At 45.0% G+C, this 72,089-nt stretch overlaps 9 non-coding genes across 9 annotated transcripts; 4 read left to right on the top strand and 5 right to left on the bottom strand.

The window, feature by feature from the left end:
• Positions 1 to 16,406: 16,406 nt before the first annotated feature.
• Positions 16,407 to 16,488, top strand: trnal-uag (transfer RNA leucine (anticodon UAG)). Its single transcript has one exon. It is a non-coding gene; the product is annotated as a tRNA-Leu (tRNA).
• Positions 16,489 to 28,149: 11,661 nt separating this feature from the next.
• Positions 28,150 to 28,222, bottom strand: trnaf-gaa (transfer RNA phenylalanine (anticodon GAA)). The gene has a single exon. It is a non-coding gene; the product is annotated as a tRNA-Phe (tRNA).
• A 1,018-nt stretch (positions 28,223 to 29,240) lies between these two features.
• Positions 29,241 to 29,313, bottom strand: trnak-cuu (transfer RNA lysine (anticodon CUU)). The gene has a single exon. It is a non-coding gene; the product is annotated as a tRNA-Lys (tRNA).
• Positions 29,314 to 32,161: 2,848 nt separating this feature from the next.
• On the bottom strand, positions 32,162 to 32,234 carry trnaf-gaa (transfer RNA phenylalanine (anticodon GAA)). Its single transcript has one exon. It is a non-coding gene; the product is annotated as a tRNA-Phe (tRNA).
• A 16,186-nt stretch (positions 32,235 to 48,420) lies between these two features.
• trnar-ucu (transfer RNA arginine (anticodon UCU)) lies at positions 48,421 to 48,513 on the top strand. Its single transcript has 2 exons — positions 48,421 to 48,457; positions 48,478 to 48,513. It is a non-coding gene; the product is annotated as a tRNA-Arg (tRNA).
• Positions 48,514 to 52,377: 3,864 nt separating this feature from the next.
• On the bottom strand, positions 52,378 to 52,449 carry trnaw-cca (transfer RNA tryptophan (anticodon CCA)). The gene has a single exon. It is a non-coding gene; the product is annotated as a tRNA-Trp (tRNA).
• Positions 52,450 to 63,181: 10,732 nt separating this feature from the next.
• Positions 63,182 to 63,266, top strand: trnak-uuu (transfer RNA lysine (anticodon UUU)). The gene is given in 2 exon segments: positions 63,182 to 63,218; positions 63,231 to 63,266. It is a non-coding gene; the product is annotated as a tRNA-Lys (tRNA).
• Positions 63,267 to 67,162: 3,896 nt separating this feature from the next.
• Positions 67,163 to 67,244, top strand: trnas-cga (transfer RNA serine (anticodon CGA)). The gene has a single exon. It is a non-coding gene; the product is annotated as a tRNA-Ser (tRNA).
• A 2,928-nt stretch (positions 67,245 to 70,172) lies between these two features.
• Positions 70,173 to 70,246, bottom strand: trnat-agu (transfer RNA threonine (anticodon AGU)). Its single transcript has one exon. It is a non-coding gene; the product is annotated as a tRNA-Thr (tRNA).
• Positions 70,247 to 72,089: the final 1,843 nt, after the last annotated feature.

The following is a 72,089-nucleotide window of genomic DNA, read 5'->3' on the forward strand; positions in this document are numbered from 1 at the left end:
GCTCATCAGATTCAGAAGGTCGTGGGTTCAAGACCCACTCCAGAAACTTCAACACAATATCTAGGCTGACACTCCATTGCAGTACTGTGGGAGTGCAGCATTGTTGGAGGAGCCGTCTTTCGGATGAGAGGTGAAACGGAGGCCCCGTTCTGCCCTCTCAGGTGCACATAAACGATCCCATGGCATTATTTCAAAGAAGAGCAGGGGGTGTTCTCCTCGGTGTCCTGGGGCCAATATTAATCCCTCAACAAACTTCACTGAAGCACAGATTATCTGCTCATTATCAAACTGCTGTTTGTGGGAGCTTGCTGTGATAAATTGGCTGCCAGGTTACCTAAATTACAATATTGACTGCACTTCATTGGCTGGAAAGCGCTTTGGTATGTCCTGAGGTTGTGAAAAGCGGTATATAAATGCAAATCTTTCGTTTTGTTTCCTTCAATATATTCCAACATAGATTTACTTCCCAATCGGCTTCCACCAATTCCTGCAGCCACATTGCACCTCCCCTTTAAGAGTTGCAGGCTGCATTTAAGGAGAACTCGCCACTCCCGATATTGGGAAACCCTGCTGGTGCCTGAAGCTTATCAACAGCGTAGGTAGCACAGGCTGAAGGCAGCAATCATTGAAATCATTAGGCAGCAAGTATGTTAGGTGCCGCCTGTATCGCAACCAACCGGTGCAGATAAATTGCGCACCACAATCCCAGCGAATGTTTTCTGTGGTTATACAATTAAAGCACCTCTGTGTTTAGAATCACCTGTATATATTTCACCCAGTGTCCAGAACTGTGAGGTCTCACCCGATGTGACAGCTTTCAGTGTTTATAAACACCTCAATATATTTCACCCAGTGTCCAGATCTGTGATGTCTCACCCGATGTGACAGCTTTCTGTGTTTATAAACACCACAGTGTATTTCACCCAGTGTCCAGAACTGTGAGGTCTCCCCTGATGTGACAGCTTTCTGTGTTTATGAACAATTCTGCAGTAATGGCTGGGACTCCGTGCAACACGTTTCTCAGACCAAGCACTTGAGGCCTTGGTGCAGGAGATGGACGCACAGAGGGCATCCTGTATCCGCGGAGGGTGGGGGGCAAGAGGCCCACCAGTCATATTCTGCGCGAGGATTCAATGCCAGGAGCATTGCACCACACACATGGATGCAGCGCACGAAAATGTTCAACGATTTGACACGAGTGGTCAAGGTGAGTGAATTCAACTGTCAAGTGGCGTCTCCTACCAACTGCACCATTAACGACAATCATGACAGCCACATCTCCCAAACATCTTGCAGGACACTCACTGGAGGAGGCAGTGCTGGCCATTATTGAGCGTGCCGTCGCTGCGGCCGTGGCCACTGGGGGTGCTGGAGGCATCGACGAAGGGGGTCCCGACAATGCATATCTCATGCTTCTTCTCGCTTCCCATTTCTCCCTCACCCCACAAGCTGTTCTGGCTCACGTGCTGCAGAATATGTAAGCACGCACATCTTACTGTCTCCTCTCCCCGCACCACAACTCAACCCGTGTCCAGTTGTCATTGCAGATACCCGAGAACCGGAACCTGCCCAGTCGGAGGAGGCAGAGGAAGATGAGAGTGATGTTATAGACACACCGTCACTCGATCTTATATTCCCAGCCACCAACTCAGAGACTCACACTGCGCGTAGTTTAGAGGACGCTTCGGCGCATGGTGAGACACCGGGCACAAGTGCACAGGAGCTGGGGCAGGGGGAGCAGGTACCACAGGTGCCAGATCCCCAGAGGGCACTTGTTCTGCTGCCGAGGACTCAGATGGGCCAGGCTGCAGAAGGCGGCTGATGGGCGTACAAAACCGATAGCTTGGTGCACTGGAAAGCCTGAACACAATATCAAGGGGCATGGAGGAGTCCACTGGAACTTGTCACAGGGCTTTGCACAGAGCTTGGAGCCCATCCCTTCCTACACAGAACGGGTGGTCACCTCCAACAGCACACCTGTGGAACCAACCATGATGCAGAGCCTGTTGAACAATGTCGCAGCTTCCATTGCAGCACAAACCAATGTCAAATGTGTGTATGCTTCATTTGTTGCGTTACACGCTCCATTCTCCAGCAGATCTCTAGGATTGCTGAGGGGCTTCCAGCCTTTTGTGCACCGGACGCCATCTTGGTAAAGGGTTTCGCGTTCCCGCAGATAACGAACGCCGGCAACATGTAAAGTTGGGAGAAGATGCGTTCGATCAGTGTGCAACGCTGATTTAAAGTGATAGACACCATTTTGAGAATAACGCACAACTCAACGCCCAGTCTTAACCCCAACCATCTGAACGTGTCTTAGAGTGACTGAACGACCCCAACGGCGCTATTTAAAGGGACCATGAAGGATTTACAGATTAGTTGCTGGATTATTGCTTCTGGCTACTGATTCATTTGTCCCATTTTTTGGAGGTCTCCTATAATTGAATACTCGGACATGGGGACATAGCCGTACGTTTAGAGCCAGGACGTGCAGGAGTGAAGTTAGGAAACGCTTCTACACGCAAAGTGTGGGAGAAGTTTGGAACGCTCTTCTGCAAACAGCAGTTGAAGCTAGCTCAATTGTGAATTGTAAATCTGAGATTGATAGATTTCTGTGAACCATAGATATTAAGGAATAAGGGGCTAAGAGTTCGATCACAGGTCCACCATGAACTCATTGAATGGCGGAACAGGCTCGAGGGGCCAAATGTCACTGACACTCGCTATCTCCTGTTATGCACCACCTGCTCCAGCAAGAAAGCGAAAATTGTGTCGGTGATCGTCTACCGGAATGTCTGGGTGATGTGCCTTTCAAGGTTGAGTAGCTGCCAGTTTGTGTGGCCTTGCAGCAGTGGTAATGTGTGAAGGTGAGGGGAAGCATCTGATAGCAAGAGTTGAGTACTGCTTGAAAGAGTTTGTTGGTAGGTGAGTGATGGCGGGTGTAGAGCGTGGAACAGTGGATGAGGCGAGTGATGCATTTGGTAGGAGATGCCACTTGACAGTTGACCTCACTCACCTTGAACACTCAGGTCAAATCATTGAAATTCTTCGTGCACTGAATCGATGTTCGTGTTGCTATGCTCCTGTCTTCCGTTGCCTCCCACTGCCTTGGCAGCATATGCCTGGAGGGCCTCAAGCCCCTCTGCGGATATAGGATGCCACTCATTCTGTCCAACTCTTGCACCAAGGTCTCCAGTGCATCATCAGAGAACCTTGGTGCACGCTCTCTCGCAGGCATGGTACAAACTCAGATCGGCAGATTGTTGAGGTCTGGTGTGCAGATTGGAGGATGTGGGATTTAGTCGTGTGCAGCCTTTATTTAATGATTTAACGGAACTCATCAGTTTGTAAACAAGGACGGGACCGGCCTCTGTGATGTCCGTGTGCGATTTCTGATCTCCGTTCAGACTCTGTGCCGTTAAGAGGTGCAGCCTGCCTTTAAGAGGTGGGAGCAAACCATGCTATTTGGGACATATTCAATTTAACCCCCATTCTCCTTACTTTACATGAGGCCGGTGTTTATTATCCGCACGTGCGCAAACGCCTTTATCAAAATGGCATCCAGCGTACATTACACGAGAAACGTGCACGATCATTCCAGACGCTATTTCAAGGTCTTAGGAGGCCGCATAACGCCTGAAAAATGGGCGCTGCACGTCCCAATGCCTGGATATATTATATCTATCGCATGGAATACAGCACGGCACATGTATTGGCCGTTCGGTCCAAATGGGTAACAAAGTTTCCCTGAAATCATAATTGACAACGACAATATCTTGACCAGAGAGGCAGAAATCCTCAACTCATTTAAAAAGTACCTGGATGTGCACCTGAGGTGCTGTAACCTACAGTTCAACGGACCAAGTGCTGGAAAGTGGGATTAAGCTGGACAACTCTCTTTCGGCCAGCACGGACACGATGGGCCTAATGGCCTCCTTCTGTGCGGTGACGTTCTATGATCAATATGTGATTCTTTAATATTATGTATATTTTGCATCGAATTCACAGTACAGCACAGAGGGCATTCGGACCAACTGCTATTTCTATTTTACAACTTCTTGTATGTATAATATACCTTTATATATTGTTACTGATTCCGACCATCTCATAACCTTCCTCATACAACCAACGATAGAGTTTGACTAATTCATACTTCAGACCACGTTTCTGTTAATTCACTCCAAACAAATTCACACTACAGTCCCTTTGGCGATGCCAAGCACATTTTTCAATACTCTGTACCTTTGGTGACGCCGAGTAAACTTTCCCCAAGACACCGTCCCTTTGGTGACGCCGAGTACACGTTCCCCAATGCACCATCCCTTTGCAATGCCTTGCACACTTTAAAATACACCGTCCCTTTGAAGACGCCTAGAACACTTTGCCAAATACACCGTCAATTTGGCGATGCCGAGTACACTTTTCACCACTCCGTACCCCAGCTACTTGACAGCGTCCTCTCTGGGCTTTGACAGGTGGCTGTCTCTCGGCAACAGCAGCAGCGTTCTTTCTCTTGTTCCTCACCCTTTTAACTCTCACCTGTCTCGGGAAGGTCTCCACCCACTCCAGCCTTAATTATTTCTTAAAGGTGAGGTCCCTTAAAAGAGCCACACATTTCCTCTGAAAGGCGAGGTTCCCTTAAAGGGCTACATCCTTGCTCGGGGATCAGGGCCCTCAGTTACTCTGCTAAATGGGGCATAAACGACAGAGTGGGGAATGAGAGAGGACCTTATTAAGTGGGATAAGGGGCTGTTTGGGAATGCGAAGGGTCCTTATGGAGGGGTATGGGAGCTAGTGGGGAATGAGAGTGGCCCTTATAGAGGCGTATAAGGGCTCAATGCGTATTGCGAGTGTTCCGTATAGAGGGGTATGAGGGACTTTGTGGGCAATGAGAGGGGTTCTTATAAAAGAGTTTAAGGGACTGAGTGGGAAATGGGACAGGTCCTTATGGAGGGGCATAAGGGACTGAGTGGAGAATGAGAGAGGTCCTTATGGAGGGTTATAAGGGATTGAGTGGAGAATGAGACAGGTCCTTATAGAGGGGTTTAAGTGACTGAGTGGGGAATGAGAGGGTTCCTTATTGAGGGGTATAAGAGATTGAGTGGTAATGAGAGGGGTCCTTATAGAGGGGTATAGCGGACTGAGTGGGGAATGAGAGGGGTCCTTATAGAGGGGTAAGAGGGAATGTGTCGGGAATGAGAGAGGGCCTTATAAAGGGTTATAAGGGTCTAAATGGGAATGAGAGAGGTCCTTTTGGAGTGGCATAAGAGATTGAGTGGGGAAATTTGAGGGGTTCTCATACAGGCGTATGATGGACTGAGTGAGGAATGAGAGGGGCCCCTTACAAATGCCTGTTCCACCCCTTCCCTGATAGAGACTCACCCCCTCCACCCCTATTTCTCGTGCCCTCCTTGAACCCTCCCCCTCTCCTTCCCTCCATGTCCTAGCTTGGGTATTAGTATTAAGTACTGGTGAGGTCAGTCTGCTTTCTGTTTTAGTGCGTTTGTGAGTGTGTGTGCCTGTCAGTGTGTCTGTCAGTGTGTGAATGTAGCTGTGAGTGTGTAGATCTTTCTGTCAGTGTGTCTGTCCGTGTGTGAATGTGGCTGTGAGTGTGTAGGTGTGTCTGTGAGTGTGGCTGTGATTGTGTCTGTGAGTGTGACTGTGTGAGTCCCTGTGTGTCTGAGAGTGTGGCAGTGATTGTGTCTGTGAGTATGGCGCTGCGTGTGTCTGCGAGTGTGTCTGTAAGTGTGGCTGTGTGTGTTTGTGAATGTGTCTGTGAGTGTGTCTGTGATTGTGGCTAAGATTTGTTCTGTGTGTGTGACTGTGATTCTGTCTGTGAGTGTCGGTGATTGTGTTTATGAGTGTGTTTGTGAGTTTGTCTGTGAGTGTGAATGAGTGTGACTGTGAGTGTGACTGTGAGTTTGTCTTTGAGTTTGTCTGTGAGTGTGTGTGTGTGTGTGTGTGTGTGTGGCTGTGAGTGTCCCTGTGTGTCTGTGAGTGTCTCTGTGTGTCTGTGAGTGTGGCTGCGTGTGTGGCTGTGAGTATTGCTGTGGTTGTGGCTGTGAGTGTCCATATCTGGGAGTGTGTCTGAGTGTGTCTTTGATTGTGTCTGTTTGTGGCTGAGTGTGAATGTGAGTTTTTACATGAGTTTGTCTATGAGTGTGGTTGTGTGTGCAGGGCTGTGAGTGTGTCTGTGATTGTGACTGCGAATGTCCATGTGTGTGTATGTGAGTGTGGCAGTGTCCGTGTCTGTGAGTTTGTCTGTGATTGTGCCTGTGCGTGGCTGTGAGCGTGACTGTAACTTTGTCTGTGAGTTTATCTGTGAGTTAGTCTGTGAGTGTTTCTGTGAGCGTAGTTGTGTATGCGTGGCTGTGAGCGTGTCTGTGATTGTGTCTGTGAGTTTCCCTGTGTGTGTCTGTGAGTGTTGCAGTGATTGTGTCTGTGTGAGTGTCTGTGTGTGTGCCTGTGAGTTGGTCTGTGAGTGTGTCTGAGAGTCTGGTTGTGTATGCGTGGCTGTGAGCGTGTCTGTGATTGTGATTGTGAGTTTCCCTGTGTGTGTCTTTGAGTGTTGCAGTGATTGTGTCTGTGTGAGTGTCTGTGTGTGTGTGTCTGAGTGTGTCTGTGAGTGTGGCTGTGTGTGTGTGTGAGTTGCTCTGAATGTGTCTGTGAGTGTGTCTGTGAGTTTGTCTGTGTAAGTGTCTGTGAGTTTGTCTGTGTGAGTGTCTGTAATTGTGTCTGTGAGTGGCTGTGAGTGTGTCTAAGAGTGTGGTAGAGAGAGTGAGGGAGAGACTCGAGACTCATGGCTCAACACGTTTATTGTGAGACTCGGTTACAGGTTAGACGTTAATCACGGGCCTGGTCCAAGGTGGAGAATCTGGTGGCGCTCTACGCCTAGGCCTCTGTTGCCGGCGATCTCTCAGAGGGATAGTTCACTGTGCAAAAAAACACCAGACAATATAACACGGAATCTGAGCTGAGGGGAACAGTTCGACTGGATGGGCTGAATGGCCTCCTCCTGTTCCTATGAATAAACAGGGAATATTTTCGTCTTTAATTGTGGATGAAATGACCACCTTTCCAGATAATGAGACAATAGTTAGAAGGAACCTGTCCGGATTTCAAAAGTAACGATCGTGTGTGACAAACCTCCACGAGTTAATTTGAGGAGGAAACAGAGAGCGTAGACTGACAGTGCAGTGGATGTAGAATACATGGACTTAAGGACAAGGTAGCTCACAGCGTATTAATAGAGAGGATTAAGGGGTATTAAGGGAATCAGGGAGATACAGATGCCGAGAGACAGCGAGAGAGAGACAGAGAGCCAGAGTGACAGAATGAGAGACGGAGACAGCGACAGACAGAGCGAGCGACAAAGGGAGAGAGGGTGTGAGAGAAACGGAGAGGTTCAGATAGAGAGAGATGGAGGGAGAGACAAAGAGAGAGAGGGACAGTCAGAGACAGGGAGAGAGACAGGTAGAGAGACACAGTGAGACAGACACACGGGAAGATGGAGAGAGAGCAAAAGAGAAAGAGAGAGAGGGAGAGAGACTGACAGACAGACAGACAGAGAGACACAGAGGGAGAGAGAGAGATAGGGAGAGGGGGAGAGAGATAGAGAGAGGGTGAGATGGGGAGGGAGAGGGATAGAAAGAGAGAGAGGCAGAGAGAGAGGGGGAGTGAGAGAGACGGAGAGACTGAACGAGCGAGCGAGAGAGAGCGAGAGAAAGGGCGAGACAGAGAGAGACAGACATGGGAGAGAGCGACAAAGGAGATAGAGAGGGGAGAGAGAGGAAGTGGGAGAGGCAGAGAGAGAGGGAGTGAGAGTGCATTCTGTGGCCAGAGAGAGAGGGAGTGAGGGTGGATTCTGTGAACAGGGAGAGAGGGAGTGAGAGTGGATTCTGTGGACAGGGGGAGAGAGAGTGAGAGTGGATTCTGTGGACAGGGAGAGAGAGAGTGAGAGTGGATTCTGTGGCCAGGGTGAGAGGGAGTGAGAGTGGATTCTGCGGACATGGAGAGAGGGAGTGAGAATGGATTCTGCGGACAGGTAGAAAGGGAATGAGTAGATTTTGTGGACAGGAAGAGAGGAAGTGAGAGTGGAACCTGTGGACAGAGAGAGGGAGTGAAAGTGGATCCTGTGGACAGGGAGAGAGGAAGTGAGAGTGGATTCTGTGGACAGGGAGAGAGGGAGTGAGAGTGGATTCTGTGGACAGGGAGAGAGGGAGTGAGAGTGGATTCTGTGGACAGGGAGAGAGGAAGTGAGAGTGGATTCTGTGGACAGAGAGAGAGGGAGTGAGAGTGGATTGTGAGGACAGGGAGAGGGAGTGAGAGTGGATTCTGTGTACAGGGAGAGAGGAAGTGAGAGTGGAACCTGTGGACAGGGAGAGAGGAAGTGAGAGTGGAACCTGTGGACAGAGAGAGGGAGTGAGAGTGGATTATGTGGACAGGGAGAGAGGGAGTGAGAGTGGAACCTGTGGACAGAGAGAGGGAGTGAGAGTGGATTCTGTGGACAGGGAGAGAGGGAGTGAGAGTGGAACCTGTGGACAGAGAGAGGGAGTGAGAGTGGATTCTGTGGACAGGGAGAGAGGAAGTGAGAGTGGAACCTGTGGACAGAGAGAGGGAGTGAGAGTGGAACCTGTGGACAGGGAGAGAGGGAGTGAGAGTGGATTCTGTGGACAGGGAGAGAGGGAGTGAGAGTGGATTCAGTGGACAGGGAGAGAGGGAGTGAGAATTGGATTCTGCGGCCAGGGAGAGAGGGAGTGAGAGTGGATTCTGAGGCAAGTGAAAATGCTCCAAATTCACTTGAGGTTTTGTCATCTCGTGACAGTGATTCGAGACACACTTTCCGTTCTGATTGGTCTGTGGTATTCAGCGATGGCCGAGTCACCTGAAAGGGAAAGGGAGAGGAGGAAGGAAATAAAATCTTGTGAATGAACAACCGGGAAAAAACACCCGAGAATAAACACGCATGGAGAGACATCTGGGAATAAACAATTGGGAAATAAAGAAAGGGATAACATTTTGGGAATGAACACAAGGAAATAAAAGCGGTGGAATAAACACCCGAGAATTAACGCGATTGAATACACATGAGGGAATAAACTCCTGGGAATATACACCCAGGGATAAATCGGGAATGAAACAGGGAGCGATCACTGGAAATAAACACATGAATTGGACAGGGAGAGGTCAATGGGAATAAACGCCGGTGAATTTGATATGGAGAGATGAAAGGAATTAAAACTCGTGAATTTGACAGGGAGTGATTGAAGGGAATAAATGACCGGGAAACAGACAGGGAGCGATACATGGGAATAAACCCAGAGATTGAACAGGGTCAGATGGAAAGGAATAAACACCCAGGAATTGGACAGGGTGGGATGGAAGGGACTAAACACCCGGGAATTGGACACGGAGAGATAAAGTGGATTAAACACCCGAGAATTGGACAAGGAGAGATATAAGTGATTAAACACTCGGGAATTGGACAAGTAGAGATACAAGGGACTAACACCCGGGAATTGGAGAAGGAGAGATCTGAGGGATTAAACCCCTGGGGATTGGATAGAGAGAAATCGAAGGGAATAAACACCGATAACTGAAAAGGGAGAAATCGACGGGAATAAACACACGCATATTGTGCAGAGAGAGATCGGATGCTCTAAACATCTTGGAATTGGACAGGAAGAGATCGAAGGGAAGAAATATCCGGGAATTGGACAGGGAGAGATCGAAGGGAATAAACGCCTTAGAATTGTACAGGGAGTGATCGAAGGGATGAAACATCCAGGAATTGGACATGGAGAGTTTAAAGGGAATAAACAGCATGGGCTTGGATAAAGAGAGGTGGGAGGGAATAAACACCCAGGAATTGGACAGTGAGAGATCAAAGGGAATAAACACACGGGAATTGGACAGGGAGAGATCAAAGGGAATAAACACACGGGAATTGGACAGGGAGAGATCAAAGGGAATAAACACAGGGGAATTGGACATTGAGAGATCAAAGGGAATAAACACACGGGAATTGGACAGGGAGAGATCAAAGGGAATAAACACACTAGAATTGGACAGGGAGAGATCAAAGAGAATAAACAAACTGGAATTGGACAGGGGAGAGATCAAAGTGAATAAACACACGGGAATTGGATAGAGGAGAGATCAAAGGGAATAAACATACGGGAATTGGACAGGGAGAGATCAAAGGGAATAAACTCGCGGAAATTGGACAGTGAGAGGTATAGTGCAAGAAACACTCAAGGATTGGAGTGGGAGAGCTTGATGTGAAAAATCACCCTGGAATGGAAAGGGAGAGATCGAAGAGAGTAAATACCCTGGAATTTTGAAAGAGAGAGATGGAAGGGAATAAGGGCCGGAGAATGAAACATGAAGAGATCGAAGGGAATAAACAGCGAAGAATTGGATAGGGAGAGATAGAAGGGATTAAACACCCGGGGATTGGACAGGGAGAGTTCGAAGCGAATCAACACCGGAGGATTGCACAGGGAGAATTCGAAGGGAATAAACATCGGATATTGGACACAGGGAGACCAAAGGGAGAAAAGTGCCAGGAATTGGACAGGGAGATATCGAAGGGAATAAACACCCAGCAAGTTGATTGTGAGAGATAGAAGAGATTAAACACACGGGGATTGGACACAGGGATACCGAAGGAAGGACGCCCGAGAATTGTACAGGGAGCGGTAGAGGCGAATATTTACCCAGTGATTGGACACGGAGAGATCAAAATGAATTAACACCCGGAAATTGGACAGGTAGAGATGGAAGGGAGAAAATACATGTGAATTGGTCAGACAGACATGGAAGGGATAAAATACCTGGGAATTGGACAGTGAAACATGGAAGGGAGAAAACACCAGGGAATTGGACAGTGAAATAACGAAGGCAATATACACAGGAATTGGACAGAGAGAAACAGTAAGGAAAAAACACCCACTAATTGGACAGGGAGAGGTCGAAGGGAATAAACACCCTGGAATTGTGCAGAGTGAGATCGAAAGGAATAAACACACGGGAAGTGGACAGAGAGAAGTGGCCGGGAATTAAAACCAGGAATTGGATAGCGATTAATGGAAGGGATTAAACACTCGGGATTGGACAGGGAGAGACTGAAGAGAAGAAACATGCCGGCATGGGCAAGGAGAGGTGGAGGGGAATGAACAACTGGGAATTGGACAGAGAGAGATCGAAAGGAATAAACACCCAGGGATTGCAGAGAGAGAGCGATCGAACGGAATAAACACCCAGGGATTGCACAGAGAGCGATCGAACGGAATAAACACCAGGGGATTGCGCAGAGAGAAATCGACCGAATTGAACACCAGGGGATTGCACGGAGAGAGATCGAACTGAATAAACACACGAGGATTGGACAGGGAGAGATCGAACGTAATAAACACCAAGAGATTGGACCGAGAAAAATGGAAGGGAAAAAAATACCCGAGGGTTTGACAGGGAGAGGTGGAAGTGTACTGTTTGAGGGGCCCGACCTGTTTCGTAGTAATCATAGACTTTTACATAAGCCGGCTGCAACATCTCCACCACAAAATTATGGCTGTCGTGGAAGGATAATTGTAGGAGACGTTTCGATTCCATCTGTAGAGTGAACTGGGGTAAGTACCGGAGAAAAGATCTATCTGCCCATGAACCTTACCATCCCATGGCCCTGGCCTCACTACACATCTCAACCCCACATCAAAACCCACATCTCAACTGACATCTCAAACGCACATCACAAATTACATCACAAACCCACATCACCACAACCCACATCACAACCACACATCACAACATCACATCTCACTGACATCACGACCCCAGATCCGAAACAGCACATCACAAACCCACATCACAAACCAACATCTCTTCTCCAGAAAGGTGCCGAGGCAGCAGGAGCAGTTGTGGAGGCCAAGCCCGTGCACGTCCGGTTAGGACGTGGCACAGGCCAAGGTGGAGCCGCCATATTGATATTTATTCGGAGCTACCCTCACCCCGATTCTCAGGCCTGGTTGTAAAATGGCTCTTGTATTCTGGAGTCTTCACAAGAGGCAACACCTCAACCCGAGTTGTCAGAGCTGCTTTCTCACTTCCCTAAACAAACAAAAAACGGTGCTCTCTCGACAGAGAGAGAGAGAGGGAAGGAAATGAGGGAAGGAGAGAGGGTATCTGACGAAGGAGGGAACAACAACTTGTACAATACAACGCCTTAAATGCGGAAAAACCATCCTGAAGGGCTTCAGGGTGCGGCGACGAAAAAATTAAGCCAAGGAAGGAGATATTAGGAGGGATGACCAAAAGCTCAGTCAAAGAGATGGGTTTAAGGAGAGTGGGCTTTTTGCTCTCAAGATTGGAGGAGAGGGGAGAGGGAAGGGGAAAGGATAAAGGCAAACTACATCCACCTGGAAGGAGGGAGATTGACTGACTCATTCTGATTTATCCCAACCTCGATTGCGCGGGGTTGGTTGTATCTATCAACACATCACAGGAGGTGGAAGAAGAGGTCTGCGGTTGGGGCAATTTTCTGTATTTTCTTTTGGACATTTTGCTTCACCTGGAAAAGACAAGATCTAGGAAGAGGTTGAAGAGAGGCAGGAGAAGGAAATAAGACACATTGTCTGAAGGGGGTGGGGATGGTGAATCATATTTAATAAACACCCCCATTGCCTGGCCGTTGTAATAACTAGGTTTCAAGGGATATCTGTAACAGTCGGGTAAATAGAGTTGATGCACAGATCACCCCTGATCTAATTAAATGGCGCTGCGGGTTCGAGGGGCCGAATAGTCGTCTCCTGTCCCCAATTTTCTACATTTATCAACGTGGAGCTCGAGGAAAGGTTTTTTTCATCAAGTGATCAATGCAGAAAGCGCTCAGAAAGCCCGTTAATTTCCTTCTTGCACAATTCAAAAGCACTGGACCCCGATGACAAAGAGCAAGAAAGCCGGATTTCAATCACGAGCCTCATGATTCAGTAATGATGAGTGCACTGTATGGTAACATGGCCGAGCGGTCAAAGCCGCTAGATTTGTGCTGCGGGGACGTGGGTTCGAATCCCACGACTGCCAGGATTTTCCGCAATGTATGTTTTGACAAATTCAGAGAAAATCATGGAGTGTGGTCCAGCGGAGGATTTCAAAGAAGCTGCATGTGCAGCAGAGAGAACCATGGACTTTGACTGCACAAAGGGAGACCATTCGGGCCATCGTGTCCGTTCCGCTTTCAAATTCTTGCAGCGGTGGGATTCCATACCATGTACCCGGAGAGATTGGAGCTTTAATCCAGGATGAGTCCCATCAAGGGGACAAGACACGTTTGCATAGGTAAGGGCCGCTCACGTTTGCATCCGTTTCAGCAGAGTGGGACAGGTGAATATGCGGTATTTATCGGTTAGTTGAGACTCAGGGAATACCATGATTGTAAGTTCGATTCCCACTTGGAACAAGCAATCGTTTTGCTTTTGAACAATTCGAACGGAGATGAAGGTACAGTTGGTGTTTTTCAAACTACATCTCCTTATTGGTGTTGCCATGAGGTTCCTCCGACCTATCGTGTTCCAATAGAAGATGAGAGATTTAAAGTAGCGTTTCAACATTACTTGTTCACAGGAGGGAGGCTGTGGTTTTGGTGCCATAGGCTTTGATTTTGATCCATCTGAAAAATGTGGGATTTAACTGGAGCTTTAAACCAGCGCCTTAGACCACTCAGACACGATACTTTCCATCCTCTACTTCAGGATCTACTGTTACAGGAATAGAATTACTGCAAGCAAGAATAGTACCTCTGAAGCACCAATGCTCGCAAGGCGGAAGAGTGTTTTATCCAGTTGGAAACCTGTATGAAAGAACATGCAGTCTGGCAGAGCTGGACGTCCAGCCGATTGAATTTTGCGCGAAGCAGATGATGAGGCTCCATCTTGAGAGTTCTTTGGACTTTAGTGTAACAGCTCCGGGGGTCAGAATGGCCGAACGGGTGGAAGGTGCTGAGTTCAGGTCGCAAATTTCACTGGAGGTGGGGGTTTCAAACCTTTCAATACTTTCTCCCTCATGTGCTTATCTCGCTTCCTCTTCAATGCATCCATACGATTGGCCTCAGTTATTTCTTGTCGTAGCGAGTTCCACATTAAAACCAGTCCCTGAGTAAAGAGGTTTCTGTTCAATTCCCTATTGGAATTATTGGCGACTATACTTTCTGTACATTTTCATTATCCTGCAGAATATTCGATACTGTTCTCAACATCTTCTACTACCGTTAATATTGGAGGGATTTAGACTATGGTAATGATCACTGCGATTATTTCCGATTTCATTAATTTGATGCAAATTGAACAATACTAAACTGGCGAAACATTCCCTGCCGATATTAAACACACCTTGAGTTTCAATCGTAACGTGTCTGACAATAACTTATAAAGCGAAGTATTTGAAACACGTTGGGGTCACAGTTTCTTTTTGCACAGAACAAAACCTAAATCATTTAAGATGGCATTTTTTTTACTGCATCAAAATAAACAATATCTTGTTGTCAGGTTTGGCTGCTTCGTTCTTCAGTGTCAAAGGGAGAATTGTCTGATCTCCTCATTTATTTCACGTAAGAAACAAACACAAACACAAACACATGCATTAGATCAGAATCAACTCACAGATGGACTCACAATGAAAATTACAGCGAGAGACACAGACAGCATCGGGAAACACAGAGAAACAGACAAAAGAAATGGATGAGTGCAAAATGGCCCCACACTCCTCAAACTCACCGTCTGTGCTCAAAGGAAGCTGACAGATATCAGTGAGAAGATGTAATACTGTACCAACGTGACTTGGCGCCGTGGCTTAGCTAGTCAAAGCGCTTGTCTCGTTAACAGGAGATCCTGGGTTCGATTCCCAGCTGTACCTTTTTGTTTCCTTAGTGATATTTACTACTTTGTGAATTTGAGCAACAAAATATCACAGGGCACATTTGATGTCCAGATCACCCATGATCAAATTGAAGAGTGCAGCAGGTTCGAGGAGCTGAATTGTATTCTCCTGTCCCGATGTTCCCATGCTGCTCAACGCGGGGCTGTACGACAAGTAAAAAAAAATCATCAGACTGACTCCAGATTGAAGATCGGGTGTTCAGAAGGAAGTTTCCTCAGATTGTTGGACAAATTGACGCAATGAAGCAAAACCAATTGCTCCTTCCCTGCCAGAAGAGGCAACAAATGTTGTCAGTGGGCCCGGTTATCGCAGTCGTTCGAGCATGTGACTCTTGATTTCAGGGTCGAGGGTTCGAGCCCCACGTTGGGTGGTTCACATTTTATTGCTCACAAAGGGTTACAGGTGCAACCTCTTATCTTCAATTAATGAAATCCAGTTTTATAAACGGATACAACAATGAGCTGTGTGAAAGAAAACCGTGAGCACTGGCAAACATCCAGTCCCGTCCCGATTCGACCTTTTGATTCCCTGCACGTGGGATACTGCAGATTATCTGTTCAATTCGGATTCATTTTTTGCTGTTATTAAATATTAAGTAATATAATATTTAGAAGATGATAACTCTGGATCCATGAGCCTCTCTGATCCCTCCAGAACGCCCCTTACCCCCTTTAATTCTCCCTGAGCTCATTGTCTTCTCCGATACGTTCTGTAACTTACCTTCTCCGATCCCCTCAGAGAGTCCCTGATCCCCTTTGATACCTTTTCAGCGTCCTTTACGTTCTCTGATACACTGAGTGCCCCTTATTGACTAATATGCACGGAGACCCCTTACATTATCTGACACCCTCTGAAAATCCGATCCCCTATCTCAGATCCCCTTGCCCGACCGGATCACCACGAAGAAGCCATTAAACTCCCTGATACCTTCTCAGAAGATTTACAGGTTTATTGTACAATCTCGGGTTTCGGCAGCTCTCTCTGTTGGGAGAATCCAGAATGAGGGGGCTTAATCTGAAACGTAGAGCAAAACCATTCATCTGATAACTCAGGAAGCACTTTATCACAGAAAGTGTCTTAGAAATCTGGAACTCTTTTCAACAAAAGGCTGAAGATGTTGGGTCAATTCACATATTGAAGACTGACATCGATGGATTTTTCCACGAAAGTGTATCAAGGGATATGTGTCACAGTCGGGTTAATAGAGTTGGTACACAGATAACCCCTGATCTAATTCAATAGCGCAGCAGGTTCGAGGGGCTGAATAGTCTTCTCCTGTCCTCAATTTTCTATGTTTATCAACGTGGAGCTCGATGACAAGTTTTTTGATCAAGTGTTAAATGCAGGAAGGGCTCAGAAAGCCCTTTAATTTCCTTCCTGCACAATTCAAAAGCACTGGACCCAGATGATAAAGAGCAAGAAAGCCTGATTTCAATCACTAGCCTCATGTTTCAGTAATGATGAGCTTTGTTCGTGGCAGCATGGCCGAGCGGTCTAAGGCGCTGGATTTAGGCTCCAGTCTCTGCGGGGACGTGGGTTCGAATCCCACTGCTGTCAGGGTTAGTCGCAATGTTTGTTTTGACGTATTCACAGAAAATCATGGTGGAGTGTGGTCCAGCGGAGAATGCAAAAGAAGCGAAAAGTGCAGCAATGAGAATCATGGACAGTTGCTGCACAAAGGTGGACCATTCGGCCCATCGTGTCCGTGCCGCTTTCAAATGATTGCAGCGTTGCGATTCTATATCATGTACCCAGAGAGACTTCAGCTCCAATCCAGGATTCGTTTCATCAAGGGGACAAGACACGTTTTCAGAGGTAAGTGCGGCTCATGTCCGCATCTTTTCCAGCAGAGTGGGACATGGAAATACGCGGTATTTGTATGTCAGTAAAGGTTCGGGGAATGCCGAGATTGTGAGTTCGATTCCCACTTGGAACAAACAATCGTTTTGCTTGTGAACAATTCGAACGGAGTTGAAGGAACAATTGGTCTTCTTCCAACGACATCTCCTTATTGGTGTTGCCATGTGGTTCCTCCGGCCTATCGTGTTCCAATAGCAGATGAGAGGTTGAAAGCAGCGCTTCAGCATTACTTGTTTACAGGAGGGAGGCTGTGGTTTTGGAGCCATAGGCTATGATTTTGATCCATCTACAAAATGTGGGATTTATCTGGAGCTTTAAAACAGCGTCTGAGACGACTCAGACACGATACTTTCCACCCTGCACTTCAGGATCTACTGTTACAGGAATAGAAATACTACAAGCAAGAATAGTACATCTGAAGCACCAATGCTCGCACGGCAGAAGAGTGTTTTGTCCAGTTGGAAACCTGTATGAAAGAACATGCAGCCTGGCAGAGCTGGACGTCCAGCAGACTGAATTTTGTGTGAAGCAGATGATGAGGCTCCTTTTTGCGTGTTCTCTGGGCTTCAGTGTAACAGCTCCAGGGATCAGAATGGCCTACAGGGTGTAAGGTGCTGAGCTCATGTCGCAATCTTCCCTGCAGGCGTGGGTTCCAATCCCAACAATTGAATGATTCTAATAAAGTTGCATGAGTCGCCAGCATAGGGACTTGCACTGATTGAAATGCGAGAAGCCCAGTGTCCAAGTCCCGCATAAAGCGGACAGTTTTAATCAAAAATCTCCAATTCATAAAAAAACATTGAAGAAGACAGAAATATTTCTAATTAATAACTGCCACGAAATCCGATTTACGCTGAAATATTATTCATGTTTCCAATTAACTGCAACAAGCTTGTGCATCAACATATAAACGGGATTTTTTAACCAAACGCAGCCGAACGAATTCTAGCCGTTTTTTGAATCCTGTTCTTCACATGGAGAGGATTCAAATTCAAAGCAGAAACTTAGATTGTTGAGAGAATGCTCTGCAATCAAGGCGACAACCTGAGCGAGGAAAACCGCAGTGAGTGTCGAGTCCAACGGCCGAACCTCCCGCCCAAGATTTCCGCAGTCGGCGGGAAGGAAGTAGTGACTGTGGCTCTCAGCGTCACGTGGGAGCAGAACACCAAAAAATATTCATCGAGTTTCATCGAAACAAGAACACAGAAGCAGGCCATTCGGCCCAACTGGTGTCTGCCGGCGTTTATGCTCCACACGAGCCTCCTCCCTCCCTACTTCATCTAAACATATCAGGATACCCCTCTATTGCTGTCTCCCTCATGGGCTTATCTGGCTTCCTCTTCAATGCATCAATATTATTTTCTTCATCTATTCCTTTTCTTAGCACGTCCCACATTCTAACCACTCTCTGGGTAAAGAGGTTTCTGTTGAATTCCCTATTGGAATTATTGGCGACTATTCCTTCTGTTTATATTCATTATCCTGCAGAATATTCGATACTGTTCTCAACATCTTCTGTTACCTTTAATATTAGAATGGTTTAGACTGTTGTAATGGTCGCTGCGATTATTTCCGATTTCATTCATTTAACGCAAATTAAATAATACGAAACTAGCGAAACATGCCCTGTCGAAATTAAACACACCTTGAGTTGCAAACGTAACGTTTCTGGCAACAACTTACAAGTTCTAAATATCTTCGGGTCACAGTTTCTTTTTGCACATAACTGAACCGAAATCATTCAAGGTGTCATATTTCATTTACTGCTACAAAACAAACAATATCTTGCGATTAAGTTTGGTTTCTTAGTTCCTCAGTCTTAAATTCCCCATTTCCAACAACGTTCACCTGAGGAAAGAGGAAGCCTCCGAAAGCTTGTGAATTTAAAATAAAATTGCTGGACTATAACTTGGTGTTGTAAAATTTTTTACAAGTCTTAAAGGGAGCACTGTTTGATCTCCTCATTTATTTCACGTAAGAAACAAACACAAACACAAACACAAACACATGCATTAGATCAGAATCAACTCACAGATGGACTCACAAAGAAAAACACAGCGAGAGACACAGACAGTATCGGGAAACACAGAGAAATCGACAAAAGAAATGGATGACTTCAAAATGGACCCGCATTCCTCAAATTAACCTTCTCTGCTCTTCGGCAGCTCACAGGTATCAGTCCGAAGATGTGTTTGTTTAGCAACGTGGTTCTGCGCCGTGGTTCAGCTGGTCAAAGCGCTTGTTTTTTCAACAGGCGATCGTGCGTTCGACTCCCAGTCGTGTCTTTTTGTTTCCTGAGTGATATTTCGCACTTTGTGAATTTCAGCAACAAAATATCACTGCTCAGTATTTGTATCGGTTGAGAAGCCAACAAGGAAAGGATTCCAGAATTGCAGTGCGGAAGTCCTCTTTCGTTCTGCAGACAGGCCTCTCACAGAAAGTGTCCTGAATACATTTCGCGGTTACTGTTCTGGAGGGCTGATTTTACAAGATTCTTTACTTTCAAACAGCAACCCACCTCCCACCCAAAGATGCGATGCGAAACTGGTATGAGAGCAAGTTTCGGTGTTCAGCTTTTGTCCGCAATGTGCATTTATAGCACATCTTAGTATCAATGATAATGTCGGGCACAAGACATTTGGGTTGGATCCGTCTCTTGCAATAATTACAAAGGATAATAGATTACAAAGTAAAAAGCCAATCCAATCTCTCAATCTCTCCGTCACATTCTCGGTGAGTGGACGTAAACCAGTAGAAGAAGCGATAACAAAGAACTGAGTAGTTTAGTTTGTTTCATTTTCCTTCAGGCAAGGACAGATGAAGAGAATGATCGCTGTTTCCTGCTAAACAAGTAACTGGAATGAGCATTGTATCTGGTTCCCACGGTACCATCCACGTGTATATCTGATATTTACACAGACACCTTCCTTCCTTACTAATTGTAGGAAACGTTTGGTACGGTTCGATCACACTTCAGAAGGACAGAAACACGAAAAATATAGCCACCGCCTGGTGACATCTTCTAGATGAGAGAAGTTTTAGGTTTGTGGAACCATAGAATCATAGAATTTTACAGCACAGAAGGAGGCCTTTCGGCACGTCGTGCCTGTGCCGGCTCTTCGAAAGTTCAGTCCAGTTTAGTCCCACTTTACCCCGATAGCTCTGCAATTTAGTCCTCTTCACATAAATGTTCAATTCCCGTTTGAAAGATCATGTGCAATCTGCTTCCACCGCCCTATCAGGTGGTGCATCCCATCTCTTAAGAACCCTCTGTGTGGAAAGAAATTCTCCTCAATTCCCCTTTTGACAACTATTTTCAATCTAAGACCTCTGGTTACCGGCCCGCTTGCCAGAGGAAACAGTCTCGCCCTCCTTGCTCTATCACAACCCCTCATGATATTGAATGCCTCTATTAGGTCTCCACTTAACCTTCTCTGCTCTAAGGAGAACAATCACAGCTTCTCCGATCTCTCCACATAACTGAAGTCCCTCATCCCTGGTATCATCCTGGTAAACTGCCTTTGCACCGTCTCCAAAGCATTTTCATCCTTCCTCAATGGTGGTGCCTAGAATTGAACAACGTACTCCAGCTGAGGCCTAACGAGTAATTGGTAAAGGTTTAGCCTTGACTTTCTTCGTTGGACTATAACCGGGTGTTGTGCATCTCCTTACATTTGTCCACCCCAGTCCATCACCGGCATCTCCACATCGTGGCCACTATCGACACCACAAACTGACGGCTAAAAGTGGAGAGAATCTCCAAGAAGATCACGCATAAGTTTCTACAGAGCTGAAAGAAAGCAGACAAGATCCCGAAAGGACTACAGATCACGAACCCACTCAAGTCGATATACAACACAGACTACGCTGAGAGAATCTGCCTTTGGACCTCTCGCACACACCGCAACCATCTCAATGGACTCTCTGAGGGTATAGGAGAAGGTAAGAGACAGAGCGTATCAGCGATGATAAGGAGCACATGGAGAATCAAATAGGGTAAGGGGGGATCAGGAGGTATCAGAGGCGAATTGTTCCAGAGTTGGCATCTCCTAAATATTACATTTTCTGACCTTCAACATTTTTAATAACAGCAAAAAATGAATCAGATTGAACCGATAACCTGTCCGTGTCCCATGTGGAGGGAACGAGAAGGTAGAATCGGGAGGGAGTGGAAAATTGGCAACCCTCACGGTTTCCTTTCACACAGCTCAGGGTTGTGTCTGGTTGGAATCTGGAGATAAGAGGTTGCACTTTGAAACTTTTATCACCAAGTGTGAAAAGTAGAACACAAATCGCCCAACGTGGGGCTCGAGCCCACGACCCTGAGATGAAGAATATCATGCTTTCCCGACTGAGCGAGCCGGACCGATTGCCAAAACTCTTCCCATCCTATTATTGCAGAGAGACAGCTGTTGGCTTTGCTGCAGGAGTTCAGTTCGTTCCACAATCTCAGGGTATCTACTTCTGAACACCCGTTTTTTTCATTCTGGAGTTAGACTGATGTATTTTAACATTCGTGCAGCTCCGCGCTGAGCAGTATAGGAATATCAGGACAAGGGAAGGCCATTCAGCCCCTCGAACCTGCTGCCCCATTCAATTAGATCATGAGTTGATCTGCAATTCATCTCTGTTTCTCCGCCTTGGAATCATATTCTTTGGTACCCGAACCGAAAAACGATCTATCACTATCAGACTTCAAATTATGAATTGAGCCACAATCCACATCCTTTGGGATGAGAGAGTTCCAGCTTTCGGCCGTATTTTGTATGCGAAAGTGATTCCTGATTTCTTGCATGATTATTCCAGCTCCAATTTCATTTTGGATTCGGCCAACAGAGAGAGAGAAAAAGGCCGTCTTAACCGGAGATTGATCCTTTAAAGATCTCTCACAAATCAACTGAAACCAGTCGGAATGCGAATACCATTTCACTTTTCCAAAATAAAGGGAGTGACATTCATTGTGGAAACAGTCTGATGTCGCTCACTGCAGAAATATCCATGTCAGTGTGATTCAGACTGAAGGAGCTCGCCTGCAACCTTCGAACCTTCTCTGTCAAGAAGTATTCCGACTTCGTTCAAGCCAATCTCGTTTTTTTTGGATATTTTTCAGATGCCTATTATCCAACCGCAGAATAAATGGTGGAAAATCAGACGCACTCAGCTGGCAATGTTTGCGGTACATTTTCTGCCAGACAAGACACACATTCGAACACAAGAAATGCGAGACAATGAATGTGAAGGTAAAAGGTTGCTTTTGCGTCCTCTGGTGGGTTCAAACCACCAACTTTTCAGTTAGCAGCAGAACGCGCGAACCAATTGCGCCACAGAAACAGAGCTTACAAATGTTCAAGGACTAATTCATCGAGCTAAAGCTTCAGGTTGCCGCGCTCAATGTAACAGCTTTCTTCCAATCAGTTTACTTTTCCAAAATAAAGGGTGTGCAGCTTGCACGAGTGAAAATCTATGCTGTATTATTTCTGAAAATTAAACTCACCTTGCCATTAAACACCTGTCTGTTGAAAGACTCAGTCCGCTCGTGGAAGAGAGGATTGATTTTTGAGCTGTGATTCGCCATTCTCTGTTCCAGTAATATTCAGGTTTGCTGAAAATGAGATGAGATGAAATGAGCAGGACAATCCAGCAGGTCTGTGACACTACACGGTGTCTACAAAGTTGTCTCTTGCACTTACAGTGAAGTGGACGACAATTTTCACTCTTAAACCAGTAATTATTATGTTAAGAAAAAATGTGGCCGAGTAAGACTCGATTTCGGCGCGATGACAAGGGCCAGAGTAAAGTTCAGTTAATGCGATTGCCGAGTGGTGAGAGGGTGGATTTGGAACTCTTGTGCGGCTGCGCTGCACATTGTCCAGATCTGTTTGGAGCGATATTCCCTTCAATTCATCACTTACAGGGACAGTTTGATTCCAAGTTTCTTTTCCCCGGTGGTTGCTGAGATTTGAAAAATAAACGCGACCCGTGCTTACCCCAAACTCGTCACTTACACGCTGACAGATACAAGGCCGTCACACTCTTCACTTCAGTGAGATGAAAGCGGAGAGCGATTTCAGGGTCGAATGCAATGGCGAACAAAACTCATTCAATGAAAGTGCAGGTCATTGAGTGGCCTTTAAAGTCCTGATTGTTTGCACTGAACTTCTTCCCAAAGCGTTTGAGATTCAGGGGGAGTGATTTAGGGACTTCTTTTCCCTCTTTGCAAAAGTTTCAACCGCAGGTCAAGATCAAAAGTCGAGGGCAGAATGAGACGCCTTCCTGAAATTTTGAGAACTCGGGAAGCAGACTTTAGAGCAAGGTTCTGTTTATTGTGAAAAAGCAAATAAAACATTCATTCCGGAACGAGCGAGAATCCTATCAGCTCTAAAAGCAACGGTTACCCGTGATTTGTGCACGCAGCCTTCTGGTGACGCAATAAGTAATGTAGCAATAAGCAGGAAGTTGAAAAGTGGGAATTGATAGATTAAGCGAGTGGGCAAAACTGCGGCAAATAGAGTTCAATGTGTGGGAGGGCGAGGTCATCCACTTTAAATCTGAGAAAGATAAATCAGAGTATTTTCTAAATGGTGAGAATCCAGAAACTGTGGAGGAGCAGAGAGATTTCGGGACCCATGTACAGAAACCGCTACCAGCCAGCGTACAGGTAAAAAATTAATTAAACAGACGAATGTGCCGTTAGTCGGGCCGGTTTGCTCATTTGCATATAGTATACCGTAATGTCTTGATCACGGATTCGATTCTTGTAATTTAATTTATTTATTTCGGATTTTTGTAACTTTTAAAATGGAAGCTTCACACAAAAAACAACAGACAAATTCAACGGGACAGTTTTTTGAATAACAGCCATTGTAACTTTGCCCCGGGGCCGGAGAAACACGTCTTTTTTTTTTTTGCCTTTCTCCGGTTTGCAGATAAACGTTTAACTCGCGGCCTTTTCCCATTAATGATCATCAGCAGCAACAGACAGACTGAGCGGGTCTGACCGCCCCGAGATGTGGAAAAGGCATCAATTTCGAACAAATGCATCAAATCAAAAAGTCACCCAGCACCGAGAGAGAAAAAACCAAGAGAAAAAGGCAGAATGTCACAGAGAAATAAAAGCCAAATACAGACGATATGAATATTTCCCATCCTTGATGCCTTTCTATTCCCTCCCCAATTCTTCAGTGGCGGGTGTCAAATTTTGCTGTAAATAAGTGCGAGAATCGAATCAAGGAAGAAGAAACTAAACAACCATAAACTGCCGAAACTCGGGATTGAACCAAGGAACTTCAGATCTTTCGTCCAACGCTCTCCTAACTGAAATATTTCGACGACACATCCAACCTTTGCTTTGTGTCATTGTCGTGGAAGAAAATATAACCCCAGGAGGAATTGCCCCTCCTGTTCATTCCACAATTCATTTTTAAACATCGAACTGATATATACACACCCACAGTTCATATTTTAACATCGCACTCATATATACTGACCCAAAGTGCAGGTATAAATGTCGAACTCAAATATACACACCCACAGTTCATATACAAGCATCGCTGTCATAAATAAACTCCCAAAGTTTATAAATCGATAGCGCACTAATAGATCCACATCCAGTTTAACGGACGTCGATCAGGACCGACTGCCAATCGAGCAATCAGGGTGGGAGCGGCGGCAGCAACAGCGACCGAACAAACTCTGGATCTCATCCTTTACACAGACCGGGAGTTTCACCTGTGAAGTTACACCGTACTTTGATAGCAGGGACGGTGATGGGAACTGACAAGGCATCAGGGGGTCTAATGGCTTCTTGGCGGCGATCCATTTGGGCAAGGGCATCTCAGAGAGGGGAAGAGACAGTCAGAGGGCATCAGAGAGTGTTACGGGGTTCAGAGAGGGGAGCGGGCAGTCAGAGGGTGTCAGAGAGTTTATTGAGATCTCGCAGAGAGGAAAGACTGCCAGAGGGTATCAGAGAGTGTAAGGACGCTCAGGGCGTATCAGGGGGTGAGGGGCACTCAGCGTGTATCAGATAGTGTAAAGGGCGCTGACAAGGTTCAAAGAGGATAATGGACTCTCTGAGGGTATCAGAGAAGATAAGGAGCTCAGGGAGAATCAAAGAGGGTAACGTGGGCTCAGGAGGTATCAGAGAGGCGAATGGATCCAGAGTTGGCATCTTCTAAATATTACACTTCCTAACCATCAACATTTTTAATAACAGCATAAATGAAGCCGATTGAAACGGTATCGGCCTTGTCCCATGTGGAGGGAATGAGAAGATAGTATCGGGAGGGGCTGGATATTTGGCAACGCTCACGGTTTCCTTTCACACAGCTCAGTGTTGTGTCTGTTGATATAACTGGATTTCTTGAACTGGAGATAAGAGGTTGCACTTTGAACCTTTCATCACCCATTGTGAAAAAAAGAACACAAAACGCCCAATGTGTGGTTTAAACCCACGACCCTGAGATTAGGAATTTCGTGCTTTACCGACTGAGCTAGCCGGGCCAGCGGCAGGGCTCCTTCTCATCCTATTATTGCAGAGAGGCAGGTGGTGACGTTGCTGTAGGGGTTCAGTTTGTCCGACAATCACAAGGTGGGTGAATCAGAACACCCGATTTTCATTCTCGAGTCAGTCTGATGCCTTTTACCAGTCGTCCAGATCCGCGTTGAGCAGGAGAGGTAAATCGGGACAGGGGAAGACCATTCAGCCCCTCGAACCTGCTGTCTCATTCAATTAGATCATGAGGTGACCATTAATTCATCAATGTTTCCCCGCCTTGGACTCATATCCCTTGGTAACCGAAACGGAAAAAGATCTATCAATATCAGATTTGAAAATTTGAATTGAGCCTCAATCCATATCCTTTGGGATGAGAGAGTTCCAGCTTTCGGCCGTATTTTGTTTGCTAAAGTGATTCCTGATTTCTTGCCTGATTAGTCCAGCTCCAATTTTATTTTGGATTCGGCCAACAGAGAGAGAGAAAAAGGCCGCCTTAACCTGCGATTGATCCTTTAACGATCTCTAACAAATCAACTGAAAACTGTCGGAATGTGAATACAATTTCACTTTTCCAAAATAAAGGGAGTGACATTCATTGTGGAAACAGTCTGATGTCGCACACTGCAGAAATATCCATGTCAGTGTGATTCAGTCTGAAGGAGCTCGCCTGCAACCTTCGAACCTTCTCTGTCAAGAAGTATTCCGACTTCGTTGAAGCAAATCTCGTTTTTTTTGGATATTTTTCCGATGCCTGTGATCCAACCGCAGAATAAATGGTGGAAAATCAGACGCACTCAGCTGGCAATGCTTGCGGTACATTTTCTGGCAGACAAGACACACATTCGAACCCAAGAATTTGCGAGACAATGAATGTTAAGGTAAAAGGTTGCCTTCGTGTCCTCTAACGACCAACTTTTCAGTTCGCAGCGAAACGCGCTAACCAATTGCGCCACAGAAACAGAACTTGCAAATGTTCAAGGACTAATTCATCGAGCTGACGCTTCAGGTTGCCGCACTCAATGTAACAGCTTTCTTCCAATCAGTTTACTTTTCCAAAATAAAATGTGTGCAGCTTGCACGAGTCAAAATCTGTGCTGTATTATTTCTGAAAATTAAACTCACCTTGCCATTAAACACCTGTCTGTTGAAAGACTCAGTCCGCTCGTGGAAGAGAGGATTGATTTTTGAGCTGTGATTCGCCATTCTCTGTTCCAGTAATATTCAGGTTTGCGGAAAATGAGATGAGATGAAATGAGCAGGACAAACCAGCAGGTTTGTGACACTACACGGTGTCTACAAAGTTGTCTCTTGCACTTACAGTGAAGTGGACGACAATTTTCACTCTTAAACCAGTAATTATTATGTTAAGTAAAAATGTGGCCGAGAAAGACTCGATTTCAGCGCGGTGACACGGGCCAGAGTAAAGTTCAGTTCATGCGATTGCCGATTGGCGAGAGGGTGGATTTGTAACTCCTGTGCGGCTGCGCTGCACATTGTCCAGATCTGTTTGGAGCGATATTCCCTTCAATTCATCACTTACAGGGACAGTTTGATTCTAAGTTTCTTTTTCCCGGTGCTTGGTAAGATTTCAGAAATAAACGCGACCCGTGCTTAACCCAAACTCGTCACGAACACGTTGACCGATACAAGGCGGCCACACTCTGCACTTCAGTGAGATGAAAGCCGACAGCGATTTCTCGTCGATTCCAATGGAGAAAAAAAGTCATTCAATGAAAGTGCAGGTCATTGAGGTGCCTTTAAATTCCTGATTGTTTACACAGAACTTCTTCCCAAAGCGTTTGAGATACACGTGGGGCGATTTGGGGACTTCTTCTCCCTCTTTGCAAAAGTTTCATCCGCAGCACAAGATCAAAAGTCGAGGGCAAAATGAAACGATTTGCTCAAATTTGAGATCCAGAGAACCAGAATATAGAGCAAGGTTCTGTTTATTGAGAAAAAGCAGATGAAACATTCATTCCGGAACGATACAGAAACCTATCAGCTCTAAAGGCAACGGTTACCCCGTGTTTTGAACACGCAGCCTTCTGGTGACGCAGGAAGTAACGCAGATGGTAGCAGGAAATTGAAAAGTGGGAATTGATAGATTAAGTGTGTGGACAAAACTGTGGCAAATAGTGTTCAATGTGGGGGAGACCGAGGTCATACACTTTAAATCTAAGAAAGATAAATCAGAGTATTTTCTAAATGGTGAGAAACTCGGTGCTGTGGAGGAGCAGAGAGATTTAGGGGTCCAAGTGCAGAAATCGCTGCAGGTACAAAAATTAATTAAACAGCCTAATGTGCCGTTGGTACGGCCGGTTAACTCGTTTGCAAAGAGTATACTGTAACATAATGATCACGGACTCGATTCTTGTAATTTACTTTATTTATTTCGCGTTTTTGTAACTTTTGAAATCGAAGCTTGAAAAAGAAAATCAACAGAAAAATTCACGGGGACCGTTTTTGAATTACATCCGTTGTAACTTTGCCTCTGGGCAGGATAAACACGTCTTTCTTTTGATTTGTCTTTCTCCAATTTGCAGATAATCGTTTAACTCGCGGCCTGTTCCCATTAATGATCATCAGCAGCAACAGACAGACAGAGCGGGTCTGACCGCCCCGAGATGTGGAAAATGGAGCAGTTTCGGACAAATCAAATAGTCACCTGGCACCGAGAGAGACAAAACCAAGAGAAAAAGGCAGAAGGTAACAGTGAAATAACAGCCAAATACAAACGATATAAATAATTCCCATCCTTGATGTCTCTCTATTCAATCCCCAATCCTTCAGTGGCGGGAATTAAATTTCACTGCAAATAAATCCGAGAATCGAAGCAAGGAAGAAGAAAGTAAACAAACAAAAACTGCCGAAACTCGGGATTGAACCAAGGACCTTCAGATCTTCAGTCTAACGCTCTCCCAACTGAGCTATTTCGGCTCTGTACCCAACGATTACTTTGTGTTATTGTCGTGGAAGAAAATATAACCCCAGGAGGAACTGCCCCTCCTGTTCATTCCACAATTCATATATAAACATCGTACACGTAGAGATACACCCACAGTTCATATATAAACATCGTTGTCATACGTAAACTACCAAAGTTTATAAATCAACAGCTCACTCATACATCCACACCCAGTTTGTGGGAGGAAGATCGGTACCGACCGCCGATAGAACTCTCAGAGGCGGAAGCAGCAGCGACCGATCAAACTCTTGATCTCATCCTTAACACAGACCGGTAGATCCACCTGTGAAGTTACACCGCACTTTGATAGCAGGGACGGTAATTGCTTCTGAGAAGGCCTCAGGGCGTCTCATCGCTTCTTAGTGGCGATCCATTGTGGCAAGGGCATCTCAGAGAGGGGAAGGTACTATCAGAGGGCATCAGAGAGTGTCAGGGGGCTCAAAGAGGAGAGTGGGAAGTCAGATGGCATCAGAGAGTGTATTAAGATCTGAGAGAGGGGAAGGACTGCCGAGTATGGGAGAGTGTAAGGCGGCTCAGGGCGCATCTGTGTCAGGGGCAATCAATAGGTATCAGAGCAGGTGAATGGCGCTGACAAGGTTCAAAGTGAATCATGGACTCTCTGAGGGTATCGGAGAAGGTAAGAGACAGAGCGTATCAGCGATGATAAGGAGCACAGGGAGAATCAAATGGGGTAAGGGGGGATCAGGAGGTATCAGAGAGGCGAATTGTTCCAGCGTTGGCATCTCCTAAATATTACATTTTCTGACCTTCAACATTTTTAATAACAACAAAAAGTGAATCCAATTGAACCGATAACCTGTCCGTGTCCCATGTGGAGGGAACGAGAAGGTAGAATCGAGAGGGAGTGGATATTTGGCAACGCTCACGGTTTCCTTTCACACAGCTCAGGGTTGTGCCTGTTTCGAATCTGGAGACAAGAGGTTGCACTTTAAAAATTTTATCACCGAGTGTGAAAAGTGGAACACAAATCGCCCAACGTGGGGCTCGAACCCACGACCCTGAGATTAAGAGTCTCATGCTCTACCGGCTGAGCTAGCCGGGCCGACTGCTGAAATTCTTCCCATCTTATCATTGCAGAGAGACAACTGTTGGCTTTGCTGCAGGAGTTCAGTTCGTTCCACAATCTCAGGGTATCGACTTCTGAACACCCGTTTTTTCATTCTGGAGTTAGTCTGATGTCTTTTACCATTCGTCCAGCTCCGCGCTGAGCAGTATCGGAACATCGGGACAAGAGAAGGCCATTCAGCCCCTCGAACCTGCTGCCCCATTCAATTGGATCATGAGTTGATCTGCAATTCATCTCTGTTTCTCCGTCTTGGACTCATATTCCTTGGTACCCGAATCGAAAAACGATCTGTCAATATCAGACTTCAAATTATGAATTGAACCCCAATCCACATCCTTTGGGATGAGAGAGTTCCAGCTTTCGGCCGTATTTTGTTTGCTAAAGTGATTCCTGATTTCTTGCATGATTAGTCCAGCTCCAATTTCATTTTGGATTCGGCCAACAGAGAGAGAGAAAAAGGCCGTCTTCACCGGAGATTGATCCTTCAGCGATCTCTCACAAATCAACTGAAACCAGTCGGAATGTGAATACCATTTCACTTTTCCAAAATAAAGGGAGTGACATTCATTGTGGAAACAGTCTGATGTCGCTCACTGCAGAAATATCCATGTCAGTGTGAAGGAGCTCGCTTGCAACCTTCGAACCTTCTCTGTCAAGAAGTATTCCGACTTCGTTCAAGCCAACCTCGTTTTTTTGGATATTTTTCATATGCCTATTATCCAACCGCAGAATAAATGGTGGAAAATCAGACGCACTCAGCTGGCAATGCTTGCGGTACATTTTCTGGCAGACAAGACACACATTCGAACCCAAGAATTTGCGAGACAATGAATGTTAAGGTAAAAGGTTGCCTTCGTGTCCTCCAACGACCAACTTTTCAGTTCGCAGCGAAACGCGCTAACCAATTGCGCCACAGAAACAGAACTTGCAAATGTTCAAGGACTAATTCATCGAGCTGACGCTTCAGGTTGCCGCACTCAATGTAACAGCTTTCTTCCAATCAGTTTACTTTTCCAAAATAAAATGTGTGCAGCTTGCACGAGTCAAAATCTGTGCTGTATTATTTCTGAAAATTAAACTCACCTTGCCATTAAACACCTGTATGTTGAAAGACTCAGTCCGCTCGTGGAAGAGAGGATTGATTTTTGAGCTGTGATTCGCCATTCTCTGTTGCAGTAATATTCAGGTTTGCGGAAAATGAGATGAGATGAAATGAGCAGGACAAACCAGCAGGTCTGTGACACTACACGGTGTCTACAAAGTTGTCTCTTGCACTTACAGTGAAGTGGACGACAATTTTCACTCTTAAACCAGTAATTATTATGTTAAGAAAAAATGTGGCCGTGAAAGACACGATTTCAGCGCGGTGACACGGGCCAGAGTAAAGTTCAGTTAATGCGATTGCCGAGTGGCGAGAGGGTGGATTTGTAACTCCTGTGCGGCTGCGCTGCACATTGTCCAGATCTGTTTGGAGCGATATTCCCTTCAATTCATCACTTACAGGGACAGTTTGATTGTAAGTTTCTTTTTCCCGGTGCTTGGTATGATTTCAGAAATAAACGCGACCCGTGCTTAACCCAAACTCGTCACTAACACATTGACCGATACAAGGCGGCCACACTCTGCACTTCAGTGAGATGAAAGCCGACAGCGATTTCAGGTCGATTCCAATGGTGAAAAAAAGTCATTCAATGAAAGTGCAGGTCATTGAGGTGCCTTTAAATTCCTGATTGTTTACACAGAACTTCTTCGCAAAGCGTTTGAGATACACGTGGGGCGATTTGGGGACTTCTTCTCCCTCTTTGCAAAAGTTTCATCCGCAGCACAAGATCAAAAGTCGAGGGCAAAATGAAACTAGTTGCTGAAATTTGAGAACCAGAGAACCAGAATTTAGAGCAAGGTTCTGTTTATTGAGAAAAAGCAGATGAAACATTCATTTCGGAACGATACAGAATCCTATCAGCTCTAAAGGCAACGGTTACCCCGTGTTTTGAACACGCAGCCTTCTGGTGACTCAGGAAGTAATGCAGATGGTAGCAGGAAATTGAAAAGTGGGAATTGATAGATTAAGTGTGTGGACAAAACTGTGGCAAATAGAGTTCAATGTGGGGGAGTCCGAGGTCATACACTTTAAATCTAAGAAAGATAAATCAGAGTATTTTCTAAATGGTGAGAAACTCGGTGCTGTGGAGGAGCAGAGAGATTTAGGGGTCCAAGTACAGAAATCGCTGCAGGTACAAAAATTAATTAAACAGCCTAAAGTGCCGTTGGGAGGGCCGGTTAACTCTTTGCAAAGGGTATACTGCAACATAATGATCACGGACTCGATTCTTGTAATTTACTTTATTTATTTCGCGTTTTTGTAACTTTTGAAATCGAAGCTTTAAAAAGAAAATCAACAGAAAAATTCACGGGGACCGCTTTTGAATTACATCCGTTGTAACGTTGCCCCTGGGCAGGATAAACACGTCTTTCTTTTGATTTGTCTTTCTCCAATTTGCAGATAAACGTTTAACTCGCGGCCTGTTCCCATTAATGATCATCAGCAGCAACAGACAGACAGAGCGGGTCTGACCGCCCCGAGATGTGGAAAATGGAACAGTTTCGGACAAATCAAACAGTCACCTGGCACCGAGAGAGACAAAACCAGGAGAAAAAGGCAGAAGGTAACAGTGAAATAACAGCCAAATACAAACGATAGAATTTATTCCCATCCTTGATGTCTCTCTATTCAATCCCCAATCCTTCAGTGGCGGGAATTAAATTTCACTGCAAATCAATCCGAGAATCGAAGCAAGGAAGAAGAAAGTAAACAAACAAAAACTGCCGAAACTCGGGATTGAACCAAGGACCTTCAGATCTTCAGTCTAATGCTCTCCCAACTGAGCTATTTCGGCTCTGTACCCAACGATTACTTTGTGTTATTGTCGTGGAAGAAAATATAACCCCAGGAGGAATTACCCCTCCTGTTCATTCCACAATTCATATATAAACATCACACTCATAGAGATACACCCACAGTTCATATATAAACATCGTTGTCATACGTAAACTACCAAAGTTTATAAATCAACAGCGCACTCATACATCCACACCCAGTTTGTGGGAGGAAGATCGGTACCGACCGCCGATAGAGCTCTCAGAGGCGGAAGCAGCAGCGACCGATCAAACTCTTGATCTCATCCATAACACAGACCGGTAGATCCACCTGTGAAGTTACACCGCACTTTGACAGCAGGGACGGTAATTGCTGTTGAGAAGGCCTCAGGCCGTCTAATCGCTTCTTCGTGGCGATCCATTGTGGCAAGGGCATCTCAGAGAGGGGAAGGTACTATCAGAGGGCATCAGAGAGTGTAAGGGGGCTCAAAGAGGAGAGCGAGCAGTCAGATGGCATCAGAGTGTGTTTTAAGATCTGAGAGAGGGGAAGGACTGCCGAGTATGGGAGAGTGTAAGGCGGCTCAGGGCGCATCTGTGTAAGGGGCAATCAATAGGTATCAGAGCAGGTGAATGGCGCTGACAAGGTTCAAAGTGGATCATGGACTCTCTGAGGGTATCGGAGAATGTAAGAGACAGAGCGTATCAGCGATGATAAGGAGCGCAGGGAGAATCAAATAGGGTAAGGGGAGATCAGGAGGTCTCAGAGAGGCGAATTGTTCCAGAGTTGGCATCTCCTAAATATTACATTTTCAGACCTTCAACATTTTTAATAACAGCAAAAAATGAATCCGATTGAACCGATAAACTATCTGTGTCCCATGTGGAGGGAACGAGGAGGTCGAATCGGGAGGGAGTGGATATTTGGCAACGCTCACGGTTTCCTTTCACACAGCTCAGGGTTGTGTCTGGTTCGAATCTGGAGACAAGAGGTTGCACTTTGAAACTTTTATCACACAGTGTGAAAAGTAGAACACAAATCGCCCAACGTTGGGCTCGAACCCACGACCCTGAGATTAAGAGTCTCATGCTCTCCCGACTGCGCTTGCCGTGCCGACTGCTGAAATTCTTCCCATCCTATTATTGCAGAGAGACAGCTGTTGGCTTTGCTGCAGGAGTTCAGTTCGTTCCACAATCTCAGGGTATCTGCTTCTGAACACCCGTTTTTTTTCATTCTGGAGTTCGTCTGATGTCTTTTACCATTCGTCCAGCCCCGCGCTGAGCAGTATCGGAACATCGGGACAAGAGAAGGCCATTCAGCCCCTCGAACCTGCTGCCCCATTCAATTAGATCATGAGTTGATCTGCAATTCATCTCTGTTTCTCCGCCTTGGACTCATATTCCTTGGTACCCGAATCGAAAAACGATGTATCAATATCAGATTTCAAATTATGAATTGAGCCACAATCATCATCCTTTGGAATGAGAGAGTTCCAGCTTTCGGCCGTATTTTGTTTGCAAAAGTGATTCCTGATTTCTTGCATGATTAGTCCAGCTCCAATTTCAATTTGGATTCGGCCAACAGAGAGAGAGAAAAAGGCCGTCTTAACCGGAAATTGTCCTTTAACGATCTCTCACAAATCAACTGAAACCAGTCGGAATGTGAATACCATTTCACTTTTCCAAAATAAAGGGAGTGACATTCATTGTGGAAACAGTCTGATGTCGCTCACTGCAGAAATATCCATGTCAGTGTGAAGGAGCTCGCTTGCAACCTTCGAACCTTCTCTGTCAAGAAGTATTCCGACTTCGTTCAAGCCAATCTCGGTTTTTTTGGATTTTTTCAGATGCCTTTTATCCAACCGCAGAATAAATGGTGGAAAATCAGACGCACTCAGCTGGCAATGTTTGCGGTACATTTTCTGGCAGACAAGACACACATTCGAACCCAAGAAATGCGAGATAATGAATGTTATGGTAAAAGGTTTCTTTTGCGTTCTCTCGTGGGTTCGAACCACCAACTTTTCAGTTCGCAGCCGAACGCGCAAACAAATTGCCACACAGAAACAGAGCTTGTAAATGTTCAAGGACGAATTCATCGAGCTGACGCTTCAGGTTGCCGCACTCAATGTAACAGCTTTCTTCCAATCAGTTTACTTTTCCAAAATAAAATGTGTGCAGCTTGCACGAGTGAAAATCTGTGCTGTATTATTTCTGAAAATTAAACTCACCTTGCCATTAAACACCTGTATGTTGAAACACTCAGTCCGCTCGTGGAAGAGAGGATTGATTTTTGAGCTGTGATTCGCCATTCTCTGTTCGAGTAATATTCAGGTTTGCTGAAAATGAGGTGAGATGAAATGACCAGGACAAACCAGCAGATCTGTGACACGACACGGTGTCTACAAAGTTGTCTCTTGCCCTTACAGTTAAGCAGCCGACAATCTTCACTCTTGAACCAGTAATTATTATGTTAACAAAAAATGTGGCCGAGAAAGACTCGATTTCAGCGCGGTGACACGGGCCAGAGTCAAGTTCAGTTAATGCGATTGCCGAGTGGTGAGAGGTTGGATTTGGAACTCCTGTGCGGCTGCGCTGCGCATTGTCCAGATCTGCTTGGAGCGATATTCCCTTCAATTCATCACTTACAGGGACAGTTTGATTCTAAGTTTCTTTTCCCCGGTGCTTGGTGAGATTTCAGAAATAAACGCGACCCGTGCTTAACCCAAACTCGTCACGAACACGTTGACCGATACAAGGCGGCCACACTCTCCACTTCAGGGGAAGGTGGCAGTGGCCAGGTTCATGGCACCGTGGCTGGCTCTGCTGCACAGGAGGGCAGGAAAAAGAGTGGCAGAGCTATAGTGATAGGGGACTCGATTGTAAGGGGAATAGACAGGCGTTTCTGCGGACGCAACCGAGACTCCAGGATGGTATGTTGCCTCCCTGGTGCAAGGGTCAAGGATGTCTCGGAGCGGCTGCAGGACATTCTGGAGGGGGAGGGTGAACAGCCAGTTGTCGTGGTGCATATAGGCACCAACGATATAGGTAAAAAACAGGATGAGGTCCTACAAGCTGAATTTAGGGAGTTAGGAGTTAAACTAAAGAGTAGGACCTCAAAGGTAGTAATCTCAGGATTGCTACCAGTGCCACGGGCTAGTCAGAGTAGGAATGACAGGATAGCTAAGATGAATACGTGGCTTGAGAGATGGTGCAAGAGGGAGGGATTCAAATTCCTGGGCCATTGGAACCGGTTCTGGGGGAGGTGGGACCAGTACAAATTGGACGGTCTGCATCTGGGCAGGACTGGAACCAATGTCCTAGGGGGAGTGTTTGCCAGTGCTGTTGGGGAGGGTTTAAACTAATGTGGCAGGGGGATGGGAACCGATGCAGGAAGTCAGTGGGAAATAAAGTGGTGACAGAAACAAAAGGCAGTAAGGGAGAGTGTACAGAACATGACCGGACAGATGGTCTGAGAAAGCAGGGCAAAGACCAAGGGAAGTCTAGATTAAACTGCATTTATTTCAATGCAAGAAGTCTGATGGGCAAGGCAGATGAACTCAGGGCATGGATGGGTACATGGGACTGGGATGTTATAGCTATTACTGAAACATGGCTAAGGGAGGGGCAGGACTGGCAGCTCAATGTTCCAGGGTATAGATGCTATAGGAAAGATAGAGCAGGAGGTAAGAGAGGAGGGGGAGTTGCGTTCTTGATTAGGGAGAACATCACGGCAGTAGTGAGAGGGGATATATCCGAGGGTTCGCCCACTGAGTCTATATGGGTAGAACTGAAAAATAAGAAGGGAGAGATCACTTTGATAGGATTGTACTACAGACCCCCAAAGAGTCAACGGGAAATTGAGGAGCAAATATGTAAGGAGATTACAGACAGCTGCAAGAAAAATAGGGTGGTAATAGTAGGGGACTTTAACTTTCCCAACATTGACTGGGACAGCCATAGCATTAGGGGCTTGGATGGAGAGAAATTTGTTGAGTGTATTCAGGAGGAATTTCTCATTCAGTATGTGGATGGCCCGACTAGAGAGGGGGCAAAACTTGACCTCCTCTTGGGAAATAAGGAAGGGCAGGTGACAGAAGTGTTAGTGAGGGATCACTTTGGGACCAGTGATCATAATTCCATTAGTTTTAAGATAGCTATGGAGAAGGATAGGTCTGGCCCAAAAGTTAAAATTCTAAATTGGGGAAAGGCCAATTTTCATGGTATTAGACAGGAACTTTCAGAAGTTGATTGGGAGAGTCTGTTGGCAGGCAAAGGGACGTCTGGTAAGTGGGAGGCTTTCAAAAGTGTGTTAACCAGGGTTCAGGGTAAGCACATTCCTTATAAAGTGAAGGGCAAGGCTGGTAGAAGTAGGGAACCTTGGATGACTCGGGAGATTGAGGCACTAGTCAAAAAGAAGAAGGAGGCATATGACATGCATAGGCAGCTGGGATCAAGTGGATCCCTTGAAGAGTATAGAGATTGCCGGAGTAGAGTTAAGAGAGAAATCAGGAGGGCAAAAAGGGGATATTTGATTGCTTTGGCAGATCAGGCAAAGGTGAATCCAAAGAGCTTCTACAAATACATAAAGGGCAAAAGGGTAACTAGGGAGAGAGTAGGGCCTCTTAAGGATCAACAAGGTCATCTATGTGCGGAACCACAAGAGATGGGTGAGATCCTGAATGAATATTTCACATCGGTATTTACGGTTGAGAAAGGCATGGATGTTAGGGAACTTGGGGAAATAAATAGTGATGTCTTGAGGAGTGTACATATTACAGAGAGGGAGGTGCTGGAAGTCTTAACGCGCATCAAGGTAGATAAATCTCCGGGACCTGATGAAATGTATCCCAGGACGTTATGGGAGGAAATTGCGAGTCCCCTAGCAGAGATATTTGAATCATCCACCGCTACAGGTGAGGTGCCTGAAGATTGGAGGGTAGCAAATGTTGTGCCTTTGTTTAAGAAGGGCGGCAAGGAAAAGCCTGGGAATTACAGACCAGTGAGCCTGACATCTGTAGTGGGTAAGTTGTTAGAGGGTATTCTGAGGGACAGGATCTACAGGCATTTGGAGAGGCAGGGACTAATTAGGAACAGTCAGCATGGTTTTGTGAGAGGAAAATCATGTCTCACGAATTTGATTGAGTTTTTTGAAGGGGTAACCAAGAAGATAGATGAGGGCTGTGCCTGGGAATTACAGACCAGTGAGCCTGACATCTGTAGTGGGTAAGTTGTTAGAGGGTATTCTGAGGGACAGGATCTACAGGCATTTGGAGAGGCAGGGACTAATTAGGAACAGTCAGCATGGTTTTGTGAGAGGAAAATCATGTCTCACGAATTTGATTGAGTTTTTTGAAGGGGTAACCAAGAAGATAGATGAGGGCTGTGCAGTAGACGTGGTCTACATGGACTTCAGCAAAGCATTTGACAAGGTACCGCATGGTAGGTTGTTACATAAGGTTAAATCTCATGGGATCCAAGGTGAGGTAGCCAATTGGATACAAAATTGGCTTGACGACAGAAGACAGAGGGTGGTTGTAGAGGGTTGTTTTTCAAACTGGATGCCTGTGTCCAGTGGTGTGCCTCAGGGATCGGTGCTGGGTCCGCTGTTATTTGTTATTTATATTAATGATTTGGATGAGAATTTAGGAGGCATGGTTAGTAAGTTTGCAGATGACACCAAGATTGGTGGCATTGTGGACAGTGAAGAAGGTTATCTCGGATTGCAACGGGATCTTGATAAATTGGGCCAGTGGGCCGATGAATGGCAGATGGAGTTTAATTTAGATAAATGTGAGGTGATGCATTTTGGTAGATCGAATCGGGCCAGGACCTACTCCGTTAATGGTAGGGCGTTGGGGAGAGTTATAGAACAAAGAGATCTGGGAGTACAGATTCATAGCTCCTTGAAAGTGGAGTCACAGGTGGATAGGGTAGTGAAGAAGGCATTCAGCATGCTTGGTTTCATTGGTCAGAACATTGAATGCAGGAGTTGGGATGTCTTGTTGAAGTTGTACAGGGCATTGGTGAGGCCACACTTGGAGTACTGTGTACAGTTCTGGTCACCCTATTATAGAAAGGATATTATTAAACTAGAAAGAGTGCAGAAAAGATTTACTAGGATGCTACCGGGACTTGATGGTTTGACTTACAGGGAGAGGTTAGAGAGACTGGGACTTTTTTCCCTGGAGAGCAGGAGGTTAAGGGCTGATCTTATCGAAGTCTATAAAATAATGAGGGGCATAGATAAGGTCGATAGTCAAAATCTTTTCCCAAAGGTAGGGGAGTCTATAACGAGGGGGCATAGATTTAAGGTGAGAGGGGAGAGATACAAAAGGGTCCAGAGGGGCAATTTTTTCACTCAAAGGGTGGTGAGTGTCTGGAACGAGCTGCCAGAGGCAGTAGTAGAGGCGGGTACAATTTTGTCTTTTAAAAAGCATTTGGACAGTTACATGGGTAAGATGGGTATGGAGGGATATGGGCCAAGTGCAGGCAATTGGGACTAGCTTAGTGGTATAAACTGGGCGACATGGACATGTTGGGCCGAAGGGCCTGTTTCCATGTTGTAACTTCTATGATTCTATGATTCTATGAAAGCCGACAGCGATCTCACGTCGATTCCAATGGCGAAAAAAACTCATTCAATGAAAGTGCAGGTCATTGAGGTGCCTTTAAATTCCTGATTGTTTCCACAGAACTTCTTCCCAACGCGTTTGAGATACACGTGGGGCGATTTGAGGGCTTCTTCTCCCTCTTTGCAAAAGTTTCATCCGCAGCACAAGATCAAAGGTCGAGGGCAATATGAAACGATTTGCTGAAATTTGAGAACCAGAGAACCAGAACACGCAGCCTTCTGGTGACGCAGGAAGTAATGCAGATGGTAGCAGGAAATTGAAAAGTGGGAATTGATAGATTAAGTGTGTGGACAAAACTGTGGGAAATAGAGTTCAATGTGGGGGAGACGGAGGTCAAACACTTTAAATCTAAGAAAGATAAATCAGAGTATTTTCTAAATGGTGAGAAACTCGGTGCTGTGGAGTAGCAAAGAGATTTCTGGGTCCAAGTACAGAAATCGCTGCAGGTACAAAAATTAATTGAACAGCCGAATGTGCCGTTAGTCGGGCCGGTTAACTCATTTGCATCGAGTTTCCGGTAATGTCGTGATCATGGATTCGATTCTTTTAATTTACCTTAATTTATTTCATGTTTTTGCAACTTTTAAAATCGAAGCTTTGTAAAAATATCCACAGGCAAATTCACGGGCCAGCTTTTTGAATCACATCCATTGTAACTTTACCTCTGGGCCGGAGAAACAAGTCTTTCTTTTTATTTGTTTTTCTGCGGTTTGCAGTTAAACGTTCAACTCGCGGCCTGTTCCCATTAATGATCATCAGCAGCAACAGACAGGCAGAGCGGGTCTGACCGCCCCGAGATGTGGAAAAGGGATCAGTTTCGGACAAATGCATCAAATCAAATAGTCACCTGGCACCGAGAGAGAAAAAAAGCAAGAGAAAAAGGCAGAAGGTAACAGAGAATTAAAAATCAACTGCAGACGATATAAATATGTCCCATCCTTGATGCCTTTCTATTCCATCCCTAATCCTTCAGTGGCGGGTATCAAATTTCACTGTAAATAAATGCGAGAATCGAAGAAGAAACTCAATAACCAAAAACTGCCGAAACTCGGGATTGAAATAAGGACCTTGAGATCCATCAGTTTAACGCTCTCCCAACTGAGCTATTTCGGCCCCATGTATACGTTTCACTTTATGTCATTGTCTTAAAAAAAATAACCCCAGGAGGAATTGCCCCTCCTGTTGATTCCGCAATTCAAATAAACAGATCGCATTCAGATATACATAACCACAGTTCATATATAAACATCGCACTCATATAGACACACCCACAGTTCATATATAAACATCGCACTCATATATACACACCCACAGTTCATATATAAACATCGCACTCATATATACACACCCACAGTTCAAATATAAACATCGCACTCATATATACACACCCACAGTTCAAATATAAACATCACACTCATATATACACACCCACAGTTCATATATAAACATCGCACTCATATATACACACCCACAGTTCATATATAAACATCGCACTCATATATACACACCCACAGTTCATATATAAACATCGCACTCATATATACACACCCACAGTTCAAATATAAACATCGCACTCATATATACACACCCACAGTTCAAATATAAACATCACACTCATATATACACACCCACAGTTCAAATACAAACATCGCACTCATATATACACACCCACAGTTCATATATAAACATCGCACTCATATATAGACACCCACAGTTCAAATGCAAACATCGCACTCATATATACACACCCACAGTTCATATATAAACATCACACTCATATATACACACCCACAGTTCAAATATAAACATCGCACTCATGTATAGACACCCACAGTTCAAATATAAACATCGCACTCAAGAATAGACACCCACAGTTCAAATGTAAACATCGCACTCATGTATAGACACCCACAGTTCAAATGTAAACATCGCACTCATGTACAGACACCCACAGTTCATATATAAACATCGCACTCATAGATACACTCCCACTGTTCATATATAAACACCGCAATCATAATTAACAAGAAACTCATATATACCCATCCACAGTTCATATGTGAACATCACACTCATATCTACACTCCCACACTTTATAAAACAACAGCGCACTCCTACTGCACACCCACTTAATATCTACCCAATGTCCTGTTTATAGTTCTCACTAAAGTCTGAACACTGAAAGTTTAACTGTTTTCCAGATACTGTCCGCCCTGCTTTGTATTTTCAACGTTAAATTTGCTGAAGTCCGGCAAAGGGAGAGTGATATCGGTCCTGCCGGTGAATGCTGTTTCGACGAATCTGTCGGTGTCCAGGAGATCGGGGATTGGAAAGTTCTTGTGTCACACGAAGTATTTAAAAGGCCGGTATACACATGAAGGTCATCAGCGCGGTGTCTACACCTCGTGCTGCAATGTTAGCGAGCCTGACATCAACTTAAAAGGCGGCTTGTTGCAAACACGGTTTCTTTTTGTACATAACTGAACCTAAAACATCCAAAATGCAATGTTTTCTTCGCTGCATCACAATAAACAATATCTTATTATAAAGTTTCGCTCATTGTTTCCTCAGTGTCAGAGGGAGAATTGTCTAAAACCCTTCATTTATTTCATTGTTCATTCAGAATCAGCCGACGGATTGACACAGAGAGATAAACACAGCGAGAGATACAGAGTATCGGTAAACACAGCGATAGATACAGAGTATGCATAAACAGAGCGAGAGATACAGAGTATCGGTAAACACAGCGAGAGATACAGAGTAACGGTAAACACAGCGAGAGATACAGAGTATAGGTAAACACAGCGAGAGATACAGAGTATCGGTAAACACAGCGAGAGATACAGAGAAATAAACACAGCGAGAGATACAGAGTATCGCTAAACACAGCGAGAGATACAGAGTATCGGTAAACACAGCGATAGATACAGAGTATGCATAAACAGAGCGAGAGATACAGAGTATCGGTAAACACAGCGAGAGATACAGAGTATCGGTAAACACAGCGAGAGATACAGAGAAATAAACACAGCGAGAGATACAGAGTATCGCTAAACACAGCGAGAGATACAGAGTATCGGTAAACACAGTGAGAGATACAGAGTATCGGTAAACAAAGTGGGAGGTACAGAGTATCGGTAAAAAAAAACGAGAGATACAGAATATCGGGAAACACAAGGAGAGATACAGAGTATCGTTAAACACAGCGAGAGATTCAGAGTATCGGTAAACACAGCAAGAGATACAGAGTATCGGTAAACACAGCGGGAGATACAGAGTATCGGTAAACACAGCGAGAAATACAGAGTATCGGTAAACACAGCGAGAGATACAGAGTATCGGTAAACACAGCGAGAGACACAGAGTATCGGTAAACACAGCGAGAGATACAGAGTATCGGTAAACACAGCGAGAGATACAGAGTATCTGTAAACACAGTGAGAGATACAGAGTATCGGTAAACAAAGTGGGAGGTACAGAGTATCGGTAAAAAAAACGAGAGATACAGAATATCGGGAAACACAACGAGAGATACAGAGTATCGTTAAACACAGCGAGAGATTCAGAGTATCGGTAAACACAGCAAGAGATACAGAGTATCGGTAAACACAGCGGGAGATACAGAGTATCGGTAAACACAGCGGGAGATACAGAGTATCGGTAAACACAGCGAGAAATACAGAGTATCCCTGAACAGAGCGAGAGATACAGAGTATCGGTAAACACAGCGAGAGATACAGAGCATCCCTAAACAGAGCGAGAGATACAGAGTATCGGTAAACACAGCGAAATAGACAAGAGAAATGGAAAAATACAAACTGTCTCAAACGCTAACAGACAACGACAGGTCGATGCTCGGTGTCAGTCAGAGGAGCTGGGACGTTTGCAGCTTAATTTGTCTCCTTGGCGAAGCTGGGCAAATTGCCTCTTTCGTAACAAGTGGTCATCGGTTCGATTCACAGTGGAGCCGTTTTATTCTCCCTGATATTTACCTCATTTGTGGATTAAACGACAAAATAACACAGGGCGGAATTTGTATTAATTCCGGAGCCAACAAGGAAAGGACTGCAGAACTGCAATGCGGAAGTGCTTGTTCTTTGCACAGACGGACCTCTCATTGAAGTAGCAAGCACTTTGAGCTTCACAAATTATTGAATTGTTGGAGCATAGAAGGAGGTCATTCGGCCCGTCGAGTCTGTACCGGCTCTTTGTAAGAGTATTCCAATTCCTCCCATTCCCATGCTCTTTCCCCGTAGCCCTGCAATATTTTCCCTTACACTATTTATCCAATTCCCTTTTGAAAGCCACGATTGAATTTGTTTGCAACACCCTTTCAGGCAGTGCATTCCAGATCAGAACTTCTCGCTGCTTTTTCTTTTTTCCTCATGTCGCCTTTGGTTCTTTTGCCAATCACCTTAAATCTGTGTCCGCTGGTTCTTGAGCCTTCCGCCAATGGGAACACTTTCTCCATAGTTACTTTATCGAAAGCCGTCATGATTTTGAACACTTCTATCAAATCTCCTCTCAACCTTCTCTGTTCGAAGGAGAACAACCCCAGCTTCTCCAGTCTATTCGTGGAAATGAAGTCCCTCATCCCTGGAACCATTTCTGCACCTTCTTTTCTGCAGCTCTTCTGCACCGTCTCTAATTCCTTCAAATCCTTCCTAAACTGTGGTGCCCAGATGCTCCAGTTGTGGCCGAACCAGTGTTTTATAAAGGTTTAACATAACTTCCTTGTTTTTGTGCGCTACGCCTCTATTTATAAAGCCCAGGATCCAGTCTCCTTTTTAACTTCATTCTCAATCTGTCCTGCCACCTTCAAAGATTTGTGCCCAGATCCCACCAGGTCTCTGTTCCTGCACCCCCTTCAGTATTGTAACATTTCGTTTATTTTGCCTCTCCTCGTTCTTCCTTTCAAAATATATCAGTTCGCACTTCTCTGCATTAAATTTCATTTGCCACGTGTCCACCCATTCCACCAGCCTGTCTATGTCCTCTTGAAGTCTATTACTATCCTCATCACTGTTTACTACACTTCTAACTTTTGAGTTATCTGCAATTTTTGAAATTGTGCCCTGTGCACCCAAGTCCAAGTCATCATTATATATCAAGAAATCAGTGGACCTCGTACCGACCACTGGAGAACACCACTGTATATCTTCAAGAAACAACCGTTCAACACTACACTCTGTTTCCTGTCATTTAGCCAATTCGCATCCATGCTGCCACTGCCCCTACTTATTCCAATAGCTTCAATTTTGCTGACAAGCGTATTATATTACCTCAAGACTGGACTATTCCAATGGTCTCCTGGCTGGCCTCCCATCTTCCCCCTTACATCCAATACTCCGCTGACCGTAACCTAACCCCGTTCTCCTATCTCCCCTGTGATCACTGACCTACATTGATTCCCAGTACGGGAAAGTCTCGATTTTAAAATTCTCATCCTTGTTTTCCAATCCCTCCATGGCTTCGCCCCTCCCGATCTCTGTCACCTCCTACAGCCCTACAGTTCTCATCCTCGTTTTCAAATCCCTCCACAGCTTCACCCCTCCCGATCTCTCTAACTTCCACCAGCCGTACATTTCTCCTCCTTGTTTTCAAATCCCTCCATGGCCTCGCCACTCCCTATCTCTGAAACCTCCTACAGCCCACCAATTCCAATCCTTGTTTTCAAATCCCTCCATGGCGTCCCCCTTCCTATCTCTGTAACTTCCACCAGCCGTACATTTCTCCTTCTTGTTTTCAAATGTTTCCATGGCCTCGCCCCTCCCTATCTCTATCACCTCCTCCAGCCCTACAACCCTCCGAGATCTCTGTGCTCCTCCAATTCTTGCTTCTTGTGCATCCCCGATTTTAATCGCTCCACCATTGACGGCCGTGCTTTCAGCTGCCTCGGCCCTAAGCTCTGGAATTCCTGCCCTGAATCTCTCCGCCTCTCTACCTCTCTCTCCTCATTTAAGATGCTCCTTAAAACCTCCATCTTTGACCAAGATTTTATTCACCTATCTTAAAACCTCCTTACGTGGCTCAGTGTGACATTTTGTTTGATTACGCTCCTGTGAGTTGCCTTGATAAGTTTTACTACGTTAAAGGCGCTATATAAATGCAAGTTGTTCTTCTTGTTGTGTGGCATTTTATCAACCGCATTGCCGTCATCAACCCTCTCTGTTACCTCATTCAAGTTAGTCAAACATGATTTGCCTTTAACAAATCCATGCTGGCTTTCCTTTATTAATCCACACTTGCCCAAGTGACTATTCATTTTGGCCCAGATCATCGTTTCTAAACGCATCACACCTCCGAGTTTAAATTGACTGGTCTGTAGTTGCCGGGTTTATCCTGACACCCTATTTGAACAAGGATGTTCCATTGGTAATTATCCAGTCCTCTGGCATCACCCCCGCTTCCATGGCGGATTGGAAGATTATGACCAGCACCTCTGAAATTTCCACCCTTACTTCCCTCAGAAACCCTGAAAGCGTCCCATCTGGACCGGGTGACTTATCAACTTTAAGCATAGCCAGCCTTCCAAATGCCTCCTCTGTATTAATTTTCACCCCATCCAGTATCTCAACAACCTCCCTTTTTACTGTGACTTTGGCAGCATCTTCTTCCTTGGTAGAGACAGACGCAAAGTACTCATTTAGTGCCTCAGTCATGCCATCTGCCTCCATGCGTAGATCTCCTTTTTGGTCCCTAATCGGCCTCACCCCTCCTCTTATTCCCATTTCGCTAATTATATGCCTGCAGAAGACTTTTGGATTACCTCTTCTGTTAACCGCCAATCTATGTTCATACTCTCTCTTTACCCCTCTTATTTACTTTTTCACGGTACTTCCTATATTCAGCCTGGTTCTCACTTGTATTGTCAAACTGACATCTGTCATTAACCCCCTTTATCTGCTTCATTTAACCCCCTATCTCTTTCCTCATCCATGGGGCTCTGGCTTTAGTTGCCCTGCCTTCCCCCTCCTGGGAATCTACTTAGAGTGCACCCGAAACATCTTCTCTTAAAATGCCACCCATTGTTCGATTACATTTTAGCCTGCCAATCTTTGATTCCAATTTACACGGGCCTGGTACGTTCTGAACCCACTTGAATTGGCCCTCCTCCTATCAAGTATTTTACTTAAAATAGCTCCTTCTCCTTTTGCATAACTAATCTAAACCTTATGATACTATGATCACCGTTCCCTAAATATTCCCCAAGTGACACTTGCTCCACTTGACCCACGTCATTCCCCAGAACCAGATCCTTCCTCGTTAATATTAACACTTGTGACGTATTTGAATATTTGTTGCATTTAATGTAAGATGTTTGACCTGCAAATGTGTCCAAAACACGTTTTGAGGATACTGTTCTAGAGGGCTTATTTTACAAACTTCTTTACCTGCAACCAGCAACCCATCTCCATTAAAGGTTGTGAAGTGAAGCTGGTTTCAGAGCAGTTTTCGGCGTTCAGCTTTTCTCCACAATGTGCAATTAGTAGAAACTCATTTAGAGCACATCTTAAAATCAATGAGAATGTCAGGCACAGGATAGTTGGGATGGAATCGTCTCTTACAATAATTACAAAGTGTAATAGATTACAAAGTGAAAAAGCGAATCCAATCTCTCAGTCTCTCTCTCTGACACTTTCTCGGTGAGTGATCATAAACCAGCAGAAGAAGCTAAAACAAAGAACTGAGCAGTTTTGTTTGTTTCCTTTTCCTTCGGACGAGTACAGTTGAAGAGAATGATTTCTGTTTCCTGTTGGACAAATAACTGGAATGAGCAATGTATCTGATTCCCATGGTTACCCAGTGAAACATCCACGTGTATATCTCAGATTTACACTGAAACCTTCCTTCCTCACTAATTATAGAAAACTTTTGGTAAGGTTCAATCAGACTTCAGAATTCCAGAAGCACAAAGAAAGGTAGACATTTCATGGTGACCTAACCGACAGGCGAGAGAGGTTTGCAGGTTTACCTGGAGCTGTAAATGTATAAACTCCTTCTAATGTACAAACTCCCCTCACCAACAGTAATTCAATTCTCACTGATCTGAGACTTTGGTCATTATTGGTGATTATACTTTGTGGATTTAAAGCAGCAGTAAATATGTTCTGTGTTGTGTACATCGCAGTTCAGTCAATATAAAGCATTGTCATCCGACCTACCCTGAGCAATGCCACAGGGGGAATGTTACTTACGGACAGTTCTGCCTCCTGCAGTTGGTCTCTCGGTCACACATCCGGCATCACCTCTCGGTCTCACACTTCAGAGTCACGCCTAAATATGAACACATTTCTGTTTCAGACTTTTACCTGAAGGTCAACAATTCACAAGTCAAGATGAAGAGAGCAAACAAATCAAATATTTACGAACGTTAACAGATCGAAAATTCACCATAAATGACTGAGGAAAAAATGAAGCAAACGGATCAAGATGAACAATTAGCAAAAGGTAACAATTAAAGAAAGGAGAAGTGGAACCGATCAAATCGTTTTTGAAAAATCCTTTCGGTTTTCATCTTAGTTTCTCCATTAACTTGGGGACGGACATCGAGAAATATTTTTCGTCCCATCATAAAGACAATTAGAATAAACATTTCACAAAGTCGGCCTTAATCTTACTTATACGATAGCATGCTATGTGTTTGTAAAATCTGCAATTGTTTTACCATTTTTAAGTTTAGAGGGATGCTCTGAATATGTGTTTTACATTGAAACGTAAGTGGATTAATAAAATAAAATGAGGAAATCTGTTTAAAAATATGAAGAGCTGATTTTCCATGTTGAATATCGCGATATATTTATATACACAACTGTAATTTGTGAAATGATGGAATGTATTTATTTCTATATCTGTACGGGTAAGGAAATCCCCATTGGAACATTTCCAGGAACCAGCCAAGTAATAAATTAGTTTATCAAACCCAAAACACCCTTTGGGATTTGCTGATTGAACATTTGTATGGAAATCGCGACCATCACAAAGCATTGGAACAAATATACCCGCTGAGGCTTCGGGGCTGTTACTGATTTATTTCTATCACTGAGTAACCTATTTTAAACAGGGTGAAGCTACAAATCTAATGATAAGAGTCTGTGTTGGAGAAGGAACAGATGAAAGTATCAAATTTAATTACACTGATTCCACAAACACTGTACACCACATCCTTTAAACATTGTTAACTGTTTCGACATAAAACGGGTGAGGGTGTAAAAAGAAAGTAACAGAAAAAAAGCTCATTAATGTCTCAAATTTAATTTTGATTTTGTTGCACAAACACTGAACATCCCATCCCTAAAACACTGTCCCGATCTAAAATCTTTCGGCAGGAACCTGAGCCACAGTGAAAATGCTGTGATTTCAACCTGGTTCAAAACACGCAGCCATCTGATTTGGAGTCAGACGCGACTGTTCTTGGACCAGGCCCACAACAAGCGGCTGGAGCCGGATCCATTGGAGGGTGATCCGTGCAGACCGCCACCGCGGCTCTCGGAATGTGAGAGGCGGAAGCAGGAGCAGCCTGACCGCCTCAACCACAGCACAGGATCCCCGCTCTCCCGCCCATTGCATAACTGACTCTGTGGCGCAATGGATAGCGTGTTGGACTTCTACCTAATCAATTGGAGAAGATATTCAAAAGTTGTGGGTTCGAGTCCCACCAGAGTTGAATTTTAATTTCGGGAGCTGGGAAGTGAAATTTTGCAGCAAAACCGCAACAGGAGCATTAATGTCCGTCAAGGATGTGAAACTGCCCCCTGCACTTCATCTTACACAAGTGGCTCCAGTCACACCCGAATTTATGATTCTAAATCCACTCTGAGCTGGATTGGCGAAACACTCTCAAGGAGGAGACTCATCCTCTGCTCAGACCGAAAGTCAATCTGCTGGACTTCCGGCTCTGTCAGACTGTATGTTCCTTCAGACAGGTTTCGAACTGGACACATGCATCCTGCTGCCGTGCGAGCATTGGTGCTTGAGGGGTAGAATTCTTGTTTGCTGTAATTCTATTCCTGTAAAACTACTCCTGCAGTGCAGGATGGAAAGTATCCTGGCTGAGCGGTCAAAGGTGCTGGTTTGAAGCTCCAGTTAAATCCCACGATTTATAGATGGATCAAAATCATAGTTTGCGTCTCCAAAACCGCAACCTCCCTCCTGTAAAAAAGTTACTTGACCTCGTCCTCACCAATCTACCTGTCGCAAATGCATCTGTCCATGACAGTATTGGTAGGAGTGACCACCGCACAGTCCTTGTGGAGACCAAGTCCCGCCTTCGAACTGAGGACACCATCCAACGTGTTGTGTGGCACTACCACCGTGCTAAATGGGACAGATTCAGAACAGATCTGGCAGCTCAAAACTGAGCATCAGCAGCAGCAGATTTGTATTCCAGCACAATCTGTAACCTCATGGCCCGGCATATTCCTCACTCTATCATTACCAACATGCCAGGAGATCAACCTTGGTTCAATGAGGAGTGCAGAAGAGCATGGCAAGAGCAGCACCAGGCGTACCTAAAAATGAGGTGCCAACTTGGTGAAGCTACAACTCAGGACGACAAACGTGCTAAACAGCGGAAGCAACATGCTATAGACAGAGCTAAGCGATTCCACAACCAGCGGATCAGATCAAAGCTCTGCAGTCCTGCCACATCCAGTCGTGAATGGTGGTGGACAATTAAACAACTAACGGGAGGAGGAGGCTCTGCAAACATCCCCATCCTCAATGATGGCGGAGTCCAGCACGTGAGTGCAAAAGACAAGGCTGAAGCATTTGCAACCACCTTCAGCCAGAAGTGTCAAGTGGATGATCCATCTCGGCCTCCTCCCGATATCCAAACCATCACGGAAGACATTCTTCAGCCAATTCGATTCACTCCACGTGATATCAAGAAACGGCTGAGTGCACTGGATACAGCAAAGGCTATGGGCCCCGACAACATCCCAGCTGTCGTGCTGAAGACTTGTGCTCCAGAACGAGCTGCGCCTCTCGCCAAACTGTTCCAGCACAGCTACAACACTGCCATCTACCCGACAATGTGGAAAATTGCCCAGGGATGTCCTGTCCACAAAAAGCAGGACAAATCCAATCCGGTCAATTACCGCCCCATCAGTCTAATCTCAATCATCAGCAAAGTGATGGAAGGTTTCGTCGACAGTGCTATCAAGCGGCACTTACTCACCAATAACCTGCTCACCGATGCTCAGTTTGGGTTCCGCCAGGACCACTCGGCTCCAGACCTCATTACAGCCTTGGCCCAAACATGGACAAAAGAGCTGAATTCCAGAGGTGAGGTGAGAGTGACTGCCCTTGACATCAAGGCGGCATTTGACCGAGTTTGCCACCAAGGAGCCCGAGTAAAATTGAAGTCAATGGGAATCAGGGGGAAAACTCTCCAGTGGCTGGAGTCATACCTAACGCAAAGGAAGATGGTAGTGGTTGTTGGAGGCCAATCATCTCAGCCCCAGGACATTGCTGCAGGAGTTCCTCAAGGCAGTGTCCTAGGCCCAACCATCTTCAGCTGCAACATCAATGACCTTCCCTCCATCATAAGGTCAGAAATGGCGATGTTCGCTGATGATTGCACAGTGTTCACTTCCATTTGCAACCCCTCAAATAATGAAGCAGTCCGTTCCCGCATGCAGCAAGACCTGGACAACATCCAGGCTTGGGCTCAAAACTGGCAAGTAACATTCGCGCCAGACAAATGCCAGGCAATGACCATCTCCAACAAGAGAGAGTCTAAGCACCTCCCCTTGACATTCAACGGCATTACCATCGCCGAATCCCCCACCATCAACATTCTGGGGGTCACCATTGACCAGAAACTTAACTGGACCAGCCATATAAATACTGTGGCTACGAGAGCAGGTCAGAGGCTGGGTATTCTGTGGTGGGTGACTCTCCTCCTGACTTCCCAAAGCCTTTCCACCATCTCCAAGGCACAAGTCAGGAGTGTGATGGACTACTCTCCACTTGCTTGGATGAGTGCAGCTCCAACAACACTCAAGAAGCTCGACACCATCCAAGATAAAGCAGCCCGCTTGATTGGCACCCCATCCACCACACTTAACATTCACTGCCTTCACCACCGGCGCACTGTGGCTGCATTGTGTTCCATCCACAGGATGCACTGCATCAACTCGCCAAGGCTTCTTCGACAGCACCTCCCAAACCCGCGACCTCTACCACCTAGAAGGACTACAGCAGGCACATGGGAACAACACCACCTGCACGTTCCCCTCCAAGTCACACACCATCCCGACTTGGAACTATATCGCCGTTCCTTCATCGTCGCTGGGTCAAAATCCTGGAACTCCCTTCCTAACAGCACTGTGGAAGAACCGTCACCACACGGACTGCAGCGGTTCAAGAAGGCGGCTCACCACCGCCTTCTCAAGGGCAATTAGGAATTGGCAATAAATGCCGGCCTCGCCAGCGACGCCCACATCCCATGAACGAATAAAAAAAAAACTAAACTTTGCAACAGAGTGGTCCGGAGGAACCACATGTCAATTCAAATATGTAGATGCATTTTGGAGCACACCAATTGTACCTTCAACTCTGTTCGAAATGTTCACAAGCAAAAGGATTGTTTGACTTAGCTGAGACTCGAATTAACAATCTCGCCATTTCCCGATCATGTAATGTCATTTCAGGACCGCGCACTGACTGATTGCGCCGCTAGAGTCCGGTCACTTTGATCACCTGTCCCACTCTGCTGGAAAGAATCTTCAGTGTTTGAGGCCCTTCCCTGTGGAAACCTGTCCAGTCACTGTGATCAAACTAATATCCGCACTTTCACTTTCAGCTTCTTTCACATCATCTGCTCCATCGCACTACAAGCGGGTTTTCTGCGAACAGGTCAAAATGAACATTGCCAGAAATTCTATCAGTCGTCGGATTTGAACCCAACGCCCACACAGCGATTAGATTTATTGTCTTAAAGCAACGAGCTTTGTTCGCAAATCGCCTTGCCAGTCTTTCACGTTTTGTTTAATGCCCAAATAAATACATTGGAGCAAATTGACCGCATTTACACCGTGCTGGGGTTGTTCTGCTTAGAACAGAGAAGGTTCAGAGGAGATTTGATAGAAGTGTTCAAAGTCATGAAGGGTTTAGATAAAGTTAATAAAGAGTAGCTGTTCCCATTGACGGAAGTGTCGGGAACAAGAGGACACAGATTTGAGGTGATTGGCAAACGAACCAAAGGCGACAGGATGGAAATCTTTTTTATGCAGCGAATGGTTATGATCTGAAATGCGCTGCCTGAAAGGGTGGTGGAAGCAGATTCAATCGTGGCTTTCAAAAAGAATTTGATAAATACTTGAAGGGGAAAATGCAGGGCCACGGGGAAAGGGACCAATGGGATTGTTCTGACAAAAGGCAGGTCAGGAATTGATGGGTCGAATGGCCTCTTTCTGTGGTGTGTTTATTCTGTGATCAATATTATTTTACATGCAGTGAACAGACCATCCCGAAAAGACTGCCCCGCGATCAAACAGAGTGACGCTGAAACGTTGCGAAAATGCGATGACCCCGACGTGATTTGAACACGCATCCTTCTGATCTGGAGTCAGACGCGCTGCCGTTGCGCCACGAGGTCCACAGCAAGTAGCTGGATCCGGATCCATAGGAGGGAGATCGGTACCAACCGCCACAGGGACTCGAAGAGGCGGAAGCAGCAGCAGCAACAGCGCAGGAGCCCTGCTCTCCAATCCAGCCGTTCCCAGCGGAGAGCTGCCAGTCCCGGCCTGAGCCCTGTCTGGGAGCCGCCTGGCATTCATTCTTCACAGAACGGGACCGATCCAGTTTCAGCTCACACACAAGCTCAGGAATCCCACTCCTGACAGATTCACTTAGAAAAACCTTGTTTAGATTCAGTGAATTGGGATTTAATTCAATCCTCATCTGCCCTCCGCTCTGTCAGTTCAGGACTTTATTTAAACCGACACTTGGAGCTCTGTTTCACAGGGTGCCGACTGTTTAAGCATTTCTCAGTCCCACTACAAACACCTTTTGCTGCAAACTTCTGCTTAATACAAAGTTCCCAGGAACGAGGGAATTTCTCCTGGGTACTGAGTTCGAGTTAAGGAACATTAGAGGTGCGATTACACTGCTTGGTGTATTCTATAGGCCACCAGCTAGTGGGACGGATATAGATGAGCACATTTTCAGGGAAATTACAGAGAGGTACAAAAGGCATAGAGCAGTAATAACTGGGGATTTCAACTACCCTAATATAAACAATTTTACAACACCAAGTTATAGTCCAGCAATTTTATTTTAAATTCACAAGCTTTCGGAGGCTTCCTCCTTCCTCAGGTAAATGTTTTAAAATAAAATTGCTGGACTATAACTTGGTGTTGTAAAATTGTTTACAATTGTCAACCCCAGTCCATCACCGGCATCTCCACATCATGACTACCCTAATATAGACTGGGATAACAATAATATAAGGCGCATAGAGGGGGAAGGATTTTTGAAATGTGTTCAGGATAACTTTCTCGACCAGTACGTTTCTGGCCCACTGAGGAAGGAGACATTGCTGGAATTGGTTCAAGATAATGAGGCGGGCCAAGTGGAGCAAGTGTCAGTGGGGGAGCATTTAGGAAGCAGCGATCAGTATCATAAGGATTAGAATAGCTATGGAAATGGACTTTGTCCACTCTAAAATAAAAATACTCAACTGGAGGAGGGTCAATTTCAGTGGGATGAGAACAGATCTGGCCCCGGTAAATTGGAATTAAAGATTGTCAGGCAAAACTATAATTGGACAGTGGGCGGCTTTTAGAAAGATGATTCGGGTATGGAGAAGGTACATTCCAACGAGGTAGAAAGGTAAGGCAACTAAAGCCAGAGCTCCCTGGTTAATAAAAGAGATAGAGAATAAGATGAAGCGGGGAAAAGTGGCGTATGACAGATGTCAGATTGATAACACAAGTGCCAACCAGAGAGAATATAGAAAGATCAGAGGGGAAGTGAAAAAGGAAATAAGAGGGGCAAAGAGAAAGCATAAGAATAGCGGAAAACATAAAATTGAATCAAAAAGTATTCTACAGACATGTTAACAGTAAACGGGTAGTAAGAGGAGGGGTGGGGACGATTAGGGACCATAAAGGAGATCTACTCATGGAGGCAGTGGGCATGGCAGAGGTACTAAATTAGTACTTCGCATTGGTCATTACCAAGGAAGAAGATGCTGCCAGATTCTCGATAAAGGAAGATATAGTTAAGATACTGGATGGGCTATAAAAAGAGAAAGAAGAGGTACTAGAAAGGCTTGTTGTACTTAAAATAGATAAGTCAACTAGTCTGGATGGGATGCACCCGAGGATGCTGAGGGAAGTAAAGGGGGAAATTGCAGAGGTACTGGCCATTATCTTCCAGACATCCTTAGTTATGGGGATGGTGCCAGAGGAGTGGAGAATTGCAAAGGTTACAACCTTGTTCAAAAAAAGGGTGTAAAGATAAACCCAGCAACTATAGGCCAGTAAGTTTATCCTCGGTGATGGGGAAAGTTTTCGAAATGATAATCCGGGACAGAATTAACAGTCACTTGGACGAGTATGGATTGATTAGGGAATGCCAGCACGGATTTGTTAAAGGCAAATCGTGTTTAACCAACTTGATAGAGTTGTTTGATGAGGTAACAGAGAGGGTAGATGAGGTCAATGCAGTTGACGTGGTGTATATGGACTTTCAAAAAGCGTTTGATAAAGTGCCACGTGGTAGGCTTGCGATCAAGATTGCAGCCCATGGAACACATGGGACAATAGCAACATGGATGCAACACCAGCTAAATGACAGGAAACAGAAAACTGTTGTTTTTTTGGACTGGAGGGAGGTGGGCAATGGTGTACCAGAGGGGTCGGTGCTGGGACCACTGCTTTTCTTGATATATATTAATGACTTGGGCTTTGGAGTGAAGAGTACAATATCAAAATTTGCAAATTACACAAAACTTGGAAGAGTAGAGAACAGTGAGGTGGATAGACTTGAAGAGGATATGGACACGCCGGTGGCATGGACGGACACGTGGCAGATGAAGTTTAACGCGGAACAATGCGAGGTGGTGGATTTTAGTGGGAAAAACGAGGAGAGGCAATATAAACTAAAGGGTACAATTCTAAAAGGGTTAGAGGAACAGAGGGACCTGGGGGTATATGTGCACAAATCGTTGAAAGTGGCAGGGCAGGTTGAGAAAGCGGTTTAAAAAGCAGACGGGGTCCTGGGCTTTATAAAGAGGGGCATAGAGTACAAAAACAAGCAAGTCATGATGAACCTTCATAAAACACTATTTCGGCCACAAATGGAATATTGGGTCCAGTTCTGGGCAGTGCACTTTTGGAAGGATGTGACGGCCTTGAGAGGGTGCAGAGGAGATTTACTACAATGATTCCAGGGATGAGGGACTTAAGTTACATGGATAGATTGAAGAAGCTGGGAATGTTCACCTTGGAACTGAGAAGGCTGAGAGGAGAATTGATAGAGATATTCAAAATCATGAAGGGTCCAGATTGGGTAGATAGAGTGAAACTGTTCCCATTGGCGGAAGGGACATGAAACAAAAGGCATAGATTTAAGGTGATTGGCAAAAGAACCAAAGGTGACATGAGGAAAAACTTCTTCACACAGCGAGTGGTTGGAATCTTTGCTTTTTGTGCTTTGCATGTGAAGAAATGTCATCATTTTACCGACTGTATCTTAAGAGTGGGATTAAAAGTTCAGTGTTTATGACACCAGGAATCTTGTGCAGCCGTTGTTAAATTTATCAAAGCAGGCAATTGTCGCCGTTTATCACAAGAACGCCCTAACCGGATATGCGGTCAAGTTGAAAGTAACGCAACGAGAAGCATCTGATACAACACGAAAGGCATCGGGCTCTGACAAAAATCCCCACCGTTTTTCTTTTCCAACATAAAGTGTGTGACATTTATTCTCTGAACATAGAAACAGTCTGGTCTCGCTCACTACAGAAATCTCCACGTCACAGCGAATTAGCCTTTCGTGACCTTGTCTGTCAAGATGAATTGTGATTTGCGTGAAACCAATGTTCCATTCCTTTATAAGTTTCATGTGCCTGCTCTCCGATCACAAGGTTTTTTTTAGTCCACAGGGTAAATGTTGGACTAACAGCTCTGCTCAGCCGGCAATGATCACTGTACATTTTCTTGCAGACAAAACACACATTGAAACCGTGGAACTTTGAGGCGATGAATCCTCAGGAAAAATAAAATAAGGGCTCGAATCAATCTTACCAATAGCACCAACGAGAAAGGTGAAGAGGTCACCTTCTAAACCAGTAATTCACTCAACTAAACCTTGAGATTGTAGCGACCAAAAAAACAACTGTCTCCTGTCAGTTTACTTTTCCAAAATGAATGGTTGAAGCTTGCAGGAGTTAAAATCCAACGAGCCGGTCTTCACTCTTAAATCAACAACTATGAAGTTAAGAGAAACGTGCCGGAGAAATACTCGATTTCAGCGCGGTGACACTGGGCCAGAGTAAAGTTCAGTTAATATGATCGCCGAGTGGCGAGAGGGTGGATTTGGAACTCCTGATCGACCGCACTGCGCATTTTCCAGATCTGCTTGGAGCACCAATCCCTTCAATTCATCACTTACAGGGACAATTCGATTCTCGGTTTCTTTTCGCTGAACTTGACGAGATCTTCAAAATTGAAAGAGACCCATATCAAAGCTAACCTCTTCACCGACATGCTCACAGATACAAAGCGACCAAACTCGGCTTCAGTGAGATGAAAGCCCAGAGAGGTTTCAAGGCGGAAGGCAATTGCAAAGAAAGCTCGTTCAATGAAAGTGCAGGTCATTGAGGTGCCATTAAAGTCCAGATTGTTTGAACTGAACTTCTTCCGAAAGCGCTTGAGATTCAGGTGGAGTAATTTGGGGACTTCTTTTCCCTCTTTCCAAAAGTTTGAACCACACGTCAAGATCAAAAGTCGAGGGCTAAATTTGGGCTTCTCCCGGGTATGAACCTCGAATCGAGAATTATACACCTACCTAATCGCGCCCAGAAATAAGTCAAGGGGTTTCAGTCTAAGTAAAATAATGGTATTGGAGAAAAAAATTAGATTAAAGATAGACAAATCTCCAGGACCCGATGTTTACCATCCCAGGGGATTAAATGGAGTAGGTGAGGAAATTGTACATGCTTCATTCATGATCGTTCAAACTCTCTTGTTTCAGGAATTGTTCCATGGATTGAAAAATTGCCAATGTCATTCCATTATTTATGAACGGGAGGAGAGATAAGGTAGGAAATTATAGACCTATTAGTCTGTCGTCTGTTGTGAGGCAGTTACCAGTATATGTTATTCGGGAAGAGTGACTGAGCACTTGGATAAATATGAATTGATCAGAGAAGCCAGCATGGATTTGTAAAGGGTAAGTCAAGTTTAACAAAACTAGTTTTTTTTTCATTCGTTCACGGGATGTGGGCGTCGCTGGCAAGGCCGGCATTTATTGTCCATCCCTAATTGCCCTCGAGAAGGTGGTGGTGAGCCGCCTTCTTGAACCGCTGCAGTCTGTGTGGTGACGGTTCTCCCACAGTGCTGTTAGGAAGGGAGTTCCAGGATTTTGACCCAGCGACAATGAAGGAACGGCGATATATTTCCAAGTCGGGATGGTGTGTGACTTGGAGGGGAACGTGCAGGTGGTGTTGTTCCCATGCGCCTGCTGCCCTTGTCCTTCCAGGTGGTAGAGGTCGCGGGTTTGGGAGGTGCTGTCGAAGAAGCCTTGGCGAGTTGCTGCAGTGCATCCTGTGGATGGTGCACACTGCAGCCACAGTGCGCCGGTGGTGAAGGTGAGAATCCCTACGTGGTCAGTTTTCGGTAAAATATTAAGATGCCTACGTGGCAAAGAAGCAGAATGCAAAATGGTTAGAAAGGGTTAATTAGTTAGTAACTGAGATTGATACAAGTGGCCTGGCCCTCCTGCTGGGCCATATGTTTGCTTAGTCATCAGGCCTGCATTGTCTTATCAATGATAGGTCTTTGATGTGAGTCAAGGACTGGTCTGAATGTCTCCATGTTTATGGCAGATCAATATAGGGAACGAGCTTAGCCAAAGTTGAAAGACATTCCAGGTTGGGAGATAAGGAACAGAAGGAACAGGGAAGAACATTCCAAGTTGGAAAGTGAGGAAGTTATCCCCTTTGATGTCTAACAGCAGCATGATCAGCACATGATTATTTATGATTGGCCGGAAATAATGTAACCTCGCATGGCAACCTATGCCCGGCTTATGATTGGTGTTGACCCTCGTTAAGTATGTTCCAACCCTATTGATTTGTATAAAAACGTGTGGATTTCTGTTTGTTTCTTGTTCTTGCTCTGCCAGCATAGAGGGACTCTATCAGGAGTCCAAATCAATGCTGCAGACTAAGAACCCTGCTATTAAAGATGTGTTGGACTTTAAAATGTATTCGACTTCAGTTATTACTGAACCAGACTGAGGGGAAAGAATCCGGATCGTCAAAGGGAGTGAATGTTTAGGGTGGTGGATGGGGTGCCAATCAAGCGGGCTGCTTTATCTTGGATGGTGTCGAGCTTCTTGAGTGTTGTTGGAGCTGCACTCATCCAGGCAAGTGGAGAGTATTCCATCACACTCCTGACTTGTGCCTTGTAGATGGTGGAAAGGCTTTGGGGAGTCAGGAGGTGAGTCACTCGCCGCAGAATACCCAGCCTCTGACCTGCTCTCGTAGCCACAGTACTTATATGGCTGTTCCAGTTAAGTTTCTGGTCAATGGTGACCCCCAGGATGTTGATGGTGGGGGATTCGGCGATGGTAATGCCGTTGAATGTCAAGGGGAGGTGGTTAGACTCTCTTTTGTTGGAGATGGTCATTGCCTGGCACTTGTCTGGCGCGAATGTTACTTGCCACTTATGAGCCCAAGCCTGGATGTTGTCCAGTTCTTGCTGCATGCAGGCTCGGACTGCTTCATTATCTGAGGGGTTGCGAATGGAACTGAACACTGTGCAGTCATCAGCGAACATCGCCATTTCTGACCTTATGATGGAGGGAAGTTCATTGATGAAGCAGCTGAAGATGGTTGGGCCGAGGACACTGCCCTGAGGAACTCCTGCAGCAATGCCCTGAGGCTGAGATGATTGGCCTCCAACAACCACTACCATTTTCCTTTGTGCTAGGTATGACTCCAGCCACTGGAGAGTTTCCCCCCTGATTCCCATTGACTTCATTTTTACTCGGGCTCCTTGGTGCCACACTCGGTCAAATGCTGCCTTGATGTCAATGGCAGTCACTCTCACCTCACCTCTGGAATTCAGCTCTTTTGTCCATGTTTGGACCAAGGCTGTAATGAGGTCTGGAGCCGAGTAGTCCTGGCGGAACCCAAACTGAGCATCGGTGAGCAGGTTATTGGTGAGTAAGTGCCGCTTGATAGCACTGTCGACGACACCTTCCATCACTTTGCTGATGATTGAGAGTAGACTGATGGGGCGGTAATTGGCCGGATTGGATTTGTCCTGCTTTTTGTGGACAGGACATAGCTGGGCAATTTTCCACATTGTCGGGCGGATGCCAGTGTTGTAGCTGTACTGGAACAGCTTGGCTAGAGGCGCAGCTAGTTCTGGAGCACAAGTCTTCAGCACTGCAGCTGGGATGTTGTCGGGGCCCATAGCATTTGATGTATCCAGTGCACTCAGCCGTTTCTTGATATCACGTGGAGTGAATCGAATTGGCCGAAGACTGGCTTCCGTGATGGTGGGGATATCGGGAGGAGGCTGAGATGGATTATCCACTCGGCATTTCTGGCTGAAGATGGTTGCAAACGCTTCAGCCTTGTCTTTTGCACTCACGTGCTGGACTCCGCCATCATTGAGAATGGGGATGTTTGCAGAGCCTCCTCCTCCCGTTAGTTGTTTAATTGTCCACCACCATTCACGACTGGATGTGGCAGGACTGCAGAGCTTTGATCTGATCCGTTGCTTGTGGAATCGCTTAGCTCTGTCTATAGCATGTTGCTTCCGCTGTTTAGCATGCATGTAGTCCTGAGTTGTAGCTTCGCCAGGTTGGCACCTCATTTTTAGGTACGCCTGGTGCTGTTCCTGGCATGCTCTTCTACACTCCTCATTGAACCAGGGTTGATCCCCTGGCTTGTTGGTAATGGTAGAGTGAGGAATATGCTGGGCCATGAGGTTACAAATTGTGCTGGAATACAATTCTGCTGCTGCTGATGGCCCACGGCGCCTCATAGATGCCCAGTTTTGAGCTGCTAGATCTGTTCTGAATCTATCCCATTTCGCACGGTGGTAGTGCCACGCAACACGTTGGATGGTGTCCTCAGTGCGAAGACGGGATTTCATCTCCACGTTATTACATCTTGAAGATGTAATAACGTGGTAGATAATGCAGTGTCTATGGGTGTTATATGCATATTGACTTCCAGAGGCATTCGATGAGGTACCACATAAGAGACTGTTAACAATGAGAGCACATGGATATTAAAGCAACCTATTGACATGGTTGGGGAGTTGGTTGGAAGGTAGGCGTCAGAGAGTAGGGATAATGGATCTGTGCTCAAATTGACAGGCTGTGATTAGTGGTGTCCCCCAGGGATCTGTACCGGGGCATTAGCTTTTTACTATATGCATAAATGAGGCAAATGAAGAAATAGAGAGCCATATATCCAAGTTTGTCGACGACACCAACTTAGGTGACACGGTGAATAATGTAGATGGGAGCATAAAGTTGCAAAGCGAAATTGATAAGTTGGTAAAACTGTGGCAGATGGAGTTTACATAGAATTACATAGAATGTACATCTCAGAAACAGACAATTCGGCCCAACTAGACGACGCCGGTGTTTATGCTGCAGACGAACCTCATCCAACCCCGCTTCATCGAACCCAATGAGCAAACCCTAATATTCCTTTCTCCTCCATGTGTTTATCTCTCTTCCCCGTAAATGCATCCATGCTTTTCGCCTTAACTGCTCCTTGTGGTAGCGAGTTGCACATTCTAGCGAGCATCTTTGCAAATGTGGTTCTCTTGAATGCCATATTGGATTAAATTGTGACTATCTGATATTTATGGCCCCAATTTTGGACTCCTCCCCCCAAAATTGCAAACACCTTATCTACGTCTGACCTATCAAACCCTTGCATAATCTTAAAGTCCTATTTCAGCTCACCCTCAGCATTCTATTTTCTATGGAAAAGAACCGAAGATTGTTCAATCTTTCAATATGGGGAAGTGTGAAGTCATACACTTTGGACCTCAGCAAGATAGATCAGATATTTTCTAACATGTGAGAGGCTAGGAACTGTGGGGGAGGAAAGATGTTCCGAGTCCAAGTGCAGAAATCGTGAAATGTCAGTGGACAGTTACAAAAAATAATTTAAAATTCTAATGGAACTTTGGCCTTTATCTTAAGGGAGCTGGAATTCAAAGGGGTGGAAGTTATGTTCCAGTTATATAAACTCTGCTGAGACTACATTTAGAGTACTGCATTCAGTTCTTGGCACCACACCTCAGGGAGGATATATTGGCCTTGGTGGGGGTGCAGCGCAGATTGACCAGAATTATACCGGGGCTAAAATGGTTAATTTATGCGGACAAGTTGCATAGAAAAGGTTTGTATTTCCTTGTGTATAGAAGATTAAGTGTTGATGTAATCGAGTTGTTGAAGGTGATTAAATGAACCAATCGTGTGTGTGTGAGCTGTGAGACAGCTTGAAATACCAATCCTCTCCACCACTGGGGACTGAGTCTTCCAACATACAGGGATTTTCACTCGTGTAAGTTTCATCCACATTTTCTGCTCTTCATTTCTCCGACCTGCTTGTTGCGCCTTTCCCTTCAATTCAGGACTTACAGGAAAAACTCGATTCTGCGGTCAATCTTCGGGTCACATGGTGAGATTTCAAATAATTGAGATCGACCCTTATCAACCCCAATATCGTCACCTACACGTTTGACGAATGCAAAGCAGCTTCTATCGTGGCTTGGCTGCACAACTCCTTCAAAGATACTGTCGGTAATTGGAGGGTCTTTCAAGTCATGACACGAACATAACAGTTCGCACTGCCGTTTTCCCCAAGGCGCTTCAGATTCATGTGGAATGATTTCGGTCTGGCGGTCAAATCCGTTCCCTCTTTCCGAATCCACCTTTGAACCCGGGAGTTTTGGTATTTTTGATAACCGAGAACAAACTGGTTTGTCCTGTATTTTACATTACTTTCCGGATATTACAGATAAGCAGAGCACTTGAGCTGTCACAGGTGTGACTTTAACTTTTCTCTCTCTCCTCTAAATCTCCCCGGCAACTGCCACTAACCACAATCTTCTGTCACATTTCTCCATCAGAAAGTTCAGAGTCTCGGTTTCCAAATGAAAATACGCCCATCTCTTCAATCAACGATAGCCCAGAGAGAGTTACTTAGTTTCAGCTCCCAATTTCCCCAAATCCTCAAAGTAGCAAGGAAATAATTGTCCTTAAGTTAATAATAATAATATCATTAAAAGTTCTTATCGTCTGGGGCTTTGTTTCAGATTCCACGGCTTTTAAAGGTCACTGCGGATGTTTAACGAAGCGCCTCTTGGTTGGAGGCTTCTGTGTGGGAAAGATCAGGAAGCGATAATTGAGAGACGGAGGATGAAGCTGTTTGATGCGAGCAGTGGTGACACAGACCGTGCGCGGCTCCAGTGGCGCAATCGGTCAGCGCGCGTTATTTCTACAATAATTATACGCTGGAGAAATGCTTCTTCATGTCCCCATGTGGGCACTGAGGCTCCTCTGGCCGACCGTCTTGCAATAGCAGGTGCGAGTTTATTTGTTTTCAGAGGAGAGGGGGAAATTGGCGACAGCTGAAATGGTAAAGCGGCCGGCACGAGATCATTGAATCCAAAGAACCAAAAACACAATTCTTCTTTCCGTGAAGCAGGTATTGATCGGTTTGAAGTGTCGTGTCGGGAAAATTCGGGAGGCAAACTTACTGCCTGGTGTCACCATGTATCGGGTGAAATTATTCAGCTTTCAATTGTTGATCGGCTGAAAGGTCGAGAGGCCTTTTCCAGCTCCCGTGTGGAACAAGTTTAGCTTTTGAGCCATTGGGTAAAGTGTTTTTGTTTAATTGCTGCTAACGAATGACAAGACATTTTGTACAACCAAGAAGAACTGCAAAATCACGATTTCGCTGCCCATGTTTCTTACATCATGTTCAACAGAAACAAGGATTCTCCTCAACACGTTGCTGAAAATTTTTTCAAAGGGATACTCCCCCCAAATTCGGCATCGACAGGGATAATTCAGAGACCCACCATGTATCTGTGTGATGGAAACCCATCTAATAGCGAGCCTGGATAGCTCAGTCGGTAAAGCAACAGACTTTTAAAACAGGTAGTGATCTGAGAGTCCAGGGTTCAAGTCCCTGTTCAGGCTAAAAAATTTAAAACAGCTGGCAAGTTCTGCTTTTCCAGCAGACCAACATCAGCGAAAGGAGCAAGAGTTGGCCATCCAGTCCCTCGCGCCTGCTCCGCCATTTGATAACGTCGTCGCTTATCTTCGACCTCAACTCCACTTTCCCGACCTGTCCCCATATCCCTTGAGTGCCTTCGTGTCCAAAAATCGACCGAACTCAGTTTTGAATCGATTTCATGGCTCAGCATCCACAGCCCTCTGGGGTCGAGAATTCCAATGGCTCACAACCCTCTCAGTGAAGAAAACTCTGTACTAAATGGCCGGCCCCTTATGTTGAGATTATAACCATTAGTTCTATACTCTCCAGTCAGGGGAAACAGCGTCCCAGCATCTACCCTGTCAAGCCCTCCAAGAATTTTACATGTTTCAATGAGATCACCTCTCATTCTTCTGAACTCCAGAGAATCTCGGGCCATTCTGCTCAATCTCTCCTCATACAACAACCCTCTCATCCCAGGAATCAATCTAGTGAACCTTTGTTGCACCAACTCTAAGGCAAGTGTATTGTTCCACAGATCAAAACTGTACACAGTGCACCAGATGTGGTCTCACCAAAGCCCTATATAATTGCAGCAAAACTTCCTTATCTTTGGAATCCAACCACCTCCCAATAAAGGCCAACATACCATTTGCTTTCCGAATTGCTTGCTGCACCTGCATGTTAACTTTCTGTGATCCATGTACAAGGACACACAAATCCCTATGAATACCAACATTTCGTAGTCTCTCATCTTTTAAAAGATATTCTGCTTTTCTATTCTTCCTACCAAAGTGAATAATCTCACATTTCCCCACTTTATACTTTATTTGCCAACTTCTAGCCCACTCACTTAACCTGTCTGTATCACTTTGCATCCTCTTTGCGTCCTCCTCACGGCTTACCTTCCCACCTAGTTTTGTATCGTCAGCAAACTTGGATACATTATACTCGGTCCCCTCATCTAGGTCATTCATATAGATTGTAAATAGCTGAGGTCCGAGCACTGATCTTCACGACACCCCACTATTTACAACCTGCCAACCCGAAAATTACCTGTTTATTCCTACTTTCCGTTTTCTGTACGTCAACAAATCCCCAATCCATCCTAACAGATTACCCACAATCCCATGAGCCCTCATCTTGTTTAACAACCTTTGTGTGGCAACTTGTCGAATGCCTTTTGAAAATCCAAATGTTCTACATCCACTGGTTCTCCCTTATCGACCCTGCTATCGACATCCTCGAAACTTTGAATAGAGTTTTGAAATACGATTTCCCTTTCATAAAACCGTGTCGCATGTGCCTAACCAGATTATGATTTTCTAAGTGCCCTGTTAACAAGTCCCTAGTAATAGATTCTCGCAATTTCCCTGCTACTATTGTCAGGCTAAATGGGCTGTAGTTCACTGTTTTCTCGCTGCCTCCTTTCTTGAATAGCGGAGTTACATTTGGTATCTTCCAATCCATGGGGATGTTTCAAGAATCATGGGAACTCTGGAAGATAAAACCAATGCATCCACTTTCTCTGCAGCCACCTCTTTTAAAACCATAGGATGTAGGCTATCAGATCCAATGAATTTGTCAGCTTTTTTTCCCATTAATTTCGACAGTACTTTTTCTTGACTAATTTAATTGCTTTCGGTTCCTCACTCTTATTGGAACCTTGGTTCCCCAATAATGCTGGTATGATTTTTGTGTCTTCTCCTGTGAAGACAGACACAAAATACTTGTTTAACGTCTCTGCCGTTTCCTTATTCTCCATTTTTAATTCTCCTGTCTTTGACTCCAAGGGACCCATGTTTATTTTCGCTAATCTCTTCCTTTTTGCGTACTTGCAGAAGCTCTTACAATCCATTTTTATATTTCTTGCTGATTTACCCTCATTCTATTTTCTCGCATTTTTGCAATTCCTAGGTCATCCTTTGCTGATTTCTAAAAACCCTCCTAATCCTCAGGCTTACTACTCTTTTTGGTAACATTGTAAGCCTCTTTTAACCTAATTCTATCATTAATTTCTCCAGTTAACCAAGGTTGGTCCACTTTTCCGGTTGAGTTTTTAATCCTCAAGCGAATGTTATTTTGTTGAAGAATTATGAATTATTTCTTTAAATGTTCGCCATTGCTTATCTACCATCATATTTTTAATCTAATTTCCCAAACTACCTCAGCCAACTCACCCCTCATAACTACCTTATAGGTTTTGTTTAAATTTAAGACCCTAGTTTCGGACTCAACGACATCACTATCAAACTCAATATGAAATTCTATCATATTATGATCATTCTTCCCTAGAGGATCATTTACTATAAGATTACTAATTAACCCTGTGTCATTTTACAATACTAGATCTAAAATAGACTGTTCCCTTGTTGGTTCTTCGACATATTGATCTAGAAAACTGTTTCGACTGCATTGAATGAACATAAAACAGTTTATCTTGTGTTGCTGCAGAATGATCCCCGGACTTGAAGGGTTAAGTTACGAGGAGAGATTACACAAATTGGGGTTGTATTCTTTAGAGTTTAGAAGGTTAAGGGGTGATCTGAACGAAGTTTGTAAGACATTAAGGGGAACAGATAGGGTGGATAGAGAGAAACTATTTCGGTTGGTTGACGATTCTAGGAGTAGGGGGCACAGTCTAAAAATTAGAGCCAGACCTTTCCGGAGTGAGATTGGAAAACATTTCGACACAAAAAGGGTGGTAGACGTTTGGAACTCTCTTCCGCAAACGGCAATTGATACTAGCTCAATTGTTAAATTTCAATGTGAGATAGATAGCTTTTTGGCAACCAAAGGCAGGTATATGGAGCTCGATCACAGATCAGCCATGATCTGATCAAATGACGGAGCAGGCACGATGGGCTGAATGGCCTACTCCTGTTCCGACGTTCCTATGTTCCTACAACTAGACATTGCTGTACATCGGATTAGAAAACGTGAATGGATGGACCGGTCGGATGTGGGTGTCAGCGAATTCTGCATTGTTTGCACCCCTCTGTTATCAGCGGCTCGTTGATCTTGGGCTCTGATTCTCACTTTGGGGATTTGCTGATTGACAAGTGAGAGAACCCGGACGAGCCCTGCGGTGTTCCCATTTTTAGTGCAAAATCACTAATTGGCTTCTCATGTCTTGTCAGCGGTGTAGTCGGCAGGATTGACTTAATTCCAGTGCATGGAGGAGGACAGAATGCAAAGGTTCTGTCGACGACAACACACATAGAGAAAGGAAAATTTCTCACGATGGTGTTCAGATTGAAACTGAATGTGAATGTATACCAATTAACTTGACATCATGAATGGAAAATGGAAATGGTCCACCATTGGCCGGTAAAAGAACGCGGATATCCCGCATGGCAGGCGAGAATTTTACCCCAGAAACAGCAATGCCCGCACGGGAGTCGGCTGCATGTGTCCAGCTGGAAACCTGCCTCAAGAACATACAGTCTCATAGATCTCCTGTGATAACTTTCCTCATTCTGATCTGAAGCCGTGTAGGCTTCGTCGTTTGCAGCTGCGATGACCCAAAGATTAAGGCGTTGGAACTCGCAATGTGATTTTCCTACCCAGCTTCGACGCAACACACGTGGAGAAAGGAAAATATTTCAGAATGGTGAGCAGATTGAAGCAGAGTGCAAATAGATCCCAATTCACGCGATCTTATGAATGGAGAATGAAAATAATCCTGAATTGAGCGGAAATCGAAGCCCAACCTCACCACGTGACAGAGGAGGATTTCCATCACAAAAACAGCAATGCCCGCGCGTTGACAAGCTCCAACAATCAAGTTGGAAACCTGTCGGAGAGAACACAGTATCACAGATCGCTTGTGATAAACCCACGCATTCTGATTTTCAGCCGTGCACGACTAACGATTGTGGCTGCGATGGCCGAGTGGTTAAGGCGTTGGACTCGAAATCCAATAGGATTTTCCTGCGCAGGTTCGAATCCTGCTCGCAGCGCAGCTGCTGAAAGTTATGTTTACTGCACAAATAAATATGAACTGGAGTTGACGAACCGCATTCCCTCTCTCAGAGAGATGCTTCAGCACGGCACATGCTTTTAATTGGGAGCCCAATGGTCTCTTGCAAAATTGCAAGACACGTGAAGGAATCTCTCCCAAGCTCCATCTTAAATTCTGCCCGTTCGCAGAAATTGACATTTATACGATTTCTTCCTATACTTTGATCTCACCTTGTCCCTGTCTCTTGACTCTGTGTTTTCCCCTCATGACATGGCAGGCTTCCTTGAACGGCCACGGATGATTGAACCTGGAACACCAGCAGTGAAGGGTAAAGATGGAAAGACTGAGACGGGGGGAGAAGCAAAGGTGCAACCCAGCTGATGAATTCGTAACTAATGTCCACACATTTATGTCTCTTCACCCTCACAGTGAAAAATCAGCAATTTGAGTACAGTACACTTATGGTAGAGTGTATAATATGCGGATGTTGAGACCGACAATCAAACCGTTGTCATGGTGATGAAAGCGCCGAATCCTAAACACTGGACCGCAAGGAAACGCATGAAAATTCTTTGCTGCGAACAAGCAGAGCAACGCGGCCTTTCCCATTTGCCCCTTTGTCATTCAGGTCATTTTTGTACCAGCCAAGCTGCTCGCACAAAATGGCATTTTCTGTTCGAACTACTATCGCGACAGAAGGTGATGTTCAGGCAATGACAGCACCAAGTGCAAGTAGGCATGTACATGAAATGGAAAGTGAGATAAAATACTCCCACAAGCTTCTGATGGACAAGTATCCATTTCCAAAATTCACGCACCGAATCAATGGAAAAACTGCAAGGCAACGCAGGTCCATCGTGCATCATTTGAAGCAACTGGCAGTTTAAAGTGACATTTCCTGCTGCTCCTGTCGAGGGTGAGGGAGAGACGCTGTCGGTACCTGCGTACAGTTTGGTTTTGTACAGAACTGTACAGAGAAAGAGCAAATATACCAGGGCTGTGAGATATTCTATATTATTCATATTTAACGACAGGAATATCCGCAACCAGAAGCTGAAAAGAAGGGAGAGATAAGCGACCTGAGGATAAACACAGAGCTGAATGAATCACGGAAGTGTGAAAAAAAAATGTCATCAGTTCCACTTTGTCTCGTGCGCAATCCTGGGAGCTCCCCGATGGACTGATGGTTAAAATTCAGTGCTCCCACCGTCGCGTGGTTCCATTCCCAATCAGGGAATTAACTTCAACAAGAGTTATGAACTTATTAAATTAACCACATGAAGCTAATTAAACCCTGTTCGTAGTTGAATGACTGTTTTAATCACCATTAATCAACCGATGACTTTCTATTTCAGGCTGAAGGAGATGCTGACGTGATTACCGAGAGACAGTCAAACCTTTAATAAGATTTTTGTGCTTTGCATGCGATGAAATTTCATCATTTTATAGACTGAATCTTAAGAGTGCGATTATAAGCTCAGTGCAGCCGTTGTTAAATTTCAAATGAACAGGCAATTGTCGCCGCTTATCACAGGACCGCCCGAACTGGTTCTACAATCAAGATGAAAGTAACGCAACAAGGAACTTCTGATACAACACGAAAGGCATCGGGCGATGACAAAAATCCCCACCGTTTTCCTTTTCCAAAATAAAGGGTGTGACATTTCTTCTCTGAACATAGAAAGAGTCTGGTCTCGCTCATCACAGAAATCTCTATGTCACAACGAACCGTCTCTCCTGCAGCTAGTGCAGCCTCCCTTCCGGCCTTTCGGGGGCTTGTCTCTCAAGATGAATTGTGATTTCCGTGATGCCAATGTTCCATTCCTTTATATGATTCAGGTGCCTGATTTCCGACCGCTGGGTAAATGGCGGACTATCAGCCCTGCTCAGCTGGCAATGATCACGGTACATTTTCTTGCAGACAAACACACATTGAAACCTTGGAATTTTGAGGCGATGAGGAAAAAGAAAATAAGGACTCAAACATCAAACTTTCGCACCACTGAAACAGACGGAAAAGCCCTCTGTTAAATGCGTCATTCACTGAGCTAAACCTTGAGGCGGCAGCAGCCTATTTAACAGCTGTCAATGTCAGTTCACTTTTGCAAAATCAATAGTTGAAGCTTGCAAGAGTGAAAATCCAACGAGCCGGTCTTCACTCTTAAACCAGCAACTATGAAGTTAAGAGAAACGTGCCGGAGAAATACTCGATTTCAGCGCGGTGACACTGGGCCAGAGTAAAGCTCAGTTAATATGATCGCCGAGTGGCTGGATGGTGGATTTTGAATTCCTGAGCGACCGCACTGCGCAATTTCCAGATCCGCTTGGAGCACCAATCCCTTCACTTCATCATTTACAGGGACCATTCGATTCTCGGTTTCTTTTCCCTGAGCTTGGAGAGATCTTAAAAATTGAAAGCGACCAATATCAAAGCTAACCTCGTCACCGACATGCTCACAGATACAAAGCGGACACACTCTGCTTCAGTGAGATGAAAGCCCAGAGCGGTTTCAGGGTCGAATGCAATTGTAAGCAAAGCTCGTTCAATGAAAGTGCAGGTCATTGAGGTGCCTTTAAAGTCCTGATTGTTTGAACTGAACTTCTTCCGAAAGCGCTTGAGATTCAGGTGGAGTGATTTGGGGACTCCTTTTCCCTCTTTGCAAAAGTTTGAACCGCAGCTCAAGATCCAAAATCGAGGGCTAAATTAGGGTTTTTCCGGGGTATGAACCATCGAATCAATAATTATCCCACGACCTTAACGAGCGCAGAAACAAGAACGTGTCACGGACACATTCTCTGAGAGGGCTGTCCGGATGATGAAAAGGCATTTCTGAAGAGACTTGCTGATCAGTTCCGTGTTGGCTCGTGAACAAAATACAGCACTGCATGCTTCTCAAATTCACGAAACGCCATGAATTACAAAAAATGGCACCGCTGGGAGTTGAACCCAGGATCTCCTGTTTACTAAACAAGCGCTTTAACCAAGTAAGCCACGGTGCCAATTCACGGAGCTGTTTCTCACCTCCTCGTTAATATCTGTCAGCTACACGTCACATTCTGTTGTGGGTTCAGACTGTTTGATCTTTGTCTGTTTCGCTTGCCAGTTCACCTGTGAATCCCGATACTGCCTGCATTTCAAGCTGTGTTTACCTTTCTGTGTCCATCAGTGCTTTGATACACGAATGAATATGTGTGCTTGTGTTTGTTTGTTACTTTAAATAAAAATTAGTGATGGACAATTCTCGCTCTGACACAGAAGAACTAATTAAGCAAATTTCACAGCGAAGTGTTGTTTTTTGTGGTGCTGAAACTAAAAAAAATTCGCAAAAGGTGCAAAGAGGGAAAACGAGAAAAACTTGTGATTGAAATTAAGGACAACTTTCAAGGTTTTTACACGTATATTAAGAGACAGAAGGGTGACTAAGAGTAATGTGGGCCCCTTAAAGACAGATGGAGGTTATATTGTAATTGAAAATCAGGAAATGGCAGACTTGCTGATACTCACAGAAAGACATGAGGACAATATACCACAGACAGAGGAAAACTGAAAATAAATCAAGGAGATTCAGTGTAAGTAAAATAATGGTAATGGAGAAAATAATTAGACTAAAGATAAACAAATCTCCAGGACATAATGTTTACCACCCTAGGGGATTAAAAGGAATCGGTGAGGATATTGTACATGCTTTCGTCATGATCTTTCAAAACTCTCTTGATTCAGGAATTGTTCCACGGATTGAAAAATTTCAAATGTCATTCCATTATATACGAAGGGTAGGAGAGATAACGCAGGAAATTATAGACCTATTAGTCTGACGTCTCTTGTGGGGGAGTTACCACTATCTGCCATTAGGGAAAGAAGAACTGAGCACTTGGACAAACATGAATTGATCAGAGAGAGCCAGCATGGATTTGTAAAGTGTAAGTCAAGTCTAACGAAACTAGTTGAACTTTTTGAAGATGTAACTAACGTAGTAAATAATGGAGTGTCTATGGGTGTTATATGCATATTGACTTCCAGAGCCATTCGATAAGGTTTAGCATCAGAGACTGTTAACAGAAATGAGAACATGTGGAATTCAAAGCAACCCATTGCCATGGGGAGCGAGTTAGTTCGGAGGTAGGAGACAGAGAGTCGGGTTAATGGGTATGTACACAAATTGACAGGATTTGATTAATGGTGTCCCCCAGGGATCTGTACCGGCGAATCATCTTTTTACTTTTTGTATAAATGAGGGAGATAAAGGAATAGAGAGCGGTATATCCACGTTTGTCGACGACACCAAGTTAGGTGACACAGTGAGTAGTGTCGATGGGAGCATAAAGTTGTAAAGGGAAATTAACAGATTAGGTGAGTTGATAAAACTGTGGCAGATGGAGCTTACATAGAATTACATAGAATGTACATCACAGAAACAGGCAATTCGGCCCAACCAAACTATGCCGGTGTTAATGCTGCAGACGAGCCTCCTCCAACCTCTCTTCATCTAACCCGATGAGCAAACCCGAATATTCCTTTCTCCTTCATGTGCTTATCGAGCTTCCCCGTAAATGTATCCATGCTATTTGTCTTAACTACTCCTTGTGGTAGCGAATTGCACATTCTAACGACTCTCCGGATAAATATGTTTCTCTTGAATGCGATATTTGATTTATTGATGACTATTATATTCATGGCCCTAAGTTTTGACGTCCCCACTCCCAAAAGGAGAAACGCCTAATCTACATCTGTCCTATCAAACCCTTGCATAATCTTAAAGTCCGATATCAGGTCACCCTCAGCCTTCTATTTTATATAAAAAAGAGCCCCAGACTGTTCAAAGTTTCAATATGGGGAAATGTG

This window comes from Heptranchias perlo, chromosome 20, assembly GCF_035084215.1.
Source record: "Heptranchias perlo isolate sHepPer1 chromosome 20, sHepPer1.hap1, whole genome shotgun sequence".
Lineage (NCBI taxonomy): Eukaryota > Metazoa > Chordata > Chondrichthyes > Hexanchiformes > Hexanchidae > Heptranchias > Heptranchias perlo.